This window comes from Schistocerca nitens, chromosome 7, assembly GCF_023898315.1.
Source record: "Schistocerca nitens isolate TAMUIC-IGC-003100 chromosome 7, iqSchNite1.1, whole genome shotgun sequence".
Classification (NCBI taxonomy): Eukaryota; Metazoa; Arthropoda; class Insecta; order Orthoptera; family Acrididae; genus Schistocerca; species Schistocerca nitens.
In genome coordinates this window covers 519002526-519074614 of record NC_064620.1, presented here as the reverse complement: position 1 = coordinate 519074614, position 72089 = coordinate 519002526, and the positions used below count along the sequence as shown (strand labels likewise).

Below are 72089 nucleotides of genomic sequence, written 5' to 3'. Positions count from 1 at the left end.
GTTATTTTGCTCCCCAAATAGCAAAACTCCTTTACTACTTTAAGTGTCTCATTTCCTAATCTAATTCCCTCAGTATCACCCGACTTAATTCGACTACATTCCATTATCATCGTTTTGCTTTTGTTGATGTTCATCTTATATCCTCTTTCCAAGACACTCTCCATTCCGTTGAACTGCTCTTCCAAGTCCTTTGCTGTCTCTGACAGAATTGCAATGTCATCGGCGAACCTCAAAGTTTTATTTCTTCTCCGTGGATTTTAATACCTACTCCGAATTTTCTTTTGTTTCCTTTACTGCTTGCTCAATATACAGATTGAATAACATCGGGGAGAGGCTACAACCCTGTCTCACTCCCTTCCCAACCACTGCTTCCCTTTCGTGCCCCTCTACTCTTATAACTGCCATCTGGTTCCTGTACAAATTGTAAATAGCCTTTCGCTCCCTGTATTTTACCCCTGCCACCTTCAGAATTTTAAAGAGAGTAATCCAATCAACATTGTCAAAAGCTTTCTCTAAGTCTCCAGCTGCTAGGAACGTAGATTTGCCTACCCTTAATCTTTCTTCTAAGATAAGTCGTAAGGTCAGTGTTGCCTCACGTGTTCCAGTATTTCTACGGAATCCAAACTGATCTTCCCCGAGGTCGGCTTCTACCAGTTTTTACATTCGTCTGTAAAGAATTAGCATTAGTATTTTGCAGCAGTGACTTATTAAACTGGTAGTTCGGTAATTTTCACATCTGTCAAAACCTGCTCTCTTTGGGATTGGAATTATTATATTCTTCTTGAAGTCTGAGGTTATTTCGCCTGTCTCATACAACTTGCTCACCAGGTGGTAGAATTTTGTCAGGACTGGCTCTCTCAAGACTGTCAGTAGTTCTAATGGAATGTTGTCTACTCCCAGAGCCTTCTTTCGACTCAGATCTTTCAGTGCTCTATCAAACTCTTCGCGCAGTATCATATCTCCCATTTCATCTTCATCTACATTCTCTTCCATTTCCATAATATTGTCCTCAAGTACATCGCCCTTGTATAGACCCTCTATATATTCCTTCCACCATTCTGCTTTCCCTTCTTTGCTTAGAACTGGGTTTCCATCTGACCTCTTGATATTCATGCAAGAGGTTCTCTTTTCTCCAAAGGTCTCTTTAATTTTCCTTTAGGCAGTATCTATCTTACCCCTAGTGAGGTATGCCTCTGCATCCTTACATTTGTCCTCTAGCCATCCCTGCTTAGCCATTTTGCACTTCCTGTCGATCTCATTTTTGAGACGTTTGTATTCCTTTGTGCCTGCTTCATTTACTGCATTTTTATATTTTCTCCTTTCATCAATTAAATTCAATATTTCTTCTGTTACCCAAGGATTTCTACTAGCGCTCGATTTTTTTACCTATTTGATCCTCTGCTGCCTTCACTATTTCATCCCTCAAAGCTACCCATTCTTCTTCTACTGTATTTCTTTCCCCTATTCCTGTCAATTGTTCCCTTACACTCTCCCTGAAACTCTGTACAACCTCTGGTTTAGTCAGTTTATCCAGATCACATCTCCTTAAATTCCCACCTTTTTGCAGTTTCTTCAGTTTTAATCTACAGTTCATAACCAATAGATTGTGGTCAGAGTCCACATCTGCCCTGGAAATATCTTACAATTTAAAACCTGGTTCCTAAATCTCTGTCTTACCATTATATAATACATCTGATACCTTCTAGTGTCTCCAGGATTCTTCTATGTATACAACCTTCTTTTATGATTCTTGAACCATGTGTTAGCTATGATTAAGTTATGCTCTGTACAAAATTCTACCAGACGGCTTCCTCTTTCATTTCTTAGCCCCAATCCATATTCACCTACTATGTTTCCTTCTCTCCCTTTTCCTACTATATAATTCCAGTCACCCATGACTATTAAATTTTCGTCTCCTTTCACTACCTGAATAATTTCTTTTATCTAATCATAAATTTCATCAAATTCTTCATCATCTGAAGAGCTAGTTGGCATATAAACTTGTACTACTGTAGTAGGCGTGGGCTTCGTGTCTATCTTGGCCACAATAATGCGTTCACTATGCTGTTTGTAGTAGCTTACCCGCACTCCTATTTTTTTATTCATAATTATACCTACTCCTGCATTACCCCCATGTGATTTTCTATTTATATCCCTGTTATCACCTGACCAAAAGTCTTCTTCCTCCTGCCACCGAACTTCACTAATTCTCACTATATCTATTTTCCTTTTTAAATTTAAAACCTACCTGCCCGATTAAGGGATCTGACATTCCACGCTCCGATCCGTAGAACGCCAGTTTTCTTTCTCCTGATAGTGACGTCCTCCTGAGTAGTCTCCACCCGGAGATCCGAATGGGGGATTATTTTACCTCCGGAATAAATTACCCAAGAGGACGCTATCATCATTTAATCATACAGTAAAGCTGCATGCCATCGGGAAAAATTACGGCTGTAGTTTCCCCGTGCTTTCAGCCGTTTGCAATACCAGTTCAGCAAGGCTGTTTTGGTTATTGTTACAATGCCAGATCAGTCAATCATCCAGACTGTTGCCCCTGCAACTACTGAAAAGGCTGCTGCCCCTCTTCAGGAACCACACGTTTGTCTGGCCTCTCAACAGATACCCCTCCGTTGTGGTTGCACCTACGGTACGGCCATCTGTATCCCTGAGGCACGCAAGCCTCCCCACTAATGGCATGGTCCATGGTTCATGGGGGGGGGGGGGGTAATATTTTATCTTCATATTTTCTGTAATGTGAATATATCTCCAGTTCTCCTAGCAAATCCATTTTATGTCCTTTATTAGGTGGTGAAGTACTTTGATATTTTGCTCTATTTTTCCAAATGGGTGTCCTGTATTATGTACATGTGTTGCTATGGGCGATGTAGTGGGTCTGTTGTGTGTGTAGGCTTTTATGTGCTCTGTGTACCTGGTTTTGAAACTTCGGCCTGTTTTTCCTAGGTAGAACATGGAGCATTCCTGCCATGTGACCTTGTATATTCCAGACTCTGAGTATGGATCATGCTTACACTTTATATTAGCTTTTGTTGTAGTTTATTAGATGTAGAAAACCCAGTTTTTACTGTGTGATCATGCTTACACTTTATATTGTGTATTAGTTTTTGTTGTAGTTTATTAAATGTAGAAAACCCAATTTTTATTTTGTGATTTTTGAAAAACTAGACTAGACTAGAATGGCTAGCATGTTCACCAGACATGAACCCTATCGAACATGCTTGGGATAGATTGAAAAAGGATGTTTAAGGACGACGTGACCCACCAACCACTCTGAGGGATCTACGCCGAACCGCCGTTGAGGAGTGGGACAATCTGGACCAACAGCGCCTTGATGAACTTGTGGATAGTATGCCACGACGAATATAGGCATGCGTTAATGCAAGAGGACGTGCTACTGGGGATTAGATGTATCAGTGTGTACAGAAATCTGGACTACCATCCCTGAAGGTCTCGCTGTATGGTGGTACAATATGCAATGTGTGGTTTTCATGAGCAATAGAAAGGGCGGAATGATGTTTATGTTGATCTCTATTCTAATTTTCTGTACATGTTGCGAAAGTATCGGAACTGAGGTGAAGCAAAACTTTTTTTGATGTGTGTATTACTTTTTAGTGTCTATCTTCTGTTTCAGAAGTTTTCTAACTACATGTATTGAGCTCTGATGTATGTTAAAAATTTTGTGATTACGTTTTGCCTTAGTTCACAACCCTTCCAGTATTTTTGTCAGGATTATGGCCTCAGTTTTATATTTCTTAGCGTTTAATCACTACTGTCGTTAAGCAAGTCACAGCAAAGGATTTTCATTGATGTGTTTTGCATGGTTAAGGCAGGTAAGAGTTCATGATCTTGCCATTTCATTTTCATCATCATAATTTTTACTGGAAAACATCTGTTACCGTATCTGCATTTTACCTACTGTACAATTTCGACGGTGCTGCTCAGATGATCTCTGTGGTCGGGGCATAGGTGCTAGGCAGTCTGTAGCCGTAATTGGGCTGGCTCCCCGTGTTATTGGCATTCCAGATGCCCGTAGGCTGGTTGTAGCGGATCGGTCAGATCTGTTCGGCGAATGCGCTTAGCCCTCCGCCCGTGTTTGATATTCACACCTGCGTCCCCATATGTGTGTTCGTGAGTCATCTTCCCGGTCCTGAACATATGGGCCACACGTGACGTGCGTACATATATTCGCTAAGCAATTTGAAGCGTGATATCCATTGAAATCAGCTCCAATGCTTTCGCTATGATTAGAATTATGACCACACAGTTCCTTATCTCCAGATTCAAAAACTCTCTTATTGTCAGTCACATAGTCTCTTGTAACAGTGCGTTCAGTTCACAATCAAGAGACTTCCGATCACCGTGATGTGGACACTTCCGGCGTCTGTTTCTTGGTATAGATATATAATATCTTTATTGTTAGGAACATATACAAATTCATGTCTGAATCCTAACAATGCTGTCCAATACATCACTTCTTATGCTGCCGCAGGGAGTAGAATTTACAGCGCATACGGTACTTCTGATTCCATGCTGCATCTGTTGAGGCTTTAGTGGTCGCCGCCGCTTTGTAGAAAACGAACTTGATTATTTAATTAGGAATCTATTATACTGTAATGTTCGTTAGAAAATGCCACACATCATTTGAATTCATTATCAACTCGGAATGTACTTTGGTCCCATTATGATAGGATGTATTACCTCGCAGGATACTAGAGAATCTTTTGATCGTAATTTAGGACTGACACATCATCTCAGCTTACGAATGCCACGAACTTTCATCCTGATTTTGGTATCGGTAGTGTCAAATTCCATTATACCATACTTAACGTTATTTGTTCGTCATACTGCAGCATACCCTCAGGGGAGTGTAAGTCGCCTAATGTAGATCTATAACACGCGAACGAGAGTGCATACGAAAATTACAGTTTATTTGACATCCATGTGTGTGTAAACGTCTCCGTCGTTGTACCGTGTAAATGACGAGAGTTTTAAATTAATGCAGAAGTTTAATTATCTTAGCTTTGTTCCTTACTGTGCAGTGTTTGCATAATTCCATCTAAAGACTGTAACAATGCTTTATCGCCTCAAGAAATATCATTATTTAGTAAGTTATAAGTTTTGTTGATCATTTGCAAGACTGCTATAGAAATGATGTGAAAGAAGTCCGTTGAAAGGCACTTTTTACGTGGTTTGTTGGTGGCTGTAGATACAGGCAGGCAACTTGCAGGACAGTAGGAATATGAAATTTCTTGGCGGATTAAAACTGTGAGCCGGACCGAGACTCGAACTCGGGACCTTTGCATTTCGCGGGCAAGTGCTCTACCAACTGAGCTACCCAAGCACGACTCACGAACCGCCCTCACAACTGTAATTCCGCTAGTACCTCCTTCTGCAAGGTTCGCAGAAGAGCTTTTGTGAAGTTTGGAATGTAGGAGACGAGGTATTGGAGGAATTAAAGCTGTGTGGAGGGGTCGTGAGTCGTGCTTGCGTAGCTCGGTTGGTAGAGGACTTGCCCGCGAAAGGCAAAGGTCCCGAGTTCGAGTCTCATTCCGGCACACGGTTCTAATCTGCCAGGAAGTTTCATACACCGCACACTCCGCTGCAGAGTTTCACATTTCTCATCCTGGAAACAGTAGGAATAAGTAAAGAAAAGTTACTACGCTGTTCGAATGTCTGGTTAACAACAATTTTGTTAGATATACTGCCTTACATTCGTCAATAGGACAATTTTGTTTTGAGTATATCCACTACACTGTTCTTTTTCAGACTGTACTGTACTACACTCATTGGCGTGATCTTCTGAAAACTCCCACGAGTTGATTTACGAAACGTGATGTAGCAACTTGGAATGCTCAGAAATTCTTACTTACAGGACTTCTTCATATGTAAAATTTCACCTTTTATGAACGGAGCCTGCACGTAAATCAAGATCACTAATGTAAATATTTACCTTATAGCTTCAAAACCCACCTCAGCAAATCAGCTAAGAGAAAAAATATACGATGTACTGTAGCTCTCTCGAGATAAAAGCACAAAATATCGGTTCTCGATCCAATGTGAGTGGTATTACACGTGGTATTTTGTTAGAGATGACCAGTATCACACATTTACTGTACTCTCTAAGTAGCTGATTTTCGAATTTGGGCCAAAATGTTTGATTGATGAGTGTTCATTCAACAAGATACCCAGATATCGCAATTACAAACAACTTGAATTGGAGCCATCACTTCGAAAATGTTGTTTTGTTTGTCCATTCTTCTGATTTGAGGTTTGACGGACTTGGGCCGTTCACTTACGTAATAAAATGGAACACCTATAGTCATGCTTACGATGTTGTTTATTATGTGGCTGCCAGTTTCGATGCATCTGTGCACCATCCTCAGACTTTTACTAACGCTGACAGTGTTAACTCAGATGGTTCAAATGGCTCTGAGCACTATGGGACTTAACATCTGAGGTCATCACTCCCCTAGACTTAAAACTACTTAAACCTAACTAACCTAAGGACATCACACACATCCATGCCCGAGGCAGGATTCGAACCGGCGATCGTAGCAGCAGCGCGGTTCAGACTGAAGCGCCTAGAACGACTCGGCCACAGCGGCGATGGTGTTACCTCCAGTCGAATACAAGATTGATTAGTGACCAACATCTATGAACTGGTTTTCGCAGACTAATCGTAACAACGATATTTTGTCTCCAACCATCATATACAAACTCATATAAAGTATGCTGCAAAGTTTCTGGGCTGATTACAAAGACAGCGAGATAATCACTTCCAGCTACATCACTGACGTCGAAACTTCAACATGTTATTATATGTCACTGAACACAGTACAGTTAAAAATGTGAATCGTGGGGGATAGTGCTCTAACCTGCATATTGTCCATAAATAAAGATTGTGTTGCTTTAAACAATGAAGGAAGACGACGACTGCAGGCGTCGTAATTCTGTTCCTCCACACCAACGCTTTTCTGCATGTCCACGTGAATCAATGGGAATGAAAAATGAAAATTTTTTGGCATGAAGATTATAGTCATGCCGTCTCTCACCCGTTTATTGTGAAAGTGACTTTGCATTATAAATCTCTTACGAAGGGAAAAGTAGAAGACTTCAGTGCGACGCAGTCTAATCTATACAGCAAAATTCTAAACGAAGCATTCAGAAATACCTGTGTCCTGCTAGGAATAGCATTTCGAAATCATTGCTCACTATGAAGAAAAATCATGGACAGTTTTCTCTGTGTACCGTAGAAAAAAATTATGTGGCAAACGGTTAAGCGAAGTTTGGCTTGCAGGTTAATATTCAATCGGATAATTTTTTTCGTTGCTTTCAGGATTGCCCATACAGCCACCTCAGTACTGTAATGTCAGTTATGGTGATACGAACGAAAAGAAATCACAACAACCAGTCCCAGAGCGGAGAAAACCTCCGAGCCGACCGGGAATCTAAACAGTGTCCCTTCGCTAAGCATTCCACGGCACTTGCCTCGCAGCTACCGAGGACCGAGGGAAGTGGTGCAGTGGTTAGCACACTGGACTTGCATTCGGGAGGACGACGGTTCAGTCCCGCGTCCTGCCGTCCTGATTTAGGTTTTCCGTGATTTCCCTAAATCGCTCCAGGGATGGTTCCTTAGAAAGGGCACGGCCGACTTCCTTCCCCATCCTTCCCTAATCTGATGAGACCGATGACCTAGCTGTTTGGTCTCTTCCCCCAAAACAATCCCCCCCCCCACCCCCCAAGCTACCGAGGCGGACGATAATCTTTAACACACAAATTCCAAGCCTGTGACGTTCTTCCTAGTGCATTATTCATAGTCTCTCACCGGCAGTGTAACAGTAAACAAAAGATATTACTTCAACATCTCATACATAGTAACAACACTTTTTTAAAAAAAAAGTTGCACAACACGAATCGAGCGCGATGTTCTTACGCTATGTTATTGCAGAAGATGAGATACAGGTATACCATTAACTTTATCGCTTGTTTTTTATTTGCTACGACTTCCTGGTTCCAAGGTGTGTTGCACAACAGCGTAAAGTAACACAAACGTATTAAACTTCGCACGTATCAGTAGAGAGAATATTCGTAGCAGTACAATACACTCACTTTCTTTCACGGTTTCAAACCTATGTAAGTTTAGTGAACGTTTCTCGATTTGCAGTTTGTCGCTGGTCAATGATCTGCTCACGTAATATCTTTATCTTCCTCTAAAGTTCTTCGGGAAAACAAAAGCCAGTATTGTTTTACACGAAATGCAATCTTTCTCATTTAAAAGCTTGTGCAAGATGTTATTTCTTATTTTTTATCTTGTAAGTAGGCTGTTTAGGTTTTCATGTTGGTACCGCCCCGTAGCGCTCTGTATGAAAATCACTGACTGTGCTGTGTGCAGTCTGTGGCTGGTTGGCATTGTTGAAATGTTCGCTGTTGTAGTGTTGGGCAGTTGGATGTGAACAGCGCGTAGCGTTGCGCAGTTGGAGGTGAGCCGCCAGCATTGGTGGATGTGGGGAGCGAGATGACAGAATTTTGAGAGCGGACGATCTGGAGATGTGTCCATCAGACACAGTAAATTTGTAAGACTGGATGTCATGAACTGATACATATATGATGACTTTTGAACATTGTTAAGGTAAAAAAATTGTTTGTTCTCCATCAAAATCTATCATTTGCTAACTATGCCTATCAGTAGTTAGTACCTTCAGTAGTTAGAATCTTTTATTCAGCTGGCAGTATTGGCGCTCGCTATATTGCAGTAGTTCGAGTAACGAAGATTTTTGTGAGGTAAGTGATTCATGAAAGGTATAGGTTATTGTTAGTCGGGGCCACTCTTTTGTAGGGATTATTGAAAGTCAGATTGCGTTGCGCTAAAAATATTGTGTATCAGTTTAGTGATTATCAGAATAAGTAAAGAGAAAACTGCTGAGTACGTTCAGTTTTGCTCAGCTGATTGAATATCAAAGGGGACGTTTCAGTCTCTTCGGAGATGGGTTCATGAAACACTGAGATGTAGCCCCTCCTGATGTGCAACGTTATTATTACAATATTTACGACAGAGATTATTCGATATTAGTGATAGCCTTCTTCCAACTGTTTTTCGTAGAACTTGCTCATTAGTCACTTTTACTTCGTCAGAGTCCTGTGCAGTTAGTCAGTACTGTTCAGTAGATCTGATCAGAGTTTAGTTGGTGACGTCCCTCGTATAAATGTAGTATACTTTTATAATGCTTCGGTTCATCTTTCTCCACTACCAGTTAGTTTACTCAGTCCTTCGAAGTAACATGTGTATAAACGCCGCTTGCAGCTGTGACTGTCGTTAAATGTCACCTGTGTAATATTAACGGCTAACGGCCGCAGTGGTAGCAACGGTTCTAGTCAGATCACCAACGTTCAGCTCCGTCGGGCTTGGCTAGCAATTGGATGGTCATCGTCTGGGACTTCCGTGTGGACTCACGGTGCATTCAGGCCACCAGAGGAGGTACCTGACCGTGAAATTGAGAGCTAGATCAAAAAAGCTGACAGCGTTTTGCTGACCGTATGTCGATCCGTATCAGCAACCGGTGACGCCTAGCGTCTGAGGATGACACGGTGGCCCGTCGGTACCGTTGTGTCTTCAAGGCCTGTTCCGACAGTGTTTGCTTCTTTGTGTAGTATCAATAAAATGCCGCGTCTTTCTGCCTGTTTATGCGGATGACATAGTATCATTTGATGATGAGGGGCTGTAGTCGTTCTTCATACCGGTTCTTGTCATAATGTAAGATTTCGTTTATTCTCCAAAAATTCTCTCGCTAAAACTACTTCATACGTACGACAGTGACATTCACACTCTGCCCTGTGAGTGTCTGACATCATATATTAAATCTCTTCCATAATTTCTGTGGAAATGGAAATTAGCGTTTGGCATCATTATACGGAAGGCCCATTGCGGGGCAGGTCCGGCCGCCATGGTACAGGTCTTATTACACTACTGGCATTTAAAATTGCTACACCACGAAGATGACGTGCGACAGACGCGAAATTTAACCGACAGGAAGAAGATGCTGTGATATGCAAATGATTAGCTTTTCAGAGCATTCACACAAGGTTGGCGCCGGTGGCGATACCTACCTGACATGAGGAAAGTTTCCAACCAATTTCTCATTCACAAACAGCAGTTGACCGGCGTTGCCTGGTGAAACGTCGTTGAGATGCCTCGTGTAAGGAGGAGAGATGCGTACCATCACGTTTTCGACTTTGATAAAGGTCGGATAGTAGCCTAACGCGATTGCGGTTTATCGTATCGCGACATTGCTGCTTGCGTTGGTCGAGATCCAATGACTGTTTGCAGAATATGGAATCGGTGGGTCCAGGACGGTAATACGGAACGACTAGCAGTCGAGATGATAGGCTTCTTATCCGCATGGCTGTAGTTGATCCTGCAGCCACGTCTTGATCCCTGAGTCAACAAATGAGGACGTTTGCAAGACAACAACCATCTGCACGAACGGTTCGACGACGTTTGCAGCAGCATGGACTATGAGCTCGGAGAGCATGGCTACGGTTACCCTTGACGCTGCATCATAGACAGGAGCGCCTGTGATGGTGTACTCAACGACGAACCTGGGTGCACGAATGGCAAAACGTCATTTTTTCGGATGAATCCTTGTTCTGTTTGCCGCATCATGATGGTCGCATCCGCGCATCGCGGTGAACGCACATATGAAGCGTGTATTAGTCATCGCCATACTGGCGTATCACCCGGCGTGATGGTGTGGGGTACCATTGGTTACACGTCTCGGTCACCTCTTGTTCCCATTGACGGCACTTTGAACAGAAGACGTTACATTTCAGATGTTTTACGACCCGTGGTTCTACCCTTCATTCGATCCCAGCGAAACCCTACATTTCAGCAGGATAATGCACGATCGCACGTTGCAGGTCCTGTACGGGCCTTTCTGGACACGGAAAATGTTCGACTGCTGCCCTGGCCAGCACATTCTCTAGATCTCTCACCAACTGAAAACGTCTGGTCAATAGTGGCCGAGCAACTGGCTCGTCACAATACGCCAGTCATTACTCTTGATGAACTGTGGTATCGTGTTGAAGCTGCATGGGCAGCTGTACCTGTACACGCCATCCAAGCTCTGTTTGACTCAATGCCCAGGCGTATCAAGGCCGTTATTACGGCCAGAGGTGGTTGTTATGGGTACTGATTTCTTAGGATCTATGCACCCAATTTGTGTGAAAATGTAGTCACATGTCAGTTCTAGTATAATATATTTGTCCAATGAATACCCTTTTATCTCCTGCATTTCTTCTTGGTGTAGCAATTTTAATGGCCAGTGGTGTACATTCGACGCCACATTGGGCGACCTGCGCGCTGGATGGGGATGAAATGATGATGAAGACAGCACAACACCCATTTCCTGAGCGGAGGAAATCCCCGACCCAATCGGGAATCGAACCCGGGCACATAGGACGGCAATCCGTCACGCTGACCACTCAGCTATCGGGGCGGACCATAAGTTCTGTAAAACTGCAAAAATAACATTAACCTGTGGACTAAGGGTATCGTTTATGACAAGTGATCAAAAATGTTTCCTGTGGGAACCCATCCACTACTTCATCAGCAATGAAACCTAAAGATACTGGATATAAGGAGTCACACTCTTTTTGTCAACCGACTTGTCAGAGAGGGTGGAGGAGCGTACAAAGTGTGGGAGTACCTTTTACTCTTGTGATGGGAAACTACCACTAAAAAGCTGAAGAATCAGCAACGATCGACAGACTGAGAACGCAAATGGCAATGGACGCCACACATTAAAGACACACAATTATCTAAACGACATGTGGTCTGTAGTTCAGAAAGTATCATGGTGATCTCCCCGTTGGCAAAAGAATCCGTATTTGCAGTTCTCTGGTAGGAACTGTGAGTGGTATGGTAACCTTGAGAAAAGTACTGAGTAACAATCGAAAAGATAGCAATGTATGAGATCGACTTCGACTAGATTTTCCGTTCTTCTGTAAATAATTCGATTGTTTTGTATTCATGAGGTATGAAACTGGTAGCTCGGTATTATTCCCACCTGTCAGCACCTGGCATCTTTCGTATTTGCATGATTAAGTTCTTCTTGAAGTCTGAAGATATTTAGTCTGTTTCACGTATCTTTTCCACCAGGTGGCATAGTTCTGTCATGTATGGCTGTCTCAAGAATTTCAATAATTCTGAGGGATTGTCGTCTGGTCCAGGGGCCTTTATCGACTTAGGTGTCCACCGCCGGTAGCTGAGTGGTCAGCGCGACAGAATGTCAATCCTAAGGGCCTGGGTTCAATTCCCGGCTGGGTCGGGATTTTCTCCGCTCAGGAACTGGGTATTGTGTTGTCCTAATCATCATCATCATTTCATCCCCATCGACGCGCAAGTCGCCGAAGTGGGGTCAAATCAAAAGACTTGCACCCGGCCAGCGGCCTACCCGACGGGAGGCCCTGGTCACACGACATTTACATTTATCTATCGATTTAGGTTGTGTTGGGTCCTGCCAACTCGTCGCTTGTAGGGTGCCGAAAGGATGCTGCTTTCGCAATAATTCAAGCAAATCACATTAATAGTTTTTATTACCATAAAGAAGGTTGACGATACTTAACTTCGTATTCACAAGAACTTGTCGCGACAGGCAAACAGTCAGTGTCTTTCTCTATGTACTCTGTCCATACAAGCAATGGATATGGATCACTAATAACTGCTGTCGTAGTGCTCTCCTCGTGGCGGTCTAGTACTGTGCTGCCGAGGCTGGCAGGAGCGGCACATAACATTCTCTTCTTGTAGAGGACGCTCCTGTCGTGTTGGGGTCCTAGTCAGCGAACTATTGGCTGACGACGTCTTAGCGCCTTCTCTGTTCTTCCGTTCGTCATCTTCGTGCCTGCGCTTTTCGTTATGCCAGAACAGGTTGGGTGCTCTGTCGAATTCTTCTCGCAGCATTATACCTCGCGAATCGCCTTCATCTGCTTTGTTTGCCATCTGTAATGTGACACCGACCATCCGCTTAGGCACAGTGCATGCATCGAAAAAAGTCATCGACTTTACTCTGTATCCACACCAACAAAATCACTTAAACATTACATTTTTTTATCCGCTTAGGCACAGTGCATACATAAAGAAAATCATCGAGTTTAATCTGTATACACACCAACAATATCAATAACACGTTATATTTTTTATTGAGGGACATATAGCCCCGTTTCTGTCCGAGGTTTCCGCCAAGTCTAACTCGATTGCGAGGTATAGGGATATCCGATCGCATTTATTTATTCCTATTTAAGAACCCATTTCCCCACAAATTCTCCTCATATTTGAGTAATACGTTTCTCATTCTTCAATGGGTTATTATTCAAATGTCCGCTCTACAGGAAAAGTAATAGTAATAATAATAATAATAATAATAATAATAATAAATTAATCCACCCATTACATAAAAAGGGAGACAACAAAATGTCAGCTGTTACAGAGGAATCATTTCTGCCAGTGTTATACGAAATATTACAAAAGCTTCTCCTAGACAGAGTTGTAGAAATTTCACACAAACAATTGGGATAATATCAAGATGGCTTTCGAAAGGGAAGATTGTGGATAGAATATATTTTTAACTTAAAATCAATGACTCCCCATAGAATGTTAACCATAAAACCTACAATAGTCTCATTTATTGACTTCAAGAAAGCATTGATTCGGTAGACACAGAAACTATAGGTCAAATCATTAGAGGATTTGGTGTTAAAGGAAAATTTACAAATATAATTCGTGAAAATTATAGCAAATGCGATATCTAAAGTTAAATTATTTGGGGAAGTAAATAAGATATTTGAAATAAAAATTGGTGTTAGACAAGGGGGTTGTTTATTACCTTTACTGTTTAACTGCGCTCTAGAAAAAATGTAATGATTCGGAGTTGTAAGCTAAAATCACAAAATTCTGAAAAAATAGCAAATAGAAGTGGTCTCAAAATTCATGGCAATTATTAAAAAAGGTACCAAAATTCACAGGGACACAAACAGATGAAATACAGGAAGTAAGCAAATTTAAATACAGTGCCGAAATCTTGCAACAGCAGAATGGACTAGAAAAGTTTGCAATAAATGTAGGCAATAACGAAAAGGAAAGAGCGTCTTTTTTGACAAAGAACATTTTCAATAGGAAATACCTACATAGAAAAACAAAACTAGAAAACCTAGAACATAGTGGTACGACCATAACGTTTATATGGATGTGAATGCCTAATAGTGAACCATAGCTTCGACAGAACAGTGTTGGTTGAAAGAGGAATCATTAGAAAAAGTAACGAATGCAATATAAAATGCAGATGGTTAGAAAATGAGGAGATCTGCAAAAACATAGAGAAAAAGTAGTGGCTGTGCGAAGATTAATTGTGTTTTGGCACCTGTACAGAATGCATAAGAACATGCTAATGAAACAAACGTTCTTGTATTTCTGGAACTGATGTCGACAACAGCATGGATTACAGAAGTATGGAAATGAATAGAAAAAAAACAGCATCAAATAATTGGGAATAATAGAAACAAACTTTTTTATGAATGAAATTGTAAATTTAGAAGGTTTCCGTAGCAGAAGAAACAAGAAATCGGGGACATCATGGACAGAAGAAAAGAAAAGACTACTTATGGATAAAATGAGAACCCCCTGAAAAAACAAGAACCGACAATAAAGAACAGATTTTGATGTTTTACAAGATCCTAGTTAGTCGATATTACAATGTAAATAAAAGATATAATATTACCTTCAAACTTATTTACTCTTGCATAACACCTTTATGCTTCTATACACTCCTTCCACATTTCAGTTTCCTTTCTTTGCTAGGTAGTGGCTTGCCGGATGGGCTCTTGATATTCATACTGCCTTTCCTCTCTTCACCAAAGGTTTCTCTAATTTTCCTAAAGGCGGCATTTATATTTTATCTAGTCATGCATGCATTTACACGCATCTACATCGTTACATTTCTTTTCTAGCCATTTCTGCTTTGCCATTTAGCATTTCATGTAAGTCTAATTTTGAAGATGCTCGTACATCCTTTTGCATCCTTCATTTGCTCTGTTTGTATATTTTCTCCTTACGTCAATTATATTCGCTATCGCGTGCGTTATTCAAGGATATCTACTGGACTTTGTGTCCATCCTGATATGATCATCCACTGACTTCACTATCTTATCTCTCAGTGCTGCCCATTCGTCTTATATTGTGTTCCTGTCTCTTGTTTCAGTTAATATTTGTGCAGTGCTCGCTTTGGAACTCTGTGTAACCTCTGCTTCTTCCAATTAATCTAGGCCCCTTCTCTTACTTCTTCCAATTAACCCAGGCCCCTTCTCTTTAAGTTCTTACATTTTTGAAATTTCTTCATTTTTGAACCACAGTTCATGACCAATAAATTATGGTTGGTATGTAAACTTCTGCCATTGCGATGGGTGACGGTTTTGTGTCTATCTTTGCTACGATAGTGTGTTCTCTGTGTTCTTTGTAAAAGCTTAGCCGTTTTCTATTTTCTGACTCATTATTAAACCTAAACCTGCATTTCCCGTATTTTATTTGATATTTATAGCCATGTACACACATGACCAGTTGCTCTGTTCTTCCTGCCACCACTTTTCATCGTCCACTACATCTACCTTCAACATATCTACATCCTTTTTTTTTTAAATTGTCTAGCTTACCAGCCTGAGTAGGTGATCCAAAATTTCACGCCCCGACACGTAGGAGGTCAGTTTTATTTTACCTAGTGACGGCGTCCTAATAATCCTCGCCTGGAGATCCGAACGAGGGGCTCTTTTACCTCCGGAATATTTTACCCAAGATGATGCCATCACCATTTAACGGTATAGTAGACCTGCATGCCCTCTGTATAAATATCAGCTGCAGTGCCCGATTGGTTTGAGCAGTTCACAGTACCGGCATATTAGTAAATTAGAAAGAACTTGAAATTCGTGAATAACCGATATTATTTTGATGCCTAGCCGGTTAAGAACATAGATAAGGAAGCCAAAAACATATACGTATTTGACACTGCATCTCTGCTGCGACAGTTAAAATCTTATTCGGTACGGCGGATATCGTACAGTCATAAAAAAGTCAGGAAATTGCAGATCACGTGGTAGGGTACCAGCGCGTTACTATAGATCTGACAATGAACTAATGTCAGTAAGGTACCTTACTAAATGAGATATAGCCGCTGCACGTCGCAGGTGACTTGTACATTAAGTACATATACACTCCTGGAAATGAAAAAAAAGAACACATTGACTCCGGTGTGTCAGACCCACCATACTTGCTCCGGACACTGCGAGAGGGCTGTACAAGCAATGATCACACGCACGGCACAGCGGACACACCAGGAACCGCGGTGTTGGCCGTCGAATGGCGCTAGCTGCGCAGCATTTGTGCACCGCCGCCGTCAGTGTCAGCCAGTTTGCCGTGGCATACGGAGCTCCATCGGAGTCTTTAACACTGGTAGCATGCCGCGACAGCGTGGACGTGAACCGTATTCCGCCAGGGTGTTCTACGCTTCTGCAGAACACTCTGGCAGTCGTCTTATACGCGGTCTAGGGCACCAAGTCCACCGCCGGCCGACCACGCGTTGGCCTGATCTGCTGCGGGAGTAGTTTCCTCCGCAGCCCCTATGACGCTTTAGACGCAGCGTCCGCCCCCGCGCGGCCGCTCACATAGGCCGATCCTAACTGTGAGGCCAACCACTCGTTCCTGAGGTCCGCACAGGAATAGCAGCTTCGCTGCTTAGCCTGTCCCCCTCCTGGTAGATGAAACCAGAGACTTACAGTGCAGTGCAGACGTGAACCGTATGTGCAGTTGACGGACTTTGAGCGAGGGCGTATAGTGGGCATGCGGGAGGCCGGGTGGACGTACCGCCGAATTGCTCAACACGTGGGGCGTGAGGTCTCCACAGTACATCGATGTTGTCGCCAGTGGTCGGCGGAAGGTGCACGTGCCCGTCGACCTGGGACCGGACCGCAGCGACGCACGGATGCACGCCAAGACCGTAGGATCCTACGCAGTGCCGTAGGGGACCGCACCGCCACTTCCCAGCAAATTAGGGACACTGTTGCTCCTGGGGTATCGGCGAGGACCATTCGCAACCGTCTCCATGAAGCTGGGCTACGGTCCCGCACACCGTTAGGCCGTCTTCCGCTCACGCCCCAACATCGTGCAGCCCGCCTCCAGTGGTGTCGCGACAGGCGTGAATGGAGGGACGAATGGAGACGTGTCGTCTTCAGCGATGAGAGTCGCTTCTGCCTTGGTGCCAATGATGGTCGTATGCGTGTTTGGCGCCGTGCAGGTGAGCGCCACAATCAGGACTGCATACGACCGAGGCACACAGGGCCAACACCCGGCATCATGGTGTGGGGAGCGATCTCCTACACTGGCCGTACACCACTGGTGATCGTCGAGGGGACACTGAATAGTGCACGGTACATCCAAACCGTCATCGAACCCATCGTTCTACCATTCCTAGACCGGCAAGGGAACTTGCTGTTCCAACAGGACAATGCACGTCCGCATGTATCCCGTGCCACCCAACGTGCTCTAGAAGGTGTAAGTCAACTACCCTGGCCAGCAAGATCTCCGGATCTGTCCCCCATTGAGCATGTTTGGGACTGGATGAAGCGTCGTCTTACGCGGTCTGCACGTCCAGCACGAACGCTGGTCCAACTGAGGCGCCAGGTGGAAATGGCATGGCAAGCCGTTCCACAGGACTACATCCAGCATCTCTACGATCGTCTCCATGGGAGAACAGCAGCCTGCATTGCTGCGAAAGGTGGATATACACTGTACTAGTGCCGACATTGTGCATGCTCTGTTGCCTGTGTCTATGTGCCTGTGGTTCTGTCAGTGTGATCATGTGATGTATCTGACCCCAGGAATGTGTCAATAAAGTTTCCCCTTCCTGGGACAATGAATTCACGGTGTTCTTATTTGAATTTCCAGGAGTGTAAAAAGGAAAAGAAATTCCATCCCTCAGGGAAAGTTGAACGGCGTGTGATATTGTTGCCTCTACCTCTTCGTAAGCTTGAAAAGCTGGAACTTGTTGTTGATGAACAAATTCTGGAATAGTAACTATTAGCTGAGAAACGCTGAAATACATGTTTACATAACTGAAATGTGGCTAGAGTGCTTCTTAAAACCGTATCAGTGTGAGTGTGCTGTAATTAGAAATATCTCTCAAAAGTAGGGTAGTTATCGGGCCCGATACTTGATATAGTGTGTTGCTGTGTACAAGTAATTGAGTATTTCTGAAATTCGTTGTAACTACCAAGTTACTGTAACTACCAAGTTACAACGAATTTCAGAAATACGCTGTTACTTGTACACAGCAACACACTATATCAAGTATCGGGGCCGGCTGGAGTGGCCGTGCAGTTCTCGGCGCTACAGTCTGGAGCAGAGCGACCGCTACGGTCGCAGGTTCGAATCCTGCCTCGGGAATGGATGTGTGTGATGTCCTTAGGTTAGTTAGGTTTAATTAGTTCTAAGTTCTAGGCGACTGATGACCTCAGAAGTTAAGTCGCATAGTGCTCAGAGCCATTTGAACCATCAAGTATCGGGCCCAATAATTACCGCAGTGTCTGGTACTAAAAGCAGCAATGTTACGAGTCAAGAATATGTATGGGAGGATGGGATATATTTCCCTGCCATATAATACTTGTAATGTGTGAGAAAATTATGCTACCTAACTCTAAGCGCGCGATATCTCCGACATTAACTTATGGGGAGAACAGGCACGAGCGTAGCAGAAAATTTAAAATTTTGGTTAATTTTGTAAAATACGATGCGTGTTTTTAAGCTAGAACCGTTTTAAAAGTGAAAAACAACGTGTTAAGATATCTCAATAATTTTATTTTTACATGAAAGCCTGTACCTTAATCTACTTTTCTACAAAATTTCCGTCAATATTGAGGCACTTGTCATAACGTTGTAATAGTTTTTAAATACCCTCCCCACAGAAGTCTGCCGCCTAACTTGTTAGACACTGCATCACCACTGTTTTGACTTCGTCATCGTCTTGAAGACACTGACCGCCCAGGTGTTTCTTCAAGTGCAGGAACAGATGGTAGTCACTGGGCGCAAGATCAGAGCTGTACGGAGGATGATCTAGAGTTTCCCATCGAAAAGATGTGATGAGATCTTTGGTCTGATTCGCCACATGCGGACAGGCATTGTCTTGCAGTAAAGCGATGCCCTTGCTCAACTTGCCATGTCTTTTGTTCTGAATTGAACGGCGCATATTGTGCAATATTTTACAGTAAGCTGCTGCATTGATTGTCTCATTAGGAGGCAGAAATTCCACCAGAAATACTCCTTTTCTGTCCCAAAAAACTGTACACATGATTTTTGGGGCAGAAATTGTTTGCTTAAACTTCAATTTTCTGGGTGAATCTGAATGCCGCCATTCCATGGACTGTTGCTTTGATTCTGGTGTGACGTAGGCCACCCATGTTTCATTGCCCGTAACAATTTGGCTTAAGAAATCATCACGATCGTTGTGGTACTGCTCATGGAAAGTCAATGCACTGTCTAAACGTTTGGTTTCGTGCACATTGGTCAACATTTTCAGTACCCAACGTTCACACAATTTTCGGTAATTCAAGGGCTCGGTCACAGTGCCATACAAAACACTACGAGAAACATTAGGAAAGTCATCCCACAAGGAGGAAATCGTAAATCGTCTGTTTTCTCTCACCTTATTGTCCACTTCCTGGATCGAACTTTCATTAACGACCGAAGGACGCCCACTCCGTTGTTCATCATGCACATTTGTGCGGCCATCTTTAAATGCTCTCACCCAATTTCTTACCATTCCAACACTCATAATGTTTTCTCTGTAAACTGCACAGATCTCACGATGAATATCGATCGCTTTTAGGCCTTTAGTACTATGAAATCTTATAACAGCCCGTACTTCACAGTCGGCGGGACTCACGATTATCGGAGGCATCTTAAACACTCAGTACACAACTTAAACAAGGAAGAATCGGATTGTAATGGTGTCAGTGCGTAGACAACAGAGTAGGTACCCAGTGCGCATGCGCAAAACGCAGACCATAGCGCTGCAGCCTCGGTGTGGCAATACGGTACTTACTTAAAAAATACGCCTCGTACTATTGCTGAGTGTCAAATCATTAGCACGGGATGGAGGAGTATAAGGGGCTTGGGATCGATGATATTAATTCCTAGATAGCCGGAAAATGACGAAAGTAATGTGTCTGGGACACTAAGGCCTGACATAGGACACAACGCCGCTAATGAAAAATAATTAGGTGGCGGTGCAGGTGCTGAAATACAGGGAAACATCGAAATTAATGTTAAATGCATCCACCGGTGGCCGTAACCAGACCTCCCAAATGCAAATCCCTGTGTCGGGAATGTATCCACTATGTATTCACCATTTTAAGACTTCTGTCATATTTTTCTCGGCATCAGTACTGGGAAAACGGAAAAAGTAGTAAAGTTTGAAAAAGAGAATGGCAATATCTCAGGCTGAGGTCCTTGGACAGAAACTCGAGAATGAGGGGAGTTCAGGTGAAGAAGGAGAAGGGGGAGACGAGTGCCTTTGATCAGGTGGGGCGTGTGGAGTAATTAGTGAAGTTATCCTGCTACGCAGACCCCAGTCGGTGTAATTACGTCACGTGTGCACTGACGATGTAATTGGTGACGTTACACGGCTAAACAGAAGAAGCTACCATTCAGTATCTACGTCTTTGCTTCTACATTATTTTGCATTTGGGAATATCCGGATCTCTACCCAGTCACATAACTGCTTAGGTTTAAGTTTTAGTTCCCGGGTTCGATTCCCGGCGGGGTCAGGGATTTTCTCTGCCTCGTGATAACTGGGTGTTGTGTGCTGTCCTTAGGTTAGTTAGTTTTAAGTAGTTCTAAGTTCTAGGGGACTGATGACCAAAGATGTTAAATCCCATAGTGCTCAGAGCCATTTGAACCATTTTTTAAAGTTTTATACAGTAGATTAGCGCTTAGGACGTAAAATAACGATAAAATTCTTCCACGTAGAAACAATGGCGAGAATCAGTCCGTACTCTAATGAGTGTGTACCGCTTCATTCCTACAGAAAGCAATCAAGATCACAGAAGAAAGACGTACCGTACACGCGCAGTCAACAGTGTCCCCCGTGCTGCGCCAGCCTCCCGCAGCTGCCATCGTCGGACAGAAAAATCAGGCGCCGGTGGGAAGACGAATGGTTGAAATTGGTGCACAAACCATTCGAATTTCCCATTCAGAGACGGCGGAACCACATTCCATCCACATCGAAGCAAGGAACTGGTTCTCACAAGATTAAGGTTAGGACAGTGTCTAACGACAAACAGCTTCCTCCTCTGGCGGGATGATCCACATATACGCCATCTGATCAAAAGTTGGCGTATACCCATAAGTAGTCAGGAATTGACCGCTCGACGTGGCGAGAGGTGGACCCACCACTATAAAAAGTGGCGAGGAGTATTATCAGTGCCGGCCACGGTGGTCTCGCGGTTCTAGGCGCGCAGTCCGGAATCGTGCGACCGCTACGGTCGCAGGTTCGAATCCTGCCTCGGGCATGGATGTTTTGTGATGTCCTTAGGTTAGTTAGGTTTAAGTAGTTCTAAGTTCTAGGGGACTAATGACCACAGCAGTTGAGTCCCATAATGCTCAGAGCCATTTGAATTTGAAGTATTATCAGTAGCGAAGCAGTCACAGAGAATGCGGTCGGTCGTAAGAGTTGTGTGACTTCTAATGTTGACTAGTCATTGGGTGTCACCTGAGAAACAAATCCATCAGGGACATCTCAGCGTTGTAAAGCATTCCAAGTTAGTGATGTGATTCTGAAATTAAAATATGGAGGAATAACCGCAGCTAAACCGAGACTAAGCAGTCCTCGTGTACTGACGGACAGGGACCTCCGGGCATTGCGGAATGTGGTTGGAAAAAATAGCGTGAAATCAGCGGGAGGAATCACTTGTTACATCCAGAGGGAAGCCAATAGTCGAACTAGCACAAATGGCTATGCGAAGGAAGTTAAGAAGACTGGGATAGGGTGGTCGACCAGCTCCTCATACATTTCCCTATTCAGTGTTAAGCGGCGCTTGAAGGAGTAGCGGCAATAGACAATGGATGACTGGAAACGAGTGCTTTTGAGTGTTGAATCACGCTGTACATCGCACCAATCCGATGGAACAACTTGGGTTTGAAGAATGCTTGTCATCATTTATATTGACAACTGACATACGGAAGAGGTGTTACTATTGTTGGGGGTCTTCCAACGTTGCGGTGTGGTACCCATACTGCTGTTGGGAAAACGCTAAATGTGGAAGGATATGGAAACATTTTACAGCACTGTGAGCTGCTTACAGTAGGGGAACAGTTCGGGGATGATGATTGTATCATAATTGCATTCTTCCCTATCATACAGCAGCATCTGTGGACAGTAACACCCCGATTTTATCAGGCCTTTCCATATCTACAACTAGGTGTCCATACACTTCCGATCAGATAATGTATGTGATGCATGAGGAATACCACTGTGGGTACAACATATTTTAACTACAAGTGTTTTATAAACACTCCTGGAAATGGAAAAAAGAACACATTGACACCGGTGTGTCAGACCCACCATACTTGCTCCGGACACTGCGAGAGGGCTGTACAAGCAATGATCACACGCACGGCACAGCGGACACACCAGGAACCGCGGTGTTGGCCGTCGAATGGCGCTAGCTGCGCAGCATTTGTGCACCGCCGCCGTCAGTGTCAGCCAGTTTGCCGTGGCATACGGAGCTCCATCGCAGTCTTTAACACTGGTAGCATGCCGCGACAGCGTGGACGTGAACCGTATGTCCAGTTGACGGACTTTGAGCGAGGGCGTATAGTGGGCATGCGGGAGGCCGGGTGGACGTACCGCCGAATTGCTCAACACGTGGGGCGTGAGGTCTCCACAGTACATCGATGTTGTCGCCAGTGGTCGGCGGAAGGTGCACGTGCCCGTCGACCTGGGACCGGACCGCAGCGACGCACGGATGCACGCCAAGACCGTAGGATCCTACGCAGTGCCGTAGGAGACCGCACCGCCACTTCCCAGCAAATTAGGGACACTGTTGCTCCTGGGGTATCGGCGAGGACCATTCGCAACCGTCTCCATGAAGCTGGGCTACGGTCCCGCACACCGTTAGGCCGTCTTCCGCTCACGCCCCAACATCGTGCAGCCCGCTTCCAGTGGTGTCGCGACAGGCGTGAATGGAGGGACGAATGGAGACGTGTCGTCTTCAGCGATGAGAGTCGCTTCTGCCTTGGTGCCAATGATGGTCGTATGCGTGTTTGGCGCCGTGCAGGTGAGCGCCACAATCAGGACTGCATACGACCGAGGCACACAGGGCCAACACCCGGCATCATGGTGTGGGGAGCGATCTCCTACACTGGCCGTACACCACTGGTGATCGTCGAGGGGACACTGAATAGTGCACGGTACATCCAAACCGTCATCGAACCCATCGTTCTACCATTCCTAGACCGGCAAGGGAACTTGCTGTTCCAACAGGACAATGCACGTCCGCATGTATCCCGTGCCACCCAACGTGCTCTAGAAGGTGTAAGTCAACTACCCTGGCCAGCAAGATCTCCGGATCTGTCCCCCATTGAGCATGTTTGGGACTGGATGAAGCGTCGTCTCACGCGGTCTGCACGTCCAGCACGAACGCTGGTCCAACTGAGGCGCCAGGTGGAAATGGCATGGCAAGCCGTTCCACAGGACTACATCCAGCATCTCTACGATCGTCTCCATGCGAGAATAGCAGCCTGCATTGCTGCGAAAGGTGGATATACACTGTACTAGTGCCGACATTGTGCATGCTCTGTTGCCTGTGTCTATGTGCCTGTGGTTCTGTCAGTGTGATCATGTGATGTATCTGACCCCAGGACTGTGTCAATAAAGTTTCCCCTTCCTGGGACAATGAATTCACGGTGTTCTTATTTCAATTTCCAGGAGTGTAGTAACACAATGTCAACCATCGTCTCGGCTGGAGACCTACCCACCACCATAAATGAAAAAGACTTCAGTACAAAACCCATTTCAAATTCTCTGTTGTGTCGCACCTCATAGCTGCAGTGTTCAGGAAATGATACACCGGGTTCTGAGTGCACGGCTCGGCACTTATTTTATCAATACACTTGAAATACACATGAAATACTTTTAATTTATCTGCTCATTTTATTCTTGTTCCGTTAAGTAGCGTCTCAAGTCAGTATTAGTACAATTTCTTCCACCACGAAGACCCTAATGAACCACCCAGTGTGCAAAAGTAAGTTGACCGTCTTAAGTCTCACAGATTAGAGTGGCGTTACGACGTTTATCCGATAGTAGATACATCAAAGAAAAGTTTTGCATCGCCTCGGTTCCGAGAGTTCCGGAACCTGTACAGAAAATTGGAACAGAGGTCACCATGAACATCATTTCCGCCCTTTTTATTGCTCATTAAAGCCACACATTACATGGGCTGTACCACCATACAGCGAGACCTTCAGGGCTGGTGGTCCAGATTGCTGTACACACCGGTACATTTAATACCTAGTAGCAAGTCCTCTTGCATCGATTCACACTATCCACAAGTTCATCAAGGCACTGTTGCTCCAGATTGTCCCACTCCTCAACGGCGATTCGGCATAGATCCCTCAGAGTGGTTGGTGGGTCACGTCGTCCATAAACACCCCTTTTCTATTGATCCCAGGCATGTTCGATAGGGTTCATATATGGAGAACATGCTGGCCACTCTAGTCGAGCGATGCCTTTATCCTGAAAGAAGTCATTCACAAGATGTGCACTATGGGGGCCGAATTGTTGTCCATGAAGACGAATGTCTCGCCAATATGCTGCCGATATAGTTGCACTATCGGTAGGAGGATGGCCTTCACGTATCGTAGAGCTCTTACGGCGCCTTCCATGACCACCATCGGCGTATGTCGGCCCCACATATTGCCACCCCAAAACAGCAGGGAACCTCCACCATGCTGCACTCGTTGGACAGTGTGTTTAAGGCGTTCAGCCTGACCGGGTTGCCTCCAAACACGCCTACGACCACTGTCTGGTTGAAGGCATATGCGGCACTCATCGGTGAAGATAACGTGATGCCAAACCTGAGCGGTCCATTCGGCATGTTGTTGGGCCCACCTGTACCGCGCTGCATGGTGTCGTGGTTGCAAAAATGGACCTCGGCATGGACGTCGGGAGTGAAGTTGCGCATCATGCAGCCTGTTGAGCAGAGTTTGAGACGTAACACGACGTCCTCTAGCTGCACGAAAAGTATTATTCAACATGGTGGCGTTGCTGTCAGGGTACATCCGAGCCATAATCAGCAGGTAGCGGTCATCCATTGCAGTAGTAGCCCTTGCGCGGCCTGAACGAGGCATGTCATCTACAGTTCCTGTCTCTCTCTGTATCTCCTCCATGTCCGAACAAAATCGCTTTGGTTCACTCCGAGACGCCTGGACACTTCCCATGTTGAGAGACCTTCCTGCCACAAAGTAACAACGCGGACGAAATCGAACCGCGGCACTGACCGTCTAGGCACGCTTGAACTAAAGACAGTACGAGCCGTGTACCTCCTTCTGGTAGAAAGGTTGGAAGTGATCGGCTGTAGCACCTCCTCTGTCTAAAAGGCGCTGCTCATGCACTGTTGTTTACATCTTTGGGCGGGTTTAGTGACATCTCTGATCAGTCACAGCGACAATGTCTGTGATACAATAACCACAGTCAACATCTATCTTCAGTAGTTCTGGGGACAGAGGTGATGCAAACCTCTCTTGGATGTGTGTAGTTTTATCAGCGATGAATCATATATTTGTTTCGTCATAGCCCGACATTTTGAATATAACTTCTATTAAAAGTTCCTGGAGAAAAAACGCTGCAGTAATTTCTTATTTGAGAACAGCGGTATGTCTATGTTGATATTCAGAAGGAACTGTTATGACCGTGTTATTGATCGCAATAAATCATCATTTAGAAGCTAAATTCATCTGATGCTGTCCTTTCCATGTTTCTTCAACCTAATTTTTCGACAAGTCTCTTCGCTCCTCTTTCTATAGCTTAGCAGTGTAATAGCTACACTAGAGTCAAGATATGAGGAAAAAAAATTGAAAAAATTGTCATTTTTGGAGAGGGATGAGCGTACCCTTACCGAAGGTCCAACATTATCTTTGTATGCTGTAGCTCCAGTTTGCTGTAGCACCAACGCCATCTCCATTGACTGTGAGAATGTGTTTCGAATGTCTGTTTAAACACCGGAACTCATATATCATAACGTGACAAACATACTGAAGCGCCAAAGAAACTGGTATAGGCGTGCGTATTGAAATACAGAGATATGTAAACAGGTGGAATACGGCGCTGCGTCTCCGTCGGTAACACCTATGTACGACAATAAATGTCCGGTGCAGTTGTTAGATCGGTTACTGCTGTTACGGTGCAGGTTATCAAGATTTAAGTCGGTTTGCACGTGGTGTTATAGTCGGCGCACGAGCGATGGGACACGGTATCTCCGAGGTAGCGATGAAGTGGAGATTTTCCCGTACGACCATTTCACGAGCGTACCGTGAATATCAGGAATTCGGTAAAACATCAAATCTCCGACATCGCTGCGGCCGGAAAAAGATCCTGCAAGAACAGGACCAACGATGACTGAAGAGAATCGTTGAACGTGACATGAGTGGAACACTTCCGAAAATTGCTGCAGATTTCAATGGAAATGGAAATGTCGTGTGGCTAGGGCCTCCCGTCGGGTAGACCGTTCGCCTGGTGCAGGTCTTTCGATTTGACGCCACTTCGGCGACCTGCGTGTCGATGGGGATGAAATGATGATGATTAGGACAACACAACACCCAGTTCCTGAGCGGAGAAAATTTCCGACCCAGCCGGGAATCGAACCCGGGCCCTTAGGATTGACAGTCTGTCACGCTGACCACTCAGCTACCGGGGCGGGCTGCAGATTTCAATGCTGGACCATCAACAAGTGTCAGCGTGCGAACCATTCAGCGAAACACACACTCGTGTATCCTTGATGACTGCACGGCACAAAGCTTTACGTCTTTCCTGGGCCTGTCAACTCCAAAATTGATCTTTTTATGACTGGAAACACGTCGGGTGAGTCTCATATCTGATTGTGTCGAGTGGATGGACGCATACGGGTAGGGAGACAAACTCATGAATCCACGGACCCTGCATGTCAGCAGATGGTTGTTAAAGCTCTGTAATGGTGTGGGGCGTGTGCAGTTGGAGTGATATGGGGCCCCTGATGCGTCTAGATAGAGCTCTGATAGGTGCCACGTATGCAAGCATCCTGTCTGATCACCTGCATCCATTCATGTCCATTATGCATTCCGACGGAACTGGGCACTTCCAGCGTCACAATGTGATACCCCATACGTCCAGAATTGCTACAGAGTGGCTCCAGGAACACTCTTCTGAGTTTAAACACTTCCGTTGGCCATCAAAATCCCCAGACATGAACATTATTGGGCATATCTCGGATGCCTTTCAACGTGCTGTTCTGAATAGATCCCCAACTCTTTCGTACTCTCACGGATTTATAGACAGCCCTGCTGGATCGTGGTGTCAGTTCCTTCCAGCACTACTTCAGACATGAGTCTAGTCCATGCCACGTCGTGTTGCGGCAGTTCTGCGTGCTCGCGTGGGCCCTACACGATATTGGGCAGGTGTTCCAGTTTCTTTGGCTCTTCAGTGTAACTCAAGTAAGCCAGCCGACTGCAGCACCATCACCGCAGTTGTAATTTTCGAACACATTCTTCGCTGAATCTACAGTTTCGTTCTTATCTGTCAAAATAATAGCACGTAGACATGGGTTCAAAAAACAAAACGCCTTTAATTTATTCACTTTCATTCTAGATTCACCTAAACTAGTTCTCAGTGACCAAGTTTTAACAGTGGAACCTTAAAAAATTATCTGTAGGGGCAACTGGTGCAAGAATTTCAAATAATTATGGTACGACATTGCAATTTTTATAATCTCTTTGGAGGTGAGCAGTTACTTTTAGCTTGACATTTGATAATCTACGATCTTCTAACTTTACGAGAGAGGTGCGTATTCAGTGTTTCTTATTGGCCTAGTCGAACGCACATCTGGTGTTTAAGTTGTGTATTTTTACTCCAACAGATTAGTGTCGGTTAATTTGACCTGTGATCGAAGAGCGAGTTAGATATAATTAAGCGAAACGGCTATGCGGTATGAATGGATCATCAGATGCCCATTGCTTACAACAAGCTACCGCCGAGTCGTAGGATCCACTTGGTGTCGAGCAAGTGTATATCTAGAACATACTACGCGTCTGGTTAGGGCTTTCCACTCCAGTATACAAACACAATAGCTTAGTTACCGCGTGTACCTTGAAAATCAGCGTCAAATTCTGACTGCAGTACTTACCACTCGCACACCTCTGCGAATCAGGCATCCATACTACGCTAAATTCTTCTCCCACTCGTCTATTCTTCTTCTTCTTCAGTAGCTCTACAGCCCTTGGTGAGCCTTGGCTTCTTCAGCAATCTTCCTCCACACTTCTCGGTTATTTGCTGCTCTTTTCCACCCCCGGACTCCCATATTGCTGATATCCATTATTACCTCATCGATCCATCTTCTTCTAGGTCTCCCTTTTCGCCTAACTGAATGGATCATACCTTTCATCATTTTCTTTGGAATTCTATCCTCTGCCATTCTCTCCAAGTGTCCTAGCCATCGTATTCGCTGTGATTTCACAAATTTTACTATGTCCCTGCCTTGTATTAACTCTTGTAATTCGGCGTTGTAGCATATTCTCCAGCCTTCTTCCTCCCTTATTGGCCCATAGATTTTGCGTAGTATTTTCCGCTCGATGCTTCTTAGAGCATTTTTATCGTGTTCTGTCAACGTCTTCTGGCCTCAGATTGTGACATTACCATATATTTTGTTTTGTTTTCGTTTACTATGAGGCCAAGTTTTAAGGCTTCTGTTTCCATTGCCCGGTATGTTTCTAGGAGTGTATTGGTATTTCTTCCTACTATAGCAATGTCATCAGCGTATGCACATATCTGGCTAGTTTTCATAAATATGGTGCCTCTTTTGTTGATTTTATTTACTGCACTATGCAGGGCTATGTTGAATAGGACAGTGGAGAGACTATCCCCTTGTTTCACACCTTTATTAAAGTCAAAGCTATCACTTGTTCTGCTAAGGACCTTTACTTTTGCTCTTGTCTCTGTCATCGTCATTCTGATTAGTCTTATTAATTTAGCACATATACCAACTTCTTTCAGTACTCTGTATAGGTCTTGCCTATTCCTTTCGTTAATACAGGGCTGAAACATGAAATGACTTTCCGGCTGTGGTCACCATAATTGTCAAAATGGTGTGTGTGTGTGTGTGTGTGTGTGTGTGTGTGTGTGTGTGTGTGTGTTTGTTTGTTTGTTTGTTTGTTTGTTTCTTTCTTTCTTTCTTTCTTTCTTTCTGTGTGTGCCTGTAATTTCGCTACCTCTTCTGGTTTACCTTACCATACATGTTGAACTAACAACTGTGTGCATCCGTCGAAGCAGATGACCATTGCATTATGTGGCGAATAAGGTCGATTACCTGCCAGGGTTTACAGTATACTAAAATTCACAACAAGACTAATTTTTTGATATCTACTTGTATTATTTTGATTTGTTTGTAAGTAATACATATACAAAAATTATTCAGTCACACATAAATTTGCATACCACTGACTATAAGTGCTAGATGCTATTAGAGTATTACATGGTAACGTTGGCTGCAGATTAAAACTCTGCGTATTTTCAGTCGAATTCAGATATCAAATCTGAAAGTTAGCACCCTCAGTGATACGTGATCTGAGAGCTCTTTACAACGTAGAAGAACGAGTCCATGTGATGTGTTGAATACCATGGATGTCTTACATCGCCACATGTTTCACAGGATCTTTTGAAGTCGGAGTAAATCTGCTGTAACACAAAAAATTCATCGAAAGGTTGACTGCTCATTAGGTTGTTTGTCTCAGTAAAAATGGAACAGGGTGAGAGGATATCTTGTAAGACATCAGGGAATGACTTCCATGGTACTTCATGGAGCTGTAGAGGTTTAAAACTGTAGAGGAGGGCAGAGACTGGAATATAAAATTCGTTCAATTGTCTCTAAGAACTATGGGATTTAACAAAATGGTTCAAATGGCTCTGAGCACTATGGGACCCAACCAACCTGAGGTCATTAGTCCCCTAGAACTTAGAACTAGTTAAACCTAACTAACCTAAGGACATCACAAACATCCATGCCCGAGGCAGGATTCGAACCTGCGACCGTAGCAGCAGCGCCGTTCCAGACTGAAGCGCCTAGAACCGCTCGGCCACAACTGCCGACGATTGGAATACATCCAGCAGATTATTGAGGACGTAGGTTGCAAGTGCTTCTCTGAGACGAAATGGTTGGAGGTTGGAAAGAAAAGAAAAGAAAGAAAGGTTGTACGTAAATACCATATCACCAGTTACATTTGCATCAGAAACTGGAATCTTCGGTTGATGCTATGAGGAACTCGCGCGATGTCCTTGTTCTCGATATAATTTACCGTTGGATTCATCGAACTGAGCTAATTTTATTGAAGATGTCTGAGTCTTAACTGATTCACGATTTAGGATAAATCAGGGATAATGATGTAGTGGACGAGGATAGTAAACGTTACTGGCTCAAAGTTTAGTTGTCCAGGGTTGTGCTAATAAGTGAACATATTAACCATAGTTTTCATTTCTGTGGGCGCTTCAGAAATAATTTCATGCTTTCGCTGAATGCCAGTTGACATATTTTTCTGAAGGCCAGCTGACGTTATCTTAAGAGCGATAGCATCTCGTATGTGCGCAATTGTACATGAAGACTCCGCAAGAAATCAGCAATACTTTTCAAACCGCGATAATGTAGGATACTGGAGTTATCCGGTATCTCCATTAACTCCATCACTCAGGTTTTAGGTTCAAAAAGGTGGTTAGAAGAGGAAATAATAATTATGTGGGATAACGGCTATGAATATTTTACCTAGCCATTGTCTCAAAAAATCATGGAAATGATTTTGGAAGAAAGGGACCAAGCTGTCATTGAGTCCAAGAAAATAGTTCTATCTGTCTACATCTGTATTATTCAGGTCCTGTACAGCTTTTCGATGGTTTTTCTGATGCATACAATCACTCTACATTACGTTTCGTGTACTTGCCTGCCAATATGTTTGTTTTTTGTATTTTTTTTTGTTTTATATACGATTATACCACAGAAATGTGTGTATGTGATGGCACCAGATAGGTGCTTTAGGATGAAATCTAAAGCAGGCGACCGGCTCATCCAGAAATGCGTATGTCACGATAAACTACATCCGCCTGAGCACGGGGTACAAATCGTCAAATCGCGTCGTAATTATTGGTAAAACGTGTGACTGGCACAGATGCCGGTAATTTCCAAGTATGATTGCCTCTCGAAGTGAAGGTGTCCAAACGATACATGTCGAGCGTGCGATTGTAAATCTATCATGCGACTCCGCTGGCGGGCGTCCTGATCAATTATTTGTGATCGTCATTTTTATCTGCATCATTCCCTTAGTTTCTCTAAATTACATATCTCCGTGAATTACTCGTGAGTTGCTAGGGAAATCCAGAGGATTTATGTCGTTAGTGAGTTGGATGTTCCCGGGTTCGATTCCCGGCGGGGTCAGGGATTTTCCCTGCCTCGTGATGGCTGGGTGTTGTGTGATGTCCTTAGGTTACTTAGGTTTAAGTAGTTCTCCCATAGTGCTCAGAGCCATTTGAACCATTTTTGAGTTGGATGTCTGGTGTACTTGACGTTTCTTCGGAGGATTCTCTCACATGGAAGAATCTAATTCCATGTTTATCCAGCGTAGAAAACTGTTCGACTTTTTGTCACAAATATGGAGTACTACTAGACGAGGAAAGAAGGGACTGTGTAGAGTGTGGTGGTGCGAAATATGTAAAACTTCGTAAGAACAGTTTCGATGCTGAAATACCGTTACATTTTCATTGTGGACAGCGCGGAAAACGAACGAGTTTCAGGAAGAATACATAGCTCGACTCATCCAAATTATCCATCAGACCACCGTAATGGACTTTCACATTACGACAACACCGACGACGAGCAAGGTAAGTTGTCTCCTTTGCAGTAACAAGTATTTTTGTAACGCTTTTCTTTTGTCGTTACAGTAGCGACCAACGTAAACATACTCATAACTCCTGCCACCAGAGTCGCATGGTCGACTTACGATCGCACGCTCGATATGTATCGTTTGGACACCACGACTTCGATAGGCAATCATTCTTGGAAATAACCCAGATGCCTGTTGTGTATCATAACGGGAGGAGATAAAATGTAGAATGTCAGTAGGAAAAACACTTCTGAAGAGGACTAAAATGTTAACATCAAATATAAATTGAGGTATATTGTAGTGTTAACTGTAGAGCGTGTAAGTAATAATAATGGCGTGTGATGAGGGCCTCCAATCGGGTAGACCGCCCGCCTAGTGCAAGCCTTTCGATTTGACGCCACTTCGGCGACTTGCGCGTCGATGGGGATGAGATGATGATGATGATTGGGACAACACAACCCCCAGTCCCTGAGCGGAGAAAATCTCCGACCCAGCCGGGAATCGAACCCGGGCCCTTAGGATTGACAGTATGTCGCGCTGACCACTTTTTTTTTTTTTAATCTCATTTTGTTCTATATTGTTCGTTGAATTTGTTCGTGGCGGATGTCCGATGGCACTCGTTCAGGTTGTTCTTTGATCCATTCACTCAGTTTTTTTTTATTACAGAGGGTAGCTAAACCCTCTGACCGAACACGCTGAGCTGCCGTGCCGGCATACCATTCAGCTACCAGGGGCGGACAACGTGTAACTGAAACATGGACGATAAACAGAACACCCAGGAAGATACTGTGACGTTGGAGAAGAGGTTGGGATGGGTAGAATGGGTAATAAATTAAGCTCTTTATCGAATGAGAGAGTAGTGAGTTTATGGTACAACATAGAGTGGCAGTGGAAAGGAGACTGGAGTTTGAATATAGTAAAACATTTGCGAACGTAAAGAAGGTTGTAAGTGTTAGCTGGTTAGCTGGAGATAAATTAGTGTGGAGAGCAGGATTGACGTAATGTCGAACTGGACACTGCACCATCATAAACAGTAGTACTTTTCCAAATAACAGTTCAACAATGATGGACTAACGGGCGCATCATGAGGCATCAATGAATAGTTAATTTGGCTGTGGAGGTATACTTTGAGGGTGAACATTGTAGTGGGAAACAATACAGTAAACCTCGGCAATTGGGCACTACAGTCGCAGGTTAGAATCCTGTCTCGGGCATGGATGTGCGTGATGTCCTTAGGTTAGTTAGGTTTAAGTAGTTCTAAGTTCTAGGGGACTGATGACCTCAGATGTTAGATCCCATAGTGCTCAGATCCATTTGAACCAACTGAACCTCTGCAATTGGGCGCAGATTGCGGTACTCGTGCGGACACTGAAAGATTTCCACACGATAGACTAGCTTGGAGAGCTGCATCGACCCCGTCTTCGAAGTGAAAGGTACAACATAACAAATAGTAGAGCCTTTCCGAATCACATGGACGGATCAAGATTCGGATCCAATGGCGCGAGGTCATGGCACGCCCCTTACGGATGGAGACGGTCACCAGACGATCTCTTTCTTCTGATTGTTGACGCTGAGATTCTGGCCGCTGAGCGTGAGCCATCTGGACGAGCTGAAGATCGCCTCCTCGGTCTTGGCCCTCCTGCCGCACAGCCTGCCGGCCGCGAGGTCGTTCTGGATGTCCTCGAGCGAGCGGCCCTTGGTTTCGGGCATCACCAGCGCGATGAAGAGCCCGCAGGCGACGCAGCTCGCGCAGAAGAACCAATAGCAGACGTGGTCGCCCCAGGCAGCGGCCACGGACGGGTACAGCTTGGCGACCAGGAAGCACACGCCCCACAGCAGCGTCAGCCCGAGCGAGGTGGCCAGTTCGCGGATGCGCGGCGAGAATATCTCGGCGAGCACGACGTAGGGCACCGGGTAGACGCCCAGCGAGACGGTCACGACGAACACGCACAGGGAGGCGATAGGCAGCCAGCCGGGCGACCAGCCGCCGGCGCGCGTCACGTAGAAGTGGGCGCCCAGCGCCGCCGTCGAGACGGCGATGCCCGCGTTGCTAAGCAACAGCAGCGCGCGGCGGCCCGCGCGGTCCGTCAGCAGCGTCGAGACGGCGACGCCGCCCAGCAGGGAGGCGCCCACGACGACGGCGCTGAGCGCGGGGTCGATGGCGCTGCCCGCCGCCGAGAAGATGCCCTCGGCGTACGACGTCACCGCGATGATGCCGCTCAGCTGCTGGTTGGCGCACACCACCATCCCGATGGCGAAGGCGCGCCGGTTGGCCTTGGTGGCGAACAGGTCGCGCAGCGACACGTGCCGCTCGGCGTCTTCCAGCCGCTTCTTTTCGACCGCCGCCTGCCTCATTGCGAACTCCGTCTCCAGTTCCTCCTCCTGCAAAGCGTTCCTCGCATCAGCATCCTCTCTATCGCGGACAGCATAGAGCAGTGGTCTCCAATTATTTTTTCTTTTTTTTTTTTTACCACGGATCACCAGCAGACGCGCGCTCCTAGTACGGCTTGAGCGCGCGTACGCTGTTAATTCTACAGCCGCTGGTGCGCTTAGAGCCGTTATCAGTGCGTAACGTAACGAAGGTCACGCGTTCTCGATATAAGCGGGCAGTGCACGCCAGCGGAATCATTCCGCTGTGTGCTCTATCTGCAACAGCATTGAAGCACTATGCCTCGTCGACGAGTGTATCGTCATCGTCGCCACCGCATGCCAGTTTATATAAACACTTAATCAGCTCGGAAAATAAACTTGGCACAAATGGAACTGCCCAAAGTGTAATTCTGAATGGACCGATTTTCTTTCGTGGATGTCGAGTTAATTTTTCACTCGATATTGCAACTGGAGCAGCTGGCAGTGGGTGGTTTACACTCGCTATGGTCCGTTGTGAGAACGCATCGTTACCTAGACTAGAATCTTTTGCCGACCGAGATGTCATCGCCTACAAGACATGGTACTGTGGCGTTCTTTGTTGTCAGTAAGGACCAAAAGGTTCAAGAAAAAAAAAACTGTGTCGATCTAAAAATAAACTTTAAGTGGAGTCGTACCACCCTATCTTGACAATCTTAAAATGCCTATATAAATGCCCCGTTTTCTCAGAATCTGTAGAATATATAAATACGAGATTTTTTACCACATGTTTTCTGTGAATATATTGCTCTGCAGTCACTTTAAAACGGCAGTTAGGAAAAAAGTTACGATTTCTTTTCCTAAACATATAATTTTTCATGTACATTTTCACAATTTTAATTTCTTCAATTTTAACTATTAAACTAAATGCTACTAAAGTAGACCTGCAATATCACGATATTATCTATGTTACGTGGTAAACAATTCAGAGGAGTGGATTTAGAAGCTTCTGAGAACAAAAGGCATTTTTATTGAAAAATGTCATTTTGAGAAAGTTGGATTTTAAAGACAAAAAATTAACACGCATCTAACTGATATACAGAGTGGTCCATTGATCGTGACCAGGCCAAATATCTCACGAAATAATCGTCAAACGAAAAAACTACAAAAAACGAAACTTGTCTAGCTTGAAGGGGGAAACCAGATGGCGCTATTGTTGGCCCACTAGATGGCGCTGCCATAGGACAAACGGATATCAACTGCGTTTTTTTTTAAATAGGAACCCCCATTTTTATTCCATATTCGTGTAGTACGTAAAGAAATATGAATGTTTTAGTGGAACCACTTTTTTCCCTTTGTGATAGATAGCGCTGTAATAGTCACGAACGTATAAGTTACATTGACCCGCCAAGGTCGCTCATGTTCCACTTGTCGCAGCCATCGTGGATTTTCCGTTGTCCAATAGTGCATACTACGCCGGTTTACTTTACCGCTGTTGGTGAATGACGCTTCGTCGCTAAATAGAACGCGTGCAAAAAATCTGTCATCGTCCCGTAATTTCTCTTCTGCCCAGTGGCATAACTGTACTAGACGTTCAAAGTCGTCGCCATGCAATTCCCGGTGCATAGAAATATGGGACGGGTGCAATCGATGTTGATGTAGCATTCTCAACACCGACGTTTTTGAGATTCCCGATTCTCGCGCAATTTGTCTGCTACTGATGTGTGGATTAGCCGCGACAGCAGCTAAAACACCTATTTGGGCATCATCAATTGTTGCAGGTCGTCGATGACGTTTCACATGTGGCTGAACTCTTCCTGTTTCCTTATATAACGTAACTATCCGGCGAACGGTCCGGACCCTTGGATTATGTCGTCCACGATACCGAGCAGCATACATAGCACAGGCCCGTTGTGCATTTTGATCACAATAGCCATACATCAACACGATATCGACCTTTTCCGCAATTGGTAAACGGTCCATTTTAACATGCGTAATGTAACACGAAGCAAATACCGTCTGCACTGGCGGAATGTTACGTGATACCACGTACTTATGACTATTACAGCGCCATCTATCACAAAGCGAAAAAAGTGGTCCAACTAAAACATTCATATTTCTTTACGTACTTCACGAATATGTAATAAAAAATGGGGGTTCCTATTTTTAAAAACGCAGTTGATATCCGTTGACCTATGGCAGCGCCATCTAGCGGCCTAACCATAGCGCCATCTAGCTTCCGCCTTCAAGCTAGACGAGTTTCGTCCTTTGTAGTTTTTTCGTTTGATGCTTATTTCGTGAGATATTTGGCCCGGTCAGTATCAATGGACCACCCTGTATAAATGCGTGGTGTCTGTTCTTCCGGAAATGTCCAAAAGAAGAGACACCACGCAGTAGTATAAACAGATAAATCTCGCTCACAAGTGACATGAATTTCAAGCTGATCACTCTTTGGTTTCATTTAATACTGTCAATGTTCGAAGTTCCTTTCATTAGAAACTTACAAATTAAATAATTTTCATTTTGACACATACTTTCCGCCATTTCCCATCGTTAAATATTTTTCGTTAGATGTTATGTTATGTTAACCGGGGACCTAGAAACGACGGAGAGGCTCCTTCCCCGCCGCAGCCGCAGTGGTTCGCAACCCCACGACGACTACCGCAGTCCACTTCACCCCTCCGCCGCCCCACACCGAACTCAAGGTTATTGTGCGGTTCGCCCCCCCCCCCCCCCCCCCCCCACAGGGAACGTCTCATACCAGACGAGTGTAAGCCCTATGTTTGCGTGGTAGAGTAATGGTGGTGTACGCGTACGTGGAGAACTCGTTTGCTCAGCCATCGCCGACACAGTGTAGTTGAGACGGAATACGGGGGAACGAGCCCTCACTCGCTGAGGCAGATGGAAAATCACCTAAAAACCATCCACAGACTGGTCGGTTCACCGGACCTCGACGCTAATCCGCCGGGCGGATTCGTGCCGGGGACCGGCACGCCTTCCCGTCCGGAAAGCCGTGCGTTGGACTGCACCGTTAACCGGGCGGGCTTTCGTTAGATACTTTCAGTTGCAATGGAATGGACACTGGTTGGTGTAAGCAAGGTATTTGAATCTCGTTTTGTTCGCACTAACACAGAGGATGATGTGTGATACGGCACATGGAGAGAGCAGAGTGTACTTACCGTCTTGCCGACCCTGAACCAGCGCAGAGAGGCTTTGGCTTCGTCGGGGCGGCCCTTGCTGAAGTAGTACCAGGGCGTGTCCGGCAACCAGAAGAGGCCCGCGAGGGAGGCGGCGGACAGCACCAGCGAGACCACCGCCGTCATCGTGTAGGACAGCGCCAGAGGCAGCGCGTAGCTGCGACACGACACCGAGCCTTTATTGTATGATCATATGACAGCGGAACAAACACTGGTAGCAGTTACTTCTGTAAAACATCTGGGAGTATGCGTGCGAAACGATTTGAAGTGGAATGATCATATAAAATTAATTGTTGGTAAGGCGGGTGCCAGGTTGAGATTCATTGGGAGAGTCCTTAGAAAATGTAGTCCATCAACAAAGGAGGTGGCTTACAAAACACTCGTTCGACCTATACTTGAGTAATCGTCATCAGAGTGGGATCCGTACCAGGTCGGGTTGACAGAGGAGATAGAGAAGATCCAAAGAAGAGCGGCGCGTTTCGTCACAGGGATATTTGGTAAAAGTGATAGCGTTACGGAGATGTTTAGCAAACTCAAGTGGCAGACTCTGCAAGAGAGGCGCTCTGCATCGCGGTGTAGCTTGCTGTCCAGGTTTCGAGAGGGTGCGTTTCTGGATGAGGTATCGAATATATTGCTTCCCCCTACTTATACCTCCCGAGGAGATCACGAATGTAAAATTAGAGAGATTCGAGCGCGCACGGAGGCTTTCCGGCAGTCGTTCTTCCCGCGAACCATACGCGACTGGAACAGGAAAGGAAGGTAATGACAGCGGCACGTAAAGTGCCCTCCGCCACACACCGTTGGGTGGCTTGCGGAGTATAAATGTAGATGTAGATGTGGAAACGAGGGTCTCCACATCCAAACTAACTATAAAGAGAACTTGGTCCGTCATATTGCTGAACGAATACCGTGGTGGCTCATATTTACAAGGCGATTGTTCCGTGATGATGTTTCAAAATTTTAGGAACGGTGGATAAGGGTAAAAGTATCAATTTCACGTAAGAGACACTAGTCCAGAAACGACCGAGTCGAAAGTTATAAGCGAAAATCGTTCTGATACCTCTGAGAGTGGAATAGGTGTATCAGTAGTCTTGTTGCAAAAAATGTAGGGTAGCCAAGTTTCAGAGAAGTTAGGGTGAACGAAAACAAGGAAACTATGTCGAGGATACAAGGGCTCTAAAATGCATACCTTAAGAGTTATGAGCACTTTCTCATCATTGCTACTATGAAACACACCTGTTCCACTGAACAAGTGCCCAAAGCTTTTAATGGATGCATTTACTTGACTTTTTTATGTTTGTGTCCGTACTAAATCCTCCGAAAATATTAAAAACCAAAGAGGTTGCAGTAGGTGAGCTGTATAATGAATAAGAATGTATAATACTGTGGTCCAGAGTGATTAATTAAGACACAACGCAAGCTGCACTAGGATAGATAGGATAAGAAATGACGTAAGCCGACAAAGGAAGAAATGGATAGGGATGTATACCTCATAGGACTCTGCGATGGATACCATTCCAGCGGAAGAAAAGTGGTTGCCCACTAGATGACGCAACTGGCCAAATGATGTGGAGGACGCAGTAGAAGCAAGGATTATGAATGCTGAGGAAAGGCAAGACAGAAGGAGATGGCGGCTGGCAGCAGAGAAGCGGATCCAGCCGATGATAATCCGCAAGAATAAGAAGAAGAAGAAGAACGATAAGTTGATTAACGTTTTAAACATTTTAAATAAATTCATCTTGAATTATGTTAGCGATGGTGCTGGTAATCTCAGTTTGAGCGTCCTATACTTACAACAAATCAACCTATCCCTCATTTGGATAGTCAGTTGTCTTTGATGTTATGACGTGCTGCATTCTACAATAGGAATCTCTTTTGCCACGCCAGTCAGTTTAGACAGATGACTTCTGTAGTCAGGGTAAACATAACAGGGTCATCAAAAAGTCAGTATATTCGAAAACTTAATAAACCACGTAATAATGTAGATAGAGAGGAAGAAATGGACACACATGCTTGGAATGACATGGGGTTTTATTAGAACAAAAAAAAAACAAAGTTCATAATATGTCCGACAGATGGCGCTGGAACAAAACGTCAGTGACTGCGCATGATAATCGTGTATAAAAGGAGCTGTAATGAGAGAGAGAATCAGATGCACCAGCAGTCGCAGCATATTGACGTTACCTGAAAAGGCGCTTTTAGTGAAGCTGTATTATCAGAATGGGGAATGTGCTAGTTCAGCGTTACGATCCTATCGCCATAGGATGGGGATTCGAACGGGTAAAGGTTCGTTAACAAATGAAGCTGTGGCAAGAATGATTTCGAAGTTCGAAGCCACGGGTTGGATGGCACTTAGGCGTACCCTGCGATGCTATCCGTGCAAAATCCATCAGCATCATGAACTGTTACCTGGCGATTTAGTGAAGCGGAGGGCATTTGCGGTGTGGGCGTTTCAAAAGATGGCGCAACATGACGATTGGTTGAGTAACTTGTTGTGGACCGACGAAGCTCATTTCATGCTCCCTGGGTCTGTCAACGCCCACAACTGCAGAATTTTGGCTACCGAAAACCCTAGAACTGTCGTAGAAACTCCATTGCAAAACGAGAAAGTCACGATATGGGTTGGATTTACCACATCTACCGTTATCGGGCCTTTTCTCTGCGAGGAAGTGCGTGATTCTGGTTTTGTAACTGCTACCGTGACGAGTGAGAGGTACGCCGATAAGTCACAGAATCGCATCATCCCCAGCCTGGCTGATAAACACCTGCTGGAACGTACGATGTTTATGCAGGATGGCGCTCCACCCCATATTGCTAGACGCGTGAAAGATCTCGCTCGTCGTTTGGTGATGATCGTGTGCTCAGCTACCACTTTCGTCATGCTTGGCCTCCCAGGTCCCCAGACCTCAGTCCGTGAGATTATTGGCTTTGGGGTTACCTGAAATCGCAAGTGTTTCGTGATCGACCGACATCTCTAGGGATGCTGAAAGACAACATCCGACGCCAATGCCTCACCATAACTCTGGACATGCTTTACAGTACTGTTATCGACATTATTCCTCGACTACAGCTATTGTTGAGGAATGATGGTGGACATATTGAGTATTTCCTGTAAAGAACATCATCCTTGCTTTGTCTTACTTTGTTATACTAATTATTGCTATTCTGATCAGATGAAGCGCCATCTGTCGGACATTTTTTGAACTTTTGTATTTTTTTGGTTCTAATAAAACCCCATGTCATTCCAAGCATGTGTGTCAATTTGTACCTCTCTATCTACATTATTCCTTGATTTATTCAGTTTTCAAACTTATACTGACTTTTTGATCACCCGGTATTATTGTGATTTAATCGTTTGCATTGTTGTATGTTTCTTCCTGTTGACACCCCACATTAACTCAGGTATATGAGACTACGAATGAAAAGATCACGTCGCTGTTCGAGGAACCAAAACGATAAAATCATGGAAACAGCATAGCCGGGCTGAGATTTTACGCCGGATTACGACAAATATGAGTCCATTATCTGAAAGGCTGACTGAGCGTAGGCTGCTTTCATATTAGCGTAATTTGCGTCTAAAACTGATAATGCGGATCACTGAAGCCAGTCTGACTGTATTGCAAACGAATTCCCTTCGAAGCCGCTGAAAGGAGATGACGCCCTTCGGTATGTCATGTGGCTGTAGCTATTTTGAATGGACCAGCAGTGATTGCATTCTTTTTCATTGTCACTGCATATGACTTCATGAAACGTATGCTAATGACATATAGTCAGTAAATTCAATGAGTCCATTTAACAACATGTCGTACAGTATACCTACGAGAGACAGGGGGAGAGAGAGAGAGAGAGAGAGAGAGAGAGAGAGAGAGAGAGTTTAATGGCTCGTCGACAGCGTAGTCATTAGATTAGTTACTTATGAAGAGTGGAAAGTGGTAAGCAATGTGTGACATAATGCGCTCTACACATAAAACCCATATCTTACGATTCTAAATCTTAGAATAACTTATTGCTGGTCAACTAATTTCGAAATATCATACTACCCATTCTCCAAAAGTCCAATGAGAAATAAAGCAGAAACATCAACCGGTGTTAAACATTGTAGTTTTAAATTTTATATGCTAAACTACAATACTTAATACAAAATTAAATTCAATAATTGATGAAGCTGTGCTACAACTACGTAAAATGCTTTTGACACAGATACAGTAGACAAATGTTTACAGGTTTCGCTTGCCAGGTGTGAGCGGTACAATGTATCTCACTCAATTATTACATCCCTAACAATGGGCCGAAGGTGTACTCGGCAGCTTTTGTTTTTGTATGTAGCCAATAAAGCCGCTGTGACTAAAGACACAAATGAATTAATGATGTTAGCTGTCAGCGGGTATTGATTTAAATCAATGGGGAAAGGTGAAAAATATGTGTCGGACTGGGATACGAACCCAGGTCTCCTGCTTTCTAGGGAGATGCGCTGACAGCTGCTCCATTCGGAAACAGCGATCAGTGTAACTGCACCTACTACCCTAGCACGCCTCCCGTCAGATCCAAATTCTCAACGTGTCCGAAAGAACAGATACCACATACATAATTAAGGCGAGGACGACGAATGATCAGTTCAGTACAGATGCACACCACACTGTAACACTTACGGGAGTCGGCGAAATATCGCGTGTAACAAGGATAATGGAAAACTGGCAATACATCCGTAGTGTGAGGATAGCGTGCGAATTTGAGTCTGACAGGAGGGGTGCAGGGGCTGTTCGTGCAATTGCGATGACCACTGTGTCTGGATGGCGCAGTAATCAGCACATCTGCCTAACAAGCAGGACACATGGGTTCGAATCCCAGTCTGGCATAGATTTTCAAATTTCTCCATTGATTTAAATAAGTGCCCACTGGCAGGCAACGTCATTAATCCCTCTGTGTCTCGAGTTTGATTCGGTTCGCCATTCAAAGCGCATGATGTTTATCCTATCTAAACCTTTTTACCAGTCACTCAAACTGGCTTCTGTAAAAGCGCCCTTTATCTTCCTGTTAAGATATGGTCGGACAGTTCTTGACCTGGGTGTAAGTAGTGACAGTTGCACGAAAGACGCGAAAAGAATACGACTGCAAGGGTCGCTTCCGTTTCGAGCTTCTGTGTTTGCAGTAAGGCTAGTCGCGACACGAAACAAAGACGCACTAGACGTTATGAGGAGCCCTTATTTGGTTCAGCGAGTGCAAGACCACATTTCGCACCGAGCTCTTCTACAGCGAGAGTCCTCTGTTACGCCACAAAGCCGGCAGTAATCCGTAAACGCGGTAAACAGAAGTTAGGTGACTCTTTCTCTCTGCTGTTTTCGTTTGTGCTCCACAGTATTTTATGTGGGGGTTTTCGCAAGTGCCGCGGTCTTGAACTGCTTGAAATATCTCGGCAAACAATTACGCGTTGTACTAGTTATTTTGTACAAATGAATGAACCTTGTTCAACCTAATCTTTGAATCAATCCGGTATGAGGACTAGAATTAACAACTGAAAATAGTCCTACCAACCAGTAAATGCACTATCACAACTATCGACTCTTGCGTCCTATAATGTGACTAAAATTCAACGTTTAGGAAAAAAAAATATTACCAAACGGGTAGCACAAGAAAGAAAAGAAGGTCAAAGTACAAAAAATGGCTCTGAGCACTATGGGACTCAACATCTTAGGTCATAAGTCCCCTAGAACTTAGAACTACTTAAACCTAACTAACCTAAGGACATCACACACACCCATGCCCGAGGCAGGATTCGAGCCTGCGACCGCAGCAGTCCCGCGGTTCCGGACTGCAGCGCCAGAACCGCTAGACCACCGCGGCCGGCGTCAAAGTACATTAAGTCGAACTGTCGCAGCAATAACTTGCACTTCTGATTGCGCAGAAGCAGCTGAATAAGCAATACTATTGCCTAGACGACTGAAATTAAAAGAAAATTCCTTGAACTCAGGTCCTTGCAAGAAATGCATATGTGATGGGTGCTTTATAGAGATTAGTAAAACGAATATCTACGCTCTATTATTAGTGACATTATCTGACTCTCTTCAAATTTTTATGCGTTGAAAACTTTCGTACTTCATGTGTGAAGTATCCCGTGTAGCACTATGATTCGAACGTCTCGTGAAGCTTCAGGTCCTCAGGTAAACGAGGGTGGGAGCGAATTTCCAGCTTTGAAGAATGCACAGAAATACCACCCTTTACCGAGGGGGACATGGTAACTTCAGTGCTCGATGCATCTTTCGGTTTCACAACTGGTGCACTTCACTAAACGAGGAATTGAATAGTGCAGCTGTGCAGAAACTCGAGGATTCGTTTGTAAAAATATGTGGCTCGCCGTCTATGATTTTACAAAATTCATATTTGGACGGCTCAGAATAGTACAGCCAAAGGGGCTCAAGATCAGGAAGTCGGTCCTTGTCTGAGGAAAGATCACTGCTGACTGCTCAAATGCTTTATTTGCCGGCAGCAGTAGTTCTATGTACTATCGATCACTCTACTTAAACGGTTCGATTTGTCGATGATTTGAACATGGGCAGTCCCATCTCCTTGTATACAATAATTTTTCTTTCTCGTCACGTGATAACTGTTTTCAGCGTGGTATTGTCACAATCGTGATTTACGTACACGACACGCACTGTCACTAATGGTGTATGCTTCCTGCCTGCAGTAAAGGCATGTATGAACACACTAACACCATACTTAGCTGACTGCCTACACACCGAGTTACACCCTCTACCACCTCAGTAGTTGATGTCTCGTTATACAGTGTGGTCCGTTGATAGTGAGCGGGCCAAATATCTCACGAAATAAGCATCGAACGAAAAAACTACAAAGAACGAAACTCGTCTAGCTTTAAGGCGGAAACCAGATGGCGCTATGGTTAGCCCGCTAGATGGCGCTGCCATAGGTCAAACGGATATCAACTGCGTTTTTTTTTTTTAAATAGGAACACCCATTTTTATTGCATATTCGTGTAGTACGTAAATAAATATGAATGTTTTAGTTGGACCATTTTTTTCGCTTTGTGACAGATGGCGCTGTAATAGTCACAAACGTATAAGTACATGGTATCGCGTAACATTCCGCCAGTGCGGACGGTTCTTGCTTCGTGATACATTACCAGTGTTAAAATTGACCGTTTACCAATTGCGCAAAAGGTCGATATCGTGTAGATGTATGGCTATTGTGATCAAAATGACCAACGGGCGGGTGTTACGTATGCTGCTCGGTATCCTGGACGACATCATCCAAGTGTCCGGACCGATCGCCGGATAGTTACGTTATTTAAGGAAACAGGAAGTGTTCAGCCACATGTGAAACGTCAACCGCGACCTGCAACAAATGACGATGCCCAAGTAGGTGTTTTAGCTGCTGTCGCGGCTACTCCGCACATCAGTAGCAGACAAATTGCGCAAGAATCGGGAATGTCAAAAACGTCGGTGTTGAGAATGCTACATCAACATCGATTGCACCCGTACCGTATTTCTAAGCTCCAGGAATTGCATGGCGACGACTTTGAACGTCGTGTATAGTTCTGCCACTGGGCACAAGAGAAATTACGGCACGATGACAGATTTTTTGCACGCGTTCTAATTAGCGACGAAGCGTCATTCACCAACAGCGGTAACGTAAACCGGCATAATATGCACTACTGGGCATCAGCGACCTTGGCGTTTTAATGTGTTGTGCGGCATTATGGGAGGAAGGATAATTGGCCCCCATTTTATCGATGGCAATCTAAATGGTGCAATTTATGCCGATTTCCTACGTAATGTTCTACGGATGTTACTACAAGATGTTTCACTGCATGACACAATGGCGATGTACTTCCAACATGATGGATGTGCGGCACATACATCGCGTGCGGTTGAAACGGTATTGAATAGCATATTTCATGACAGGTGGATTGGTCATCGAAGCATCATACCATGGCCCGCACGTTCACCGGATGTGACGTCCTCGGATTTCTTTCTGTGGGGAAAGTTGAAGGATATTTGCTATCGTGATCCACCGACGACGCCTGACAACGTGCGTCAGCGCATTGTCAATGCATGTGGGAACATTACCGAAGGCGGACTACTCACTGTTGAGAGGAATGTCGTTACACGTATTGCCAAATATATTGAGGTTGACGGACATCATGTTGAGCAGTTATTGCTTTAATGTGGTATTTACAGGTAATCACGCTGTAACAGCATGCGTTCTCGGAAATGATAAGTTCACAAAGGTACTTGTATCACATTGGAACAACCGAAATAAAATGTTCAAACGTTCCTACGTTCTGTATTTTAGTTTAAAAAACCTGCCTGTTACCAACTGTTCGTCTAAAGTTGTGAGCCAAATGATTGTGACTATTACAGCGCCATCTATCACAAAGCGAAAAATGTGGTCCAACTAAAACATTCATATTTCTTTACGTACTACTCGAATATGTAATAAAAAATGTTGGTTCCTATTTTTAAATAGCGCAGTTGATATCCGTTTGACCTTTGGCAGCGCTATCTAGCGGGCCAACGATAGCGCCATCTGGTTTCCTCCTTCAAGCTAGACAAGTTTCGTTCTTTGTGATTTTTTCGTTTGACGCTGATTTCTTGAGATATTTGGCCCGGTCACGACCAATGGACCACCCTGTATACTGCACTACTGACATCAGACGCCATTCCGTTTGACTGCATTTGTCGGTATACTGAATCTCATAGTATTGCAAATACAGTGTGCACAACTACATCAAGAGACAATGTTAATTTTCCAACAAATATCCATGACATTTTACTGATGTGCACTACTGCACTGAACAGATTGTGTAAGCGGAAGGTATGATACAATCAATATTACGCTTTACCGCTTTGTTGATCTTTTCTGCCCACGTCCCGCTCCTAACCCATAACATATGGAAACATGTCTACAAGTCTCTCTTGCATTCGCATAGCCAGATTTGCACCTCGCGGCCAAAATTTGAACTTTTTTAATTGCAGACTAAATCGGTCCCGCATTAACACTTTAGCACATCTACCAAGTTTCGCTGCCGTACGGAAATATCAGCCCACATTGTACCTTTGTGAGTAACTGCACTTCACTTATGACCACCCGGTATACTTAAAGAGCTCCTTTACTGAGCCACTTATGCGGGTTCAGGTATGACGGAGCAGAGCAGAGTTGTGGAGGAAGGATGGCCACCTGCAGAGGAGGCCGAATGTGTAGGCGATGAAGAGGAAAGTGCAGAGAGTTGAAAGGGAACGCACGCCTACCTGCAGAGGAGGCCGATTATGTAGGCGATGACGAGGAACGAGCAGAGCGACCCGCGGACTGCGTCCTCGGAGATGTCACGCACGTAGGCGCCGCACACGACGAAGCCGCCCGCGCCGCTCACGCCCGCCAGCGCCCGAGACACGATCAGCACGGCCACGTGCTGGCCCACCAGCTGCGGGCAGTAGACGGGACCACTGTCTCACAGCTGCGTCAACTGCTCTTCAGCACACAAGCATTACATCAACTACCTGCTAGCCTCCAAAGGAGCACTACTATTCTAGAGGCAAGACCACACAATGAGCGGAACTGCAGTGCAGCAGAGCGGCACGACATGACGTGACCAAATACAGGGTGATTCAAAAAGAATACCACAACTTTAAAAATGTGTATTTAATGAAAGAAACATAATATAACCTTCTGTTATACATCATTACAAAGAGTATTTAAAAAGGTTTTTTTCACTCAAAAACAAGTTCAGAGATGTTCAATATGGCCCCCTCCAGACACTCGAGCAATATCAACCCGATACTCCAACTCGTTCCACACTCTCTGTAGCATATCAGGCGTAACAGTTTGGATAGCTGCTGTTATTTCTCGTTTCAAATCATCAATGGTGGCGCCGGCCGGTGTGGCCACGCGTTTAAAGGCGCTACAGTCTGGAGCTGCGTGACCGCTACGGTCGCAGGTTCGAATCCTGCCTCGGGCATGGATGTGTGTGATGTCCTTCGGTTAGTTAGGTTTAAGTAGTTCTACGTTCTAGGGGACTGATGACCTTAGAAGTTGAGTCCCATAGTGCTCAGAGCCATTTGAACCAATCAATGGTGGCTGGGAGAGGTGGCCGAAACACCATATCCTTAACATACCCCCATAAGAAAAAATCGCAGGGGTAAGATCAGGGCTTCTTGGAGGCCAGTGATGAAGTGCTCTGTCACGGCTGCCTGGCGGCCGATCCATCGCCTCGGGTAGTTGACATTCAGGTAGTTACGGACAGATAAGTGCCAATGTGGTGGCGCTCCATCCTGCTGAAATATGAATTGTTGTGCTTCTTGTTCGAGCTGAGGGAACAGCCAAATTCTCTAACATCTCCAGATACTGTAGTCCAGTTACAGTAGCACCTTCGAAGAAAAAGGGACCAAAAACTTTTTTTTTCCCTTTGCACAAACACCCATTCTCTGTAAACTGTTTATACCAACGTTTAATACACCACCTATCAGAAGGTTTAACACCATACTTCGTTCGAAATGCACGCTGGACAACTGTCGTCGATTCACTTCTGCCGTACTCAATAACACAAAAAGCTTTCTGTTGAGCGGTCGCCATCTTAGCATCAACTGACGCTGACGCCTAGTCAACAGCGCCTCAAGCGAACAAATGTACAACTAAATGAAACTTTATAGCTCCCTTAATTCGCTGACAGATAGTGCTTAGCTCTGCCTTTTGTCGTTGCAGAGTTTTAAATTCCTAAAGTTGTGGTATTCTTTTTGAATCACCCTGTACTGTTAAGCAGTCGGCACACGGACCGTGCATCCGAACGTTGAGCGCGCCAAGTTTCTGACGTCATAGCGTGGAACAGCACGTTCCGGAGTCTTTCTGAACGTGCAGAGCAATATCTAGCATGTCAGATATTCTCAGCGAGCGACTGAGCGTTGACCAATCAGATGTCACAGCGACACCTACGTCACACGCACGCCATCTCCCTTCAGCACAGAGCATTGAGGCGCCATATTGGCATTCAGTTCAAAAAATAAATGGCTCTGAGCACTATGGGACTTAACTTCTAAGGTCATCAGTCCCCTAGAACTTAGAACTACTTAAACCCAACTAACCTAAGGACATCACACGCATCCATGCCCGAGGCAGCATTCGAACCTGCGACCGCAGCGGTCGCGCGGTTCCACACTGTAGCGCCTAGAACCGCTCGGCCACCCCGGCCGGCATTCAGTTCAAGCCTATACGTATATACAGTGCTGTTTTTCTGGAGGAACGCTGGGGGATGCGTACCCCTAAACCTTTTCGTCGACAAAGTAATTTTTTTTACGATGTTGAGAACTTGGAACAGTGCCAAAGATTTATTTTATTTGTTGGGAAAAGCGATGCCATTGACTGTTTCAAGCATTTCGAAGCTGCGACAACCGTTCTCAACAACTGAATCGACGTGCATGTACTGCCCTCGCCCACTAATAGTGGGCGATGGTAGTGTTAAACGGATATGCATACGCTCAAAGGCCGAGCTACCGACAGGTGTCTCTACGGTCCCGCTACGATGATGATCTTGATGACGTCATGGCTAATAGCAGAGGGTTGGTATCCCATGTTTCAGTTATAAGTAATTTTCGCTACATTGTATCTAATGTCGGAGTACCCTCAAACATTTTGTAGAAAAAAAAACACTGCGTATATATGCCGTTTCTAAGCCCCAGAAAATTGAGAAACTTTCGAAAACCCCTTGATCAACTGTGATTCGTTGCAATAAAATAATGAGAAGCGTGATATTGGTGGCAAAAGAATTACTGTGACTTGCATATTATGAGAGTATGTCATTTAAAGGTAGCGACACACTGCATTGTTCTTGGTGCAGTTTGTTATAATTAAATTTCACGTAGTAACATAGCTACGATTGAAGCATTTAGCATGTGGTAACATGTCAGAACTGTCCATAGATGAGTTAATGTCACTTTAGCGTAGTGAGTAGCGTCAACGACCCGATTGGTCGTAGAACGATGGTTCGTGTCTCGCGAAGCTTAAATATTTTTTTTCCTAACATTCGCGTATTTAATAGGTTTTGATGCTTTATTAGTAGTTTAATGTAAGAATGTACTACATATTTGATGTTAGGTAAATATAAGTTCACCTTCTGAGGAGTGAGTTTGGTCGATTGGCTTAATCTACAGGATAGCTTAAGCTACTTGTATAAAGATATTTTGTTCCTTTTTCTTTTGAGTTTCGTAATTCACGTCTTTTAATGATTCTGTTACTGTATAGGAACAGAGATCAAGTAAGAATGACCTAAGGGTTTTACCAAAATGTGGGAAAGATAAAATAACGTTCATCTTATATGGAGAACTATTGCAAATTTGTGTCGCACTGTTTGTAATGGAACTTTTATAAGCCTGTGTCCTTACTGACTGGACGTGGTACTTTCCTTTTTGTCTTAAAAACATCTACATCGATATTGAAGTTTTTGTGTATATTACATATAGAATAACGTGATTAGGATATGGACTTTGGAGGAAACGTGCGTTTTAATAGAACTAACGTGGGAATTTTACGCGTGCCCGTTGAGTAAAAAGTGTGATATACTAATAGACACATCCCACAACTACCGCTGGAGTGCGTCGCGATCGCGAATACCACGTTGGGGCCCACGTACCGTGTGCACAAGTCGCATCGTTCCTGAGCGTTCAGCAGCACGTTGAACCCGGCACGCTCAACGTTGACGTTCGACAGCACGGTCCGTGTGCCGACGGCTTTAGTATGAAATGGTGTGAGAGAGAACGCACTACGCGACAGCGGAACTGCGTGGCGCAGCAATGTGAGGCAAAGTTGACCAAACGGCCAACTATGACGAGGAGCGCGGTTCCGTGTAGTTCCGTTGTTTCTGGTGCTCATGCAGCAATTCTCGCGACACTGCACGTCATTCACATCGTAGTTCTTTTGACGTGCCAAACGAAAGTTTGTTTACCAAAATGACGTTAGGCTAGGAAAATTAATTTTATGTATACACTGATCAACCAGAACATTATGACTACTTACCTAATAGCCGTTTGGCAAGTGTCGGGTGGGGGGGGGGGGGAGTGGGAGATCAATGAGCTCTGACTCCACGTTCGACCACATCCCAGAAGTGTTCGATCGGGTTCACATCTGGCGAGTTGGGGGGGGGGCAGGGGGGGCAGGGGGGGCAGGGGGGCAGGGGGGGGGGCAGCATATCAATTGGAACACGCTACTGTGTTCTTTGAGCCACCCCACTACACCACTGGCCTTGTGACATGACGCATTATCTTGTTGAAAGATGCCACTGCCGTCGGGAAACATGGGCGTCGTGAAGGGATGTACTCCTTGGCCCTCAATGTGCCCCGCAAGAGCCCCACTGGACCCATAGGTGCACACGTCAATGTTCCCCAGAGCATAATGGAGCCGCCGCCATCTTGTCTCCGTACCGCAATACAGGCGTCAAGGAGCTGTTCCCCTGAAAGATGACGGATTCGCGCCCTCCCATCGGCATGACGAAGGTATGGGAATTCATCAAACCATGCAACGCTCTGCCACTGTGCCAGTGTCCAGAGTCCATGGTCACGTGCTCAGTTCAGTAATAGTTGACGATGTCGTGGTGTTAACTTTGGAACATACACTACTGGCCATTAAAATTGCTACACCACGAACATGACGTGCTACAGGCGCGAAATTTAACCGACTCGAAGAAGATGCTGTGATATGCAAATGATTAGCTTTTCAGAGCATTCACACAAGGTTGGCGCCGATGGCGATACCTACAACGTGCTCACATGAGGAAAGTTCCCAACGGATTTCTCACACACAAACAGCAGTTGACCGGCGTTGCCTGGTGAAACGTTGTTGTGATGCCTCGTGTAAGGAGGAGAAACGCGTACCATCACGTTTCCGACTTTGATAAAGGTCGGATTGTAGCCTATCGCGATTTCGGTTTATCGTATCACGGCATTGCTGCTCGTGTTGGTTGAGATCCAATGACTGTTAGCAGAATATGGAATCGGTGGGTTCAGGCGGGTAATACGGAACGTCGTGCTGGATACCAACGGCCTCGTATCACTAGCAGTCGAGATGAGAGGCATCGTACCCGCATGGCTGTAACGGATCGTGCAGCCACGTCTGAATCCCTGAGTCACGACATGGGGACGTTTGCAGGACAACAACCATCTGCACGAACAGTTCGACGACGTTTGCAGCAGCATGGACTATCAGCTCGGAGACCGTGGCTGCGGTTACCCTGCTGCATCACAGACTGGAGCGCCTGCGATGGTGTATACAACGACGAACCTGGCTGCACGAATGGCAAAACGTCATTTTTTCGGATGAATCCAGGTTCTGTTTACAGCATCATGATGGTCGCATACGTGTTTGGCGACATCGCGGTGAACGCACATTGTAAGCGTGTATTCGTCATCGCCATACTGGCGTATCACCCGGCGTGATGGTATGGGGTGCCATTGATTACACGTCTTGGTCATCTCTTGTTCTCATTGACGGCACTTTGAACAGTGGACGTTACATTTCAGATGTGTTACGACCCGTGGCTTTACCCTTCATTCGATCCCTGCGAAACACTACATTTCAGCAGGATAATGCACGACCGCATGTTGCAGGTCCTGTACGGGACTTTCTGGATACAGAAAATGTTCGACTGCTGCCCTGGACAGCACATTCTCCAGAACTCTCACCAATTGAAAACGTCTGGTCAATGGTGGCCGAGCAACTGGCTCGTCACAATACGCCAGTCACTACTCTTGATGAACTGTGGTATCGTGTTGAAGCTGCAGCTGTACCTGCACACGCCATCCAAGCGCTGTTTGACTCAATGCCCAGGCGTATCAAGGCCGTTATTACGGTCAGAGTTGGTTGTTGTGGGAACTGATTTCTCATGCTCTATGCAACCCAATTACGTGAAAATGTAATCACGTGTCAGTTCTAGTATAATATATCTGTCCAATGAATACCCGTTTATCATCTGCATTTCTTATGGGTGTAGCAATTTTAATGGCCAGTAGTGTACATGAGTAGTTGGCTGCGGATGCCCATGGCTAGGAGTGTTCGGTGCACTCTGTGTTCAGATACTTGTACTCTGCCCAGCATTAAGCTGTGATATATGTTGCGCCGCATTTCCCCGCCTGTCCCGGTATTGCAGCCACCCAGCCTTCAACGTCCGACATCCCTAATGATGTGCTGAAGACACTCACTACGTCACTCTTCGAATACCCGACATCTTCCGGAATGCTCGTGCTGAGCCTCCTGGCCATCACAATCTGCCCTAGGTCTATCTCAGATAGATAGCGCGCTGCCCCCAGTCTACCCAGTCTACCCAGTCTACACACGGGCAGCAGGCTCAGTGATGCTATGAATACCGTGCCTGTGTCTGACTGGGTGTTATTCCTCGCCAAGTGACGCTGCTATCGCCCGGTCGGGTTTATATCGATGAAAGGTCGATTGTCATAATGTTCTGACCGATCAGTGATAGTGCATATCCAGGGCTATATAACCTTCAAAATGAACTTTGTATGATTAGTAGCAGAAACAGCAACATTCGGTAAGAAAAAAGCCAAGGAAATGGGAGTAAACATAATGCCTACAAACTGCATTTATTTATTACGTAAAAACGGACGATTAGGTCTTTATTTTCATGACCTCCTAATTATTACAGTTTTCCACTACTTATTTTCTCTTCGACGACATCCCATGTTTACCATTACGTTTTGCCATACCGAAGTACCTTGCGGGGAATTAAAATGATGTTTGAATTAGTACCGTTTCTGGATAGAACTATTTGCGAAATTTCCTCCTATATGAGGAATGTCCCGTAATTGAATCTCTTCGGCCTTCTCGTTGCCAAACAAGACTATATCTTATCTGAGAAAAATGTGCAAGGAACAAGTGACAAGAATCACGTTCTCTATATGTTCCAGATGGTTCAAATGGCTCTGAGCACTATGGGACTCAACATCTTAGGTCATAAGTCCCCTAGAACTTAGAACTACTTAAACCTAACTAACCTAAGGACATCACACACACCCATGCCCGAGGCAGGATTCGGACCTGCGACCGTAGCAGTCCCGCGGTTCCGGACTGCAGCGCCAGAACCGCACGGCCACCGCGGCCGGCTATATGTTCCAGATTGAGACAAATCTTGCGATAGTAAATCCTAAATTTCTGGCATTCTTGTAAGACTATATTCCAGACAAATGCCTTCAGGAAAGAATAACAAACTTCCTAATACTTAAATTTATTCGTGAGAGAAGGTGAACCTCTTAGCGAAGATCGCTTGTAAACAACTTTGATTGCTGATTACCGGTTTTCGGTACCATCTCCAGATCTCTGAATGCATTCATACGCTGTATGATAATTCTCGCACTAGCCAGCCCTTGTAATCTTCGGAATTCTGTCGATAATGTTTTTCCGAAAGTCAGATGGTATATCGCCAGACTCATACCAACGTGAACAGTCCCCACCTCCCCCAATGATTTTAGAAACTCTGATTAAATGTTATACATCCGTTCTGCTTTATTTGATTTGATATCGCCCAAAGCCGTTCTAGTACTGGCTCCCCTATACCATCCCTGTAGACTCCCGCTTCTTGTTCTACCACGTGATAAGTCCTCGCCTCATAGATGTCTTCAGCGTACTCTTTCCATCTATTCGCTCTCTCCTCTGCACTTAATAGTGCAATTCCCGCTACGCTCTTCATGTGCATGTACTTTTAATTTAACCGAACGTTCTTTTGACTTTTCTTCATGCTGTGTCAGTCCTCCAGACAACCATTTCTTCTTCAATTTCTTTACATTTTTATGCATCCATTTCGCCAGAACTTTCTATTTATTTCATTCGTAAGTGACTTGCATTTCTGTATTACTGAATTTCGCTGGACATATTTGTACTGCCTTCTTGAGATGGCTGATTAAAGTATTTCTTCTGATATCCGTGGTTTCTTCGGAGTTACCTTCCCTGCACCTCCGTTTTCCTTCCCAACTCCTGTGACTACCGTTTTTAGAGATGTCCAGTCCTCTTCAACTGAACTGCCTACTGGGCTATTCATTATGACAGTATCTATAGTGGCAAAGAAATTCAAGCGTATTTTTTCGTTCCTTAGTACTTCCGTATCTCATGTCTTTGCCCATTGTCTCTCCCTAATCCCGCTCTTCAGCCTGCCGTTCATCACTACCAAATTGTGATCTGAATCTATACCTACTCGTAGGTACCTCTTACAATCCAGTGTCTGATTTCGGGACGTATGACTGTCACTGACGTAGTCTAATTGAAATCTCCCTGTGTCTTCCGGCCTTTTCTAAGTATACCCCTTTCTCTTGAGATTTTTGTATAGAGTGTTCGCTATTGCTAGCTGAATTTAATAGTAGAAATCAGTTAATGTTTCTCCTCCCTCGTTCCTACTACCAAGCCCATATTTCCGCGTAGCCTTTCTTTCTATTCCTTCCCATAGAACCGCACCCTAATCTCCAATGGCTATAACATATTCATCTCCCTTTAGATGCTGAATCACCCGTTCACTATCCTCTTATACTTTCTATCTCTTCATCCCGTCCTAGCGACTTCAGCATGTAGCACCTGAACTACTGTGGTTGATGTTGGTTTGCCCTCGATTTTGATGAGCGCTACTCTATCACTGAACTGTTTAAAGTAACTCACTCTCTGCCCTAGCTTGCTATTCATAAAGAATCCTACCCCGTTACACCATTTTCTCCTGCTGTTGAATTTCCCCTGTACTACCCTGACGAAGAATCCCAGTCTTCTTTCTATTTCAACTTCACTGGCCCCCACCTTCTGATTCCATATTCTGGTGAGATTTGTGGGACTCAAACCACACGAGCATCCGTATCGGTATATGTGAAATTGAAGTTCGATAGATGACGAGTCCTGACACGTTTATCCTTCTCACAAACAAACAACATTGAAATGCGATATCTACATGAAAAATAATCTGCGCAGTCTTTATTTAGTTAATGCTGCGTGGGAAAAATGAAAAGCCGGCCGCGGTGGTCTCGCGGTTCTAGGCGCTCAGTCCGGAACCGCGCGACTGCTACGGTCGCAGGTTCGAATCCTGTCTCGGGCATGGCTGTGTGTGATGTCCGTAGGTTAGTTAGGTTTAAGTAGTTCTAAGTTCTAGGGGACTGATGACCTCAGCTGTTAAGTCCCATAGTGCTCAGAGCCATTTGAACCATTTTTTTTTTTAAATACAGTAAATTAAAATTATGTGAAGGCAACTAAGGACGAACTACTATATAATAAATTAATGAAATTATGTGACGAGCCTAGGAGCATTTATCGCATAGACGGTATTGTCATTCAAATAGCAAAAGAGTAGATACAAAGAAGAGTTTCAGATGTATATGGGAGGGCACACTAAAAAAAAAAATGGTTCAAATGGCTCTGAGCACTATTGGACTTAACATCTATGGTCAACAGTCCCCTAGAACGGAGAACTACTTAAACCTAACTAACCTAAGGACATCACACAACACCCAGTCATCACGGGGCAGAGAAAATCCCTGACCCCGCCGGGAATCGAACACGGGAACCAGGGGAGGGCACACTAAGTGAACTATTTGAATGCTTGATAAATAGTAATATAGGTACAGGAGAGTATAGATTTAGATGTACATTCATGGACTGAGTTGTAGCGCCGATACAGAGGTAAACAAACTAAATCTTGAATTACGGTGAAATAGGGTAAGAAACACTGTATGCTCGAATTACGCAAAACATAAAATTAATAGGAGTGCATAGTACAGAACGAGAGAATGAGAACTATTCATATAAATAAAGAGGTAAATACTACGGAACTGAATATTAATGAATACTAGGTAAGCCAACAGTGCTATTTTGGGGCGATCTGTAGTAATCGTCGTTTCGACCCTTCTGCTTTGATACTCTTCAGGATCTTGTGGTGTCGACTGTAAACTGGGCACTGTCAGAGACCAGTGTCGCGTTCTCATATTAAGAGGATTTCTCTAGCGCTTCATCTGGGGAAGTTACCGTTTGTTTCTGCGTTCACAGATCGTATAAAGTAGAATCCTACCAAAATATCGTGTTCAGACCGCTGTCTTCAGTCAAAACAAAGTAAAGGACTTTTCCGATGGAAAATGGATGCACTAACCTGCCTCCACACTGCGGGCGTCTATGAAGTGACATGAGGTTGCGGCTAAGCGTGCACAGACGAAAAGGGAAGGATTGTTACAGGACATATTAAGGAACACGAAAGCCACACGCGGCTCAAACGAAGCATGAAATCGGTAGTAGCGGAACATCACGGGAATTCTGGCCTTGCCGCAGATTTGGATAACGTACATGTGCTGCCTGAGGAAATCAACATTTACCAAAGAAAAGTCCGGGAAGCGATTGAAATTTCCAAGAATGCATGTAACTTCAATAGAGAGGACGGCTAGGGTTCCGACATCGTGGTTCTCAGCCATCACGTAGCGTGCGAGAAACACAAACAGCGCCCTGGAAGCCGCATCTGCTGACAATAATATTTTGGATAAACATTCTCCCTCTCGTGCCCCGTCTCTTCCGTTTCTAGCCAATGTCACCTGCCCACCAACTGCAGCAGGAGAAATTTTAACCAGTAACTCTTTCCCAGCATAAAAGAGGGAAAAATCCATTTCTAACTAATGACGTTGGCACAGGAGTTTTAGCTAGTAACCCCCTCCTTTGTCGATAGCGCAGGAAATCTTCTCCTACTATCCACTGACGGTGAGCTAGCAATGGTATCCCAAAATTTTTTCCCAATAACCCCACTTCTCCAGCACAAGTACAGTTTAGAAGGCCATAGACACGGGTTCCCAGGTAGATGCCGTATTTCTTGACTTCCGCAAGGCGTTTGAACAGTTCCCCACAGTCGTTTAATGAACAAAGTAAGAGCATATGGACTATCAGACCAATTGTGTGATTGGATTGAAGAGTTCCTAGATAACAGAACGCAGCATGTCATTCTCAATGAAGAGAAGTCTTCCGAAGTAAGAGTGATTTCAGGTGTGCCGCAGGAGAGTGTCGTAGGAACATTCCTATTCACAATATATATATATATATATATATATATATATATATATATATATATATATATATATATATATATATATATGGATAACATGGTTAAGTTCACTGAGGCGTTTTGCGGATGATGCTGTAGTATATTGGGAGGTTGTAACAATGGAAAATTGTACTGAAATGCAGGGGGATCTGCAACTAATTGACGCATAGTGCAGGGAATGGCAATTCAGTCTAAATGTAGACAAGTGTAATGTGCTGCGAGTGCATGAAATGAAAGACCCATCATCATTTAGCTACAATATAGCGGGTCAGCAACTGGAAGCAGTTAATTCCATAAATTACCTGGGAGTAGGCATTAGGAGTGATTTGAAATGGAATGACCATATAAAATTAATCGTCGGTAAAGCAGATGCCATACTGATATTCATTGGAAGAATCCTAAAGAAATGCAATCCGAAAACAAAGGAAGTAGGTTACTGTACACTTGTTCGCCCACTGCTTGATTATTACTCACCGGTGTGGGATCCATACCAGATAGGGTTGACAGAAGAGATAGAGAAGATCCAACGGAGAGCAGCGCGCTTCGTTACAGGATCATTTAGTAATCGCGAAAGCGTTACGGAGGTGATAGATGAACTCCAGTGGAAGACTCTGCAAGAGAGACGCTCAGTAGCTCGGTACGGGCTTTTGTTGAAGTTTAGAGAACATACCTTTACCGAGGAGCCAAAACAAAAAAAAAAATTCAAATGTATGTGAAATCTTATGGGACCTAACTGCTAAGGTCATCAGTCCCTAAGCTTATACACTAGTTAACCTAAATTATCCTAAGGACAAACACACACACGCATGCCCGAGGGACGACTCGAACCTCCGTCGGGACCAGCCCCACAGTTCATGACTGCAGCGCCCTAGACCGCTCGGCTAATCTAGCGCGGCCGAGGAGTCGAGCAGTATGTTGCTCCCTCCTACGTGTATCTCGCGAAGAGACCATGAGGATAAAATCAGAGAGGCCACACAGAGGCATACCGACAATCTTTCTTTCCACGAACAATACGAGACTGGAATAGAAGGGAGAACCGATATAGGTACTCAAAGTACCTTCCGCCACACACCGTCAGGTGGCTTGCGGAGTATGGGTGTAGATGTAGAGAACTCCCATTATAAGTGAAGGCGACACTGTGCCCAGTCTACTGTGGACACCACAGGATCCTGAAGAGCCGGCCTCTGTGGCCGAGTGGTTCTAGGGGCTTCAGTCTGGAACCGCGCGACCGCTACAGTCTCAGGTTCGAATCCTGCCTCGGGTATGTATGTGTGTGATGTCCTTAGGTTAGTTAGGTTTACGTAGTTCCAAGTTCTAGGGGACTGATGACCTCAGATGTTAAGTCCCATAGTGCTCAGAGCCATTTGAACCATTTTTTGATCCTGAAGATGACACCAGCAGAGGGGTCGAAACGCCGATTGTTTGAAGAAATATGTCGCAGCCCAACAACCCAGTTGTTTTTAACTTCAGTTTAACATTTGTAGTGTGCCGCCGTCACACAGTTGTAACGTTACCGGCCGGCGGTGTGGATACTCACGATGAGCACCCAGCTGACGAGCATGAGGGCGGCGGCGAGGAAGGCGGACGGCTTGCAGCCGTAGCGCGCCACGCAGAGCCCGAACAGCGGCGTGCCCACGGTGCCCGTCAGCGTGCTGACGGCGCCCACCCACGAGCCCTCCTCCACCGTCAGCGGCACCCCCAGCGGGGAGGCGTCCGACTGCAGCAGCGGCAGCGCCGACGACGTCCACCCGGCCACCACCCCGAACAGCATGCAGCACGACACGTCCACTGCAAACCACGCAGCAAGGCGTCTGTACTCGTCCGTCTATGTCTGAGACCGTCGCAGTACAACGAGACCACTCTACCTTCGTACACAGCCAGATACGTCGGTAAAACTGTGACGAAAGGTGAATGATCCCATCTATGGTGAACTATGAGGGCACTCTACGGCCAATATACGAGGGGCGTTCAATAAGCAATACTTTTTTCGGCCAGTTTAGGTTAAAAAAATGTGGAATTTGTTGTGGGACATCGTGGAATACACTACTGGCCATTAAAATCGCTACACCAAGAAGAAATGCAGATGATAAACGGGTATTCATTGTACAAATATATTATACTAGAGCTAACATGTGATTACATTTTCGCGCAATTTGGGTGCATAGATCCTGACAAATCAGTACCCAGAACAACCACCTCTGGCCGTAATAACGGCCTTGATACGCCTGGGCATTGAGTCAGAGTTTGGATGCCGTGTACAGGTACAGCTGCCCGTGCACCTTCAATACGATACCACAGTTCATCAAGAGTAGTGATTGGCGTAATGTGACGAGCCAGTTGCTCGGCCACCATTGACCAGACGTGTTCAATTGGTGAGAGATCTAGAGAATGTGCTGGCCAGGGCAGCAGTCGAACATTTTCTGTATCCAGAAAGGCACGTACAGGACCTGCAACATGCGGTCGTACATTATCCTCCCGAAATGTAGGGTTTCGCAGGGATCAAATGAAAGGTAGAGCCACGGGTCGTAAAACAGCTGAAATGTAACGTCAACTGTTCATAGTGCCGTCATTGCGAACAAGAGGTGACCGAGACGTGTAACCAATGGCACCTCATACCATCACGCCGGGTGATACGCCAGTATGGCGATGACGAATACGCGCTTACAATGTGCGTTCACCGCGATGTCGCCAAACACGGATGCGACCATCATAATGCTGTAAACAGAACCTGGATTCATTCGAAAAAATGACGTTTTGCCATTCGTGCACCCAGGTTCGTCGTTGAGTACACCATCGCAGGCGCTCCTGTCTGTGATGCAGCGTCAGTGGTAACCGCAGCCATGGTCTCTGAGCTGATAGTACATGCTGCTGCAAACGTCGTCGAACTGTTCATGCAGATGGCTGTTGTCTTCCAAACGTCCCCGTATGTTGACTCAGGGATCGAGACGTGGCTGCACGATCCGTTACATCCGTGCGGATAAGTTGTCTGTCATCTCGATTGCTAGTGAAACGAGGCCGTTGGGATCCAGCACGGCGTTTCGTATTACCCTCCTGAATCCACCGATTGCATATCCTGCTAATAGTCATTGGATCTCGACCAACGCCAGCAGCAATGTCGCGATAAGGTAAAGCGCAATCGCGATAGGCTACAAACCGACCTTTATCAAAGTCGGAAACGTGATGGTACGTATTTCTTCTCCTTACACGAGGCATCACAACAACGTTTCACCAGGCAACGCCGGTCAACTGCTGTTTGTGTATGAGAAATCGGTTGGAAACTTTCCTCATGTGAGCACGTTGTAGATGTCGCCACCGGCGCCAACCTTGTGTGAATGCTCTGAAAAGCTAATCATTTGCATATCACAGCATCTTCTTCCTGTCGGTTAAATTTCGCGTCTGTAGTACCTCATCTTGGTGGTGTAGCAATTTTAATGGTTCAAATGGCTGTGAGCACTATGCGACTTAACTTCTGAGGTCATCAGTCGCCTAGAACTTAGAACTAATTAAACCTAACTAACCTAAGGACATCACACACATCCATGCCCGAGGCAGGATTCGAACCTGCGATCGTAGCGGTCGCTCGGTTCCAGACTGTAGCGCTGTAGCGCCTAGAACAGCACGGCCACTCCGGCCGGCAGTGTATTACCGCTAGAGCCCCTACGGTCTCATGAAGTTCCGATACGTCACAGCCTTGTATGTAGCCTTGGTACAGACATCTGTAAGAGAGGTGCGATACAAGCATAGAGCTGTAACTGAGTTTCTTTTGGCGGAAAACCAGAGCATCACAGATATTCATAGGCGCTTGCAGAATGTCGACCGGGGCCATGGCAGTGAACAAAGCACGTGGACTCGCTGGTTGAAGCAACTGTCATCATTGCACCAAGGACGTGCAAACCTGTCCTATTTCTGGCACACCTGTGACTCCTGCAAATTTAGAATGTACGGTCATTCTCATTCGAGGTGATCGACAGATCACAATAAAACATCTCGCCACACAGCTGGAAGTCTCTGTTGCTTCTGCTGACACACCCATCAACCAGTTGAAATACTCGAAGTAGTGTGCCCTCTGGGTTCGTCGCCAGCTACCAAAAGACCATAACGAGCATCGAAGGATCATCTGTGCGGAATTGCTTGCGCTTTACAAGTCTGATCGTGACCGTTAGTTTGCCACAAAACGTAACTGGACTGATCTTATTCGTCTACCATACAGGCCAGACATAGCACCTTCCAACTTCCATCCGTTTCGCGCAATGAACGATGCACTCCATGGGAATGAGTACAGGGAGGTTGGGGAGATTATTGATTGGGAGGTAATTAATGCACCAAGATGTTGGCACTGACATTAACCAGTAGAATGGTACCATGCAGGCGTGCATGCCCTCCCAGTAAGGAGACGTAAGGCCGTCATATTGAACAGAGATTATTTTGAAAAATAGAGTTTTGCAGCCAGAGGAGTGGGTAATAATGCGGTGAATAGGAATCCTCAATAAAACCCACCAGATTAAAAAAAAAACAATGTGTTGCGTTACTTATTGAATGCCCCTATTATTTTGAAAGATGCAGATCTTAATCAAGGGCTCAAGAAGCGACGCTAGCACAGCCAAGAGACTCACTCTCAGTTATACCCAGAATTTATGTTGTACAAAGAAAAAAAAAAGGCCACGTATTTCCAAAACGTTCCCATAACATATATAAAATCAGAAAGACCCACTATACTCGAATAAGTAATCGACACTGCAAAATGTAATTCATACCAGTACTAGCGATTGTCATTAATCGATTGTCTTAATTTACATTTTTTTTCGAATTAGGATGCTTTTCATAAGTAAGAGGACAGTGAAAGCAGATTGGTGTGGTGTGACGTGACAACGCTCGAGCGAACAGCAGTGTCTTATAGGCAACCAGAGAAAGCATAAATGGCTCTGAGCACTATGGGACTTAACATCTGAGGTCATCAGTCCCCTAGAACTTAGAACTAGTTAAACCTAACTAACCTAAGGACATCACACACATCCATGCCCGAGGCAGGATTCGAACCTGCGACCGTAGCAGTCGCGCGGTTCCGGACTGAAACGCCTAGAACCGCCCGGCCACCGCGCCCGGCCTCCAGAGAAAGCAGACTTGGAGCTCTCAGAAGGACTGACCAGGGGGGGGGGGGGGGGGGGGAGATCAGTGCAGGCAGTCCACCGAACTCTCTTTAGGAGAACCACACTTTGAGTGCCGGACGCACAGCAGGCAACACAGTTACGAACTCCTGCGGCAAAAGAGCCTCAGACGTGAACGTCTCACGGCCCAAAAGTAGAATGAGAAGAAACTCTGTGTTTAGGTAGGTCCAGGTGGGCACTAATCTGCACAACATGTAGAAAGTTTCTTTGGAATGCCCGGATGGTGTAGGTAACATCTAGGAAACGGAGTGAGAATCCGCTACGGTCGCAGGTTCGAATCCTGCCTCGGGCATGGATGTTTGTGATGTCCTTAGGTTAGTTAGGTTTAACGAGTTCTAAGTTCTAGGGGACTAATGACCTCAGCAGTTGAGTCCCATAGTGTTCAGAGCCATTTGAACCATTTTTGGAGTGAGAATCTGCAGTTTTTAAGGATTTGTCTTGCCATGTTTTACTTATGCCATTCCTTGTCGACCACACTTTGCTTACGATTCGCCGTTCGTACAACCAGATATTTATGTTTAGGTTTATTTACCAAATGGCTCTGAGCACTATGGAACTTAACATCTGTGGTCATCAGTCCCCTATAACTTAGAACTACTTAAACCTAAATAACCTAAGGACATCACACACATCCATGCCCGAGGCAGGATTCGAACCTGCGACCGTAGCGGTCACGCGGTTCCAGACTGAAGCGCCTAGAACCGCACGGCCACACCGGCCGGCGTTTATTTAACAATTTTCCTTGAATCATAGGTAAACTACTGCTATACTGCCCTGCTTCTCTGCTGATCTGCTACACAGTTGTGTAAATATTTCGGAAAGTGCTCTGTTCCTTGAAACTGCAGTTTCTTGAAACACTAAACAGATACGTTTTCGTCCAGTAACAGAACGTATGTTTCTGTAAATCTTAAGGCAAGTTGATGCAGTGGCTGCAGTCCCAAATCCCCCCCCCCCCCTACTCTTCTCTCTCTCTCTCTCTCTCTCTCTCTCTCTCTCTCTCTCTCTCCTATCACTCTCTTTCTCCGCGCGGCGGTTACGGTCGCAGGTTCGAATCCTGCCTCGGGCATGGATGTGTGTGATGTCCTTAGGTTAGTTAGGTTTAAGTAGTTCTAAGTTCTAGGGGACTGATGACCTGAGAAGTTAAGTCCCATAGTGCTCAGAGCCATTTGAACCATTTTTGAACTCTCTTTCTTCCCAAGTATGTTTTTATGTTTGGTTGAAGTATATAGCCCCACATCACTTTTAACGGTCGTAAGATTATTTTAGATCTAGTTTTCTTTTAATAGACGCAAAAATGAGGTGATTCTCGTGGGTGTGGAACATGTCAGAAAGTATAAAATAAAAAACGTAGAACTTTTGAGTATAATACTCACTTCCCTGATCATTTATCAATAGCTTCTCAAAATATACGAATACATTACAGTAAACGGGAACTGATAATATTTACAGAATATATACACTGTCAGAATGAAACATAGTTAGGCACTTTTAATACATTTATCAAACACAAAATATCTTACTTGACTGTAGTGATCAAATGTTGTCAAAACTCAAATCTAGCAGAAGTTTTTACTCAAGTTGTTAGTCCTTGTTAAGATATTCATCTCTGGAGTAGAAGGAGTTGCCTAGCGAGAAAGCCTCTCAAACCCCGTTTAAACTGTGCTTTATCTGGAACCAAGTCTTTTATGGTTGCTGATAAACGTATGCACCTGAATATTGGATCCCTTTTTTGATCCACGGTAAATGATTTGAGGTCTTTATGTAGATTGTTCTTCTTCCTATTATGATATTATGTATAGAGCTATTGTTTTACTACAAATTTACTGATTCGTCTCAAATTACTCCTGATGCTGTATAAAACTTCCCGACACAGATATTTTTTCGTATACGCCGTTTTATGTCTACCATGAACAGTCTTGTCTGGGCACATTGTTTTTGTTGCCTCGTAACAAACGCATGACAGATATTCTTATCACCATAATAATTTCTAATTGATTGTATCATTGCCTACAGAAGGATTGCAGATGTAAAAAAGGAGTTTACATCTTATGTGTAACCTATGGTCGCGACGCTCAGTACCATGTGTGTATGGGGTTCACGTGCTGTGGTTCCACTGACAAGAAAACGATGGCTGTGATGTTTAGCAGAACTGATGCGAGCTTGGGACATGAGGTGTGTCCCGTTTGGATTGTCACAGCCGACATATTTCTCAGCTTTTTGATATTACATGACAACAGCGCCTAAGGACGGAAAAGGCCAGTCGTGGGGTTGAAGAGGAGACATTTACCCGTGATTAACGTTCCTGTTTGGACCCTTGTAGAGTACTGCTAATCTGTACGCTCTACGATATGCTTTTACGTTGTATGGAGTACGGGGAACGCTCGCTTGTGTAGCCTATAGCGACGGAAAAAGTCTTACGATATGGCTGCTTGTACGTTAAAACAATAATGGAATCGCTGCTAGTAGTAACATTTCTGTCGAATGAATGTTTCATTTTCCTCGTATCATTTAATTTTTGTAATTCACTGCCTTTTATCTGCACAGCAGGGATATACACGGCAAAGGTGGAGGTGACGAAGAATGCTAGAAGCAGAACAGTGAGGTGTTTAACTTCAGTGACACGCTAGTGGATAAAGTGGAAGAATTACGTGGGATTGTAGGCTTTCTCGGCAAATTTCATTTATATAATCTTGTCAGGTTACCTGCAGAGTAGTGGCATCGTGTTGTCGCAACATTTCGACACGGCTGCTATTCGTCATCTTCAGGTGAAGTAAAACTGCACTAGATGGCCTACGTCAAAAAGCTATCAGGAATTGACTGGCGCAGGAGAAGAAAGACTTCTTCAACAAAAGTGCGCTATTGATGTGAAATATTGATACGAAAATGAAGAACGATTTTGAAAACGTACATTTCTTTTCGCTGTTTGTAGTAACGGTGAATATTTGTGTGTGTGTGATTGTCGTGTAGAAAATAAGTTGGTCCTATTACTGAGTCGTGCATCGATAGGTGGAAATTTATTGTTAGGGAAGGAAAAACTGAGTGCCGTCTCTCGTGTAAAGGAGGTGGTTAGCGCGCCTAAGCACGAGGTTCAAGGGCGCGAAGTGACCGAGCCAAGAGAGGAATGGCCGGCAGTCAGTCACTATCTTTTAGACTGTCAGTGCCTTGGAGCGGAAGAGAGGATAAGCTTTTGAAAAGTTACTGGAAATAAGCCTCGGACGGACATGTAATAGGCTTACTGCAGCGCGGTATGTTTCAGCAGTGCCCTACAGTGCTTCTGCGTGGAAGGAACAATTATATTAGAGCAATTTGTAAGCGAACAATGATTACGCAGTACCATTAAGTACGATGACAACTGCAGCTCAACGTACTGCAGACTCCGCGCTTGTACTGTTTTACTACATTTGTAAATGTATGCAATCAGTATCTCATCCACTGCGATTTAATACATTTGTTGGAATTTAATAGGGATTAGCCGAGCGGTCTAGGGCGCTGCAGTCATGGACTGTGCGGCTGATCCCGGCGGAGGTTCGAGTCCTCCCTCGGGCGTGGGTGTGTGAGTTCCTCCTTAGGATAATTTAGGTTAAGTAGCGTGTAAGCTTAGGGACGGATGACGTTAGCAGTTAAGTCCCATAAGATTTCACACACATCTGAACATTTTTTGGAATTTAATCTTCGTGTGTGCCAGTATAGTCCATCTGCATCTACATGGACGCCCCGCAAATCACATTGTAAATGTGTAAATGTGATAGTTGTTGACTTTAGTCACGTATTCTGTACTAGAATCCTGTTCATAATCCCAAAAGTTATTTGAGAGTCAATAAATTTTAATGTACATATAAGAAGTCTATTTCCACAATTAATTTTTATTCTAAAGTGGAATGTGCGCTGATATGAGACTCCATATGTGTGTCGCATCGGGATTCATACCAGAGAGCTTCACCAGTCTCGTGTATGTGCTCTGAGTTACCCGTCCACGACTCACCTTCCATCCTCACAGGTTTATTTCTGCCAGTATCTCATCTCCTACCTTCCTAACTTCAAAGAAGTTTTACAAAAGGGCTGTTTGGTTTTGTGAATAATAATAACTTAGTGCTAAAAATAGGAATAATGTCACTAATAAAGTTAATTAAAGATTTTATTTCTTAAGTTGCGTTCCTTGTTGAAGGAAATAAAATAATATTTCAGTTTCAACAAGTCAGCATTTTTCTTCAATTTCAACATTTCGTTGACAAGGAACAGAAACTCTATCAAATTCCTTAAATCGTTTATTAATGGTTCCGTCAACAGTTGCAGTATTTATTACGCCAAGTTTTGAGCCTGCAACTGTCGACAGAACCATTAATAATCGCTTTAAGGAAGTAAAAAATCATTTTCCACTCTGTTCTGCAGGCGTAAGTAACTGATACAAAAGTTGAATTTTGGGAATCAGATTTCGGCTTAGGAGTGTTCTCATCATGCACAGAAAAAAAAAAAAAACACGACGCTTCATATAAAGTACAACATGAAATTTTAGTTAACTGACATGATCAGTCGGTGCAATAGTCGATCTAAAAATTTGTACTGTAGCCTTTTTATGAAAATCTTTTGTTTCACTGCCATGATCTCTATGTTCATATAATACTGGATTACCAGTTCGGCAAAATAAAATGCGATCTTCAGATGTACAAAACCGTGTATTGACAGTTACATCATATAATGGTTTACACCACTCTGTCACAATAAGAACCTACAATGCGCACAAGATAGAGGCACCAACCTAGTAATGTACTAACTTAGCGATCGTGGGAAATAAGTAAAAGTTGTACATAAGAAGACTACAGTACACTCAGAATTCTGTTCGACAAACTATGTTCTCGAGGCAACATGAAGTTTAGTGGATTCTTTTAGAATGCAGGAAATTTATTCAAAATGGTCATGTTGTTGTTGTTGTGGTCTTCAGTCCTGAGATTGGTTTGATGCAGCTCTCCATGCTACTCTATCCTGTGCAAGCTTCTTCATCTCCCAGTACTTACTGCAACCTACATCCTTCTGAATCTGTTTACTATATTCATCTCTTGGTCTCCCTCTACGATAATTTAGCCTACACGCTGCCCTCCAATACTAAATTGGTGATCCCTTGATGCCTCAGAATATGCCCCACCAACCGATCCCTCTTCTAGCCAAGTTGTGCCACAAATTTCTCTTCTCGCATTAGTTATGTGATCTACCCATCTAATCTTCAGCATTCTTCTGTAGCACCACATTTCGAAAGCTTCTATTCTCTTCTTGTCTAAACTATTTATCGTCCATGTTGCACTTCCATGTTAACAAATTTCTCTTCTTCAGAAACGCTTTCCTTGCCATTGCCAGTCTACATTTTATATCCTCGCTACTTCGACCATCATCAGTTATTTTGCTCCCCAAATAGCAAAACTCCTTTACTACTCTAAGCGTATCATTTCCTAATCTAATTACCGCAGCATTACCCGATTTAATTCGACTACATTCCATTATCCTCGTTACGCTTTTGTTGATGTTCATATGTGTGTGAATACCCTAGGGACCAAATTGCGGAGGTCATCGGTCCCTAGACTTACACACTACTTAAACTAACTTATGCTAAGAACAAGACACACACCCATGCCCGAGGGAGGACTCGAACCTCCGGCGGGAGGGGCCGCGCAGCCCGTGACATGGCGCCTCAAACCACGCGACAACCCCACGTGGCGAAATTTATCCGCAATTGTGAAAATGAACCAGCATCGCCTGTATATTGTAATGACGACAACGAATTTTGTGCTGGATGGGGACTCGAACCCGGGTCTCCCGCTTTAAGCGAGCGGTCGCCTTAACCTCACCTGCTATCCATGCACGAATCACGGCCAGATCCAAATTCAATATGTTCGTCCCTGTGTCACAACCTGCACTCGTACGTTACAGGTATTCCCATCGAAGCCAGTGCTGACAAAGCAGATTTGCTAAACACGACCTCCCGAAATGCCTTCACAAAAGAAGACGAAGTAAATAGTCTAGAATTCGAATAATGAAACAGCTGCCAACATGAGTATCGTAGAAGTAAATCTCCTCGGAGTAGTGAAGCACCTCAAATCACTTGATAAAAGCAAGTCTTCTGGTCCAGACTGTATACCAATTAGGTTCCTTTCGGAGTATGCTGATGCATTAGCTCCATACTTAACAATCATATACAACTGTTCGCTCGACGAAAGATCAGTACCCAAAAACTGAAAAGTTGCACAGGTCACACCAATATTAAAGAAAGGTAGTAGGAGCAATCCACTAAATTAAAGGCCCATATTGTTAACGTCGATATGCAGCAGGATTTTAGAACATATATTGTGTTCGAACAATATGAATTACCTCGATGGAAACGGTCTATTGGCACGCAGTCAACATGGGTTTAGAAAACATCGTTCCTGTGAAACACAGCTAGCTCTTTATTCACATGAAGTGCTGAGTGCTTTTGACAAGGGATTTCAGATCGATTCCGTATTCCTGGATTTCCGGAAGGCTTTTGACACTGTACCACACAAGCGACTCGTAGTAAAATTGGGTGCTTATGGAATATCGTCTCAGTTATTTGACTGGATTTGCGATTTCCTGTCAGAGAGGTCACAGTTCGTAGTAACTGACGGAAAGTCATCGAGTAAAACAGAAGTGATTTCAGGCGTTCCCCAAGGTAGTGTTATAGGCCCTTTGCTGTTCCTTATCTATATAAACGATTTGGGAGACAATCTGAGCAGCCGTCTACGGTTGTTTGCAGATGACCCTGTCGTTTATTGACCAATAAAGTCATCAGAAAATCAAAACAAACTGCAAAACGATTTAGAAAAGATATCTGAGGGGTGCCAAAAGTGGCAGTTGACCCTAAATAACGACAAGAGCGAGGTCATCCACATGAGTGCTAAAAGGAACTCGTTAAACTTCGGTTACACGATAAATCAGTGTAGTCTAAAAGCCGTAAAGTTAACTAAATACCTAGGTATTACAATTACGAACAACTTAAATTGGAAGGAACACGTAGAAAATGTTGTGGGAAGGCTAACCAAAGTCTGCGTTTTATTGGCAGGACACTTAGAAAATGTAACAGTCTACTAAGGAGACTGCCTACACTACGCTTGTCCGTCCTCTTTTAGAATATTCCTGCGCATTGTGGGATCCTTAACCGGATAGGACTGACGGAGTACGTCGAAAAAGTTGAAAGAAAGGCAGCACGTTTTGTATTATCGCGAAATATGGGAGAGAGTGTCACAGAAATGATACAGGATTTGGGCTGGAAATTATTAAAAGAAAGGCGTTTTTCGTTGCGACGAAATCCTCTCACGAAATTCCAATCACTAACTTTCTCCTCCCAATGCGAAAATATTTTGTTGACAGCGACCTACATAGGGCGGGACGATCCCTACGGTAAAATAAGGAAATCAGAGATTGTACGGAAAGATATAGGTGTTCATTCTTTCCGCGCGCTATACGGGATGGGAATAATAGAGAATTGTGAAGGTGATTCGATGAACCCTCTGCCAGGCACTTGAATGTGATTTGCAGAGTATCCATGTAGATGTAGATGTAGATGTAGATCCAGGAAGAACATTTTTATTGAGAGTCGAGAGCCTGGTATTGGCGAATAAACACGTACGCATGTCCGAGGGAACGCGACACCGTCCTTCCTCAAAACATAGGGACTGCTATTTCGCATATGGTATGCGACGCACGTGTTTGAAACCTTGAGAAGTTCTTTCAATCATTACGACTATCACCGCCGCGAAAGGGCACTACTTTGAGCAAATTGCAAAGACTGCAGAAACAGCTGTCGGTTCCCACTAAACGACCAGGTGGCCTTTCTTATGATGTCGAAAATCTTAGCCGGAACTCCGGATGCCTGCCTGCCCCGAACGGAACTCTCCAGAGACCACGTGCTACACAGTTACGGAAACGTTGAGCTGGACAGACGTACTTCCAACGACTCACCTATGACGGTGGCTGCGAACTGTCGTAGCACGGACATGGTGGGAGGCGTCGTCAAGTTGCGTGTCGGCGGCAAGTGGCGGCGTCGCCGGCGCGGGCGTCGTTTTTATAAGTGACGCCGCGACCCGCGCTCATGATCTTCGCCCCGCGGGTGCCGCACCAGAAAACAGCGTGAGTCGCTTCGAGCGAGAAGAAAGGAGTGGTGGGAGGGGGGGGGGGAGGGAGGCGGATCTTTTGGTATAAGGTAGGTCATCAGCACCGCTCGTCTCAGAGCAGGAGCTCCTCCCGCCAAGTGGACTGCTGCTACTGACTCCCACTCCGCGCAGACGCCTCAGCGTCGGGTAAACACCATATATACTTCACAACGCCGTGACACGGCGGGGACTCACCGACAGTGACGTTGGGTACACCAGCTATAAATAACACTCCCGAAATCCGCTGAAAATTTCGAAATCGGAGACGCGAACAGTATTCAGTAAACCAGTCGCCTCACTGGAATTGATACAGGAGGTAACGATCATAGCTTTGCTCCTTAGAAGGTATCTCGTCAGTGAAACGAGCTCTGGGAAGGAGGACAAGTCGACCGGGATTTTACTTCTAGTCGCCAAGCACGTCATTCCAGACGGATCACCAGGTACACTTTGTGAAAAGTGAGAAGATGGCGATTTTTTTAATCCAATTTAACCAACCTATTGTGGCGTTCGCTGTGTTATTAAGTGGTTTGGTATTTAACTAATTTGTTAAAGAAAATGATAATGTTATTACATTACAATGAGTAATCACAAAATAATTTTTTCTCCCGGCTAAAGATTTGGTCAAGTTGCTAAAGAAATCCAAGTTAACGTTGTGTTAAAGTGTTGTCTGTAAGTTGTGTAAGTGTCACTAAATCACAGGTCATACAACAGATTCTATACAACTATTGATTATGATGGAAACAGTTATCTTCAGCAAAATGATCATTAAAACCACCGAATATCAGCCGCGCACAACACTGACGCATGTTACCTGAAATAATATTCTTCGCAACTCGTGCGTAATTAATTTCGGCTCCAGGCATCAGCAACAAAAGTTTTTTATATGGATCGTGCTATGAGCACTGTTTTTAAAGAGCCAATCTGATTCGAATTATTTTCATTAGAATGAGT

General features: G+C 44.7%; 1 protein-coding gene across 1 annotated transcript; it reads right to left on the bottom strand.

The window, feature by feature from the left end:
• Window positions 1-32743: 32743 nt before the first annotated feature.
• LOC126195719 (facilitated trehalose transporter Tret1-like) lies at window positions 32744-71007 on the bottom strand. The gene is made up of 5 exons (XM_049934348.1): window positions 70948-71007; window positions 59355-59605; window positions 47028-47200; window positions 37744-37918; window positions 32744-34600 (listed from the first exon to the last, which is right to left on the bottom strand). Exons 1-5 carry the CDS (start codon window positions 70982-70984, stop codon window positions 33755-33757), a joined length of 1482 nt encoding a protein of 493 aa, XP_049790305.1. The 5' UTR covers window positions 70985-71007; the 3' UTR covers window positions 32744-33754.
• Between the last annotated feature and the right edge of the window lie 1082 nt (window positions 71008-72089).

What these genes read in the sequence shown, in the direction of transcription:
- LOC126195719 (XM_049934348.1), bottom strand. Translation starts at nt 70,984, where the DNA reads ATGTCCGTGCTACGACAGTTCGCAGCCACCGTCATAG. An exon ending in GTTCGCAGCCACCGTCATAG is followed by an intron (nt 59,606 to 70,947) that starts GTGAGTCGTTGG and finishes CGTGGTTTGCAG; the next exon opens with TGGACGTGTCGTGCTGCATG. An exon ending in TCGTCAGCTGGGTGCTCATC is followed by an intron (nt 47,201 to 59,354) that starts GTGAGTATCCAC and finishes TACTGCCCGCAG; the next exon opens with CTGGTGGGCCAGCACGTGGC.